Source organism: Strix aluco, chromosome 2 (assembly GCF_031877795.1).
Source record: "Strix aluco isolate bStrAlu1 chromosome 2, bStrAlu1.hap1, whole genome shotgun sequence".
NCBI classification, from domain to species: domain Eukaryota; kingdom Metazoa; phylum Chordata; class Aves; order Strigiformes; family Strigidae; genus Strix; species Strix aluco.
Genome location: NC_133932.1, coordinates 119553449 through 119625537, shown reverse-complemented (window position 1 = coordinate 119625537; position 72089 = coordinate 119553449).

Below are 72089 nucleotides of genomic sequence, written 5' to 3'. Positions count from 1 at the left end.
CTTTGGGTGGTGTAGATATTGTCTTTCATTTCTTTCCTAATATCTGCACCTTCTGAGCTTCACTCAAGCTTTACATGAGACTAGAACCTGAAAACAAAATGCATTGACAGAAGCTGTGGTATGAATACTCCTGAAATGAAAATCTCTCAAGCATACCGAGATCACCAGATGAACCTTGACCAGGTTCATAAAAGAAACTGGGTTAAAAAAACTTCCCAGGCTGCTTGATGCTCCATTTTGAACAGATTTTAGGGACAGTTTGTACCTGCTATTCTAATGGTAGTGCTGAGAAGACTGTGAAGATTTAGATGAATACAGGTGGGAATACATGACATAGGTATTTAGCTGGGTGAAACCTGTGTTCTGCAAATCACAGAATCATAGAATCTTTTAGGTTGGAAAAGATGCTTAAGATCATTGAGTACAACTGTAAATGATTCTACTGAATTGAGCAATTAACCTGAGACTGCAAGCTGCCCTCCTCTTTTATCTTCTGGCCACTGAACACTGAATCTGAAGACATTGCTGCAAAACTTTTTTCAGTGCATTGGAAAGTCTGTTCTGAGGTGAGTTTTTTTTCAAAATGTTCACTTACAGATGCTGTGTCAGGTTACTGTGTAACACTCATCCTAACATTAATTTTCTGTTCTTACAGTGCTCTCCTTCGCAGAACCTCAGAGAGGCCTGTACACACCAGTTAATTAAGCTTCACAATACCCATGTGGGTGCATTGTTTTATTGTCTTAATTGTACAAAAGGGAGAAGAGAATCACAGAGAGGTTAAGCAACGTAGCCAAGGTCACTTTGTTAATTAACACTGAAAGTTTATTTTAAAAAAGAAGATAAGCACATCACAAAGGTAAGTGAAATAAAATGAAGGTAAGCTTACCATTGCTTAGGTTTATTGGCTATCATAGAACTACTTGAAAACTCTTAAAATCAGGGATTTGGTTTAAGTAAGCTCCTGAAGGGGGAGCAGAATCAGAGGGTGCTGACTTTCCTTGCTGCAAATTTTACTCAGCTCTCCTGATACTAGAAAGATCTTGACTCTTCCTGTGCTCTGTGTGAGCTGGCTGTAGGCAGCAGCGTGTATGAAGACCAGATAAACCTATAGCTATGCACTATGTTAGAGTGTCATTGGGCACAATGGTGGGGGAGGGTGTCCCAGTAACCCACTGAGATACATGAACATCTCCCTCACCCCCTTGGGCTGTCACAGGGGACCCTCAGCCCCAGGGGCTGAGGGACACCCAAGGGGAGAGGTTTTCCAGAGCACTTTTCAGACTGAGAGGCTCACTGCCTACGGGGTGGGTATGAGACAGTGGGATGCTGGGGAAGAACATTTTAGGATGATACAAGACTTCTCATGGGATATTCAGGGGAGGAACCCAAGGTGGGGAATGTGAAGGATCAGGGCGGTCTGGGGAGGAATGAATCTGCAAAAATAAAGGGAAAGGGGATAAAAGAGTCTGCTTGTGTGTGGACAGTGGCTGGCCAGTGCTCTTGTCTGGCCATGCCCAGCACCTGGTCAGCACAGCCTGACCTGACTTCTCATTAAACTCCATTTCTAACTATTTTCTTGGTTAAGGAACTGTGTATTCTGTGTGCATGTGTGTATATGGGGTTCTCATCGCCAGCCATCAGTTGGACCATGGGTCAGAGTGTCTGTGTGTCTGTGATGTCATCAACGGGAGTGAGTGAGGGAATGTGTGTCTGTGTAGGATTGCTAGCGAATATCAAGCTGGACTAGCTGATGAGGAGGTGACATGATCTGGTAGCCAGAGGTGTGTGTGTCTGGAAGTGAGACAGCATGAGGAGTTGGCCACTGGAGGGACCAGGGAGTCCAGACCAACCACCCAAGAGGCCATGGGGTCTGACCAGATTGAGATACCCCTTTACACATGTGTGTGTCTCTGTGCAGAAGGCAATGAGGCTCAGAGCAAGGATCTGGAGCCAGCTATGGGATAGTCTGTGTCTAAGCCCAGTTACAGGAAGGATCCACACTGTATGTGTGTGTGTCTGTGTGTGTGTGTGTGCAAGGAAGTTGGTACCAGCAGCTGGAGTGGGGCTGCAGCCTGAGGGGCTCATATGTCCAGGTGCCAGGAACTGGGGAGACAGGGATCCAGGGGCAGCTGCTGGGCAGACTGAGTGCCTGAGTCCAGCTGCTGGAGGGAACCGCATCATACACATTTATACATTTTTCCTACTAACAGACCTCCACCCTGGGCAGCCAGACAGGGAAATAACGTAAGACTGTTTCTGCTGAGTGTGTCTTTGTTGTTCAATGTGGCTGACAGGATATATGTACATATGTATTGTATATATGTGTGTGTGTGCCTGTGGGAATACACACTCAGCCTCACTACTGGCTGGACTTGGGGGCTTGGAGCTGCAGCAGCCTAACCTCCATTGAGCTACTGAGTCAGCAACCCCTGACAGTCAATATGCATATGTGTATACATATCTATATATGTATATGTGTGCATATGTGCATGTGTATGTGTGAGCCACAGTTTTGCTTGTGATTATTCCTGTCACTCAGTTGCATTTTTCAGATGGGAAGAGGGGAGAAAACTGCAAATTAGGGGCATATGGGAAAGCCAATCAGCCACCTCTGTTGACACCAAGGACCTCCATACACAGCTCAGATATCTTTTATCCAAAAAGGTGGCATCAAAGGACATAGATAGCAATTTGTTTCAGGAAGGTCAAACACCGGCATGTGTGGTCCTTCAGAAAGCTAAAAAAGCCTCATTCTGCAACACTAGGAGCCAATCTTTTATATGGCTTATAAAGCTTTCCAAGTACCATTTTCTAGCATCGCAAATGACACTCATCTAAAATGCTTGGAGAGGAAAAACTTTTGTCAGCAAGCTTTTTCTAACATCAAACCTTTAAAAGCAAGCAAACAGAACATTTTTACATTTTCAGGCCTGCTCTTCATGCGCAGCACACGGAATATGTTGGAAACAAAATGAAGAGCACTTTTTTTTCTCAGAAGGAGAATGGAAATCCAAATTGTGCACATTCTTGCATCTTTCAAATTGGTTGCTGAGAGGTCGAAACACAATAATCATTGCCTTGAAGCTGGGAATCCCATGTGTATCAGTACAAGCTTTTTTTTTTTTTTACGTATTCTTTGCACAAAACCATTGTTGACAATCTATGTGATAGAAAAATTGCATTCCACTCATTTTGATTACAGCTTTCCATTTCTCTTTTGGAATGACTGCCCCAGTACTTTCACATGAGTGAACTAAAGGGCTGGAAAAGACAAACAGCTAAGGGGAAAATAACAGAGCAACAGAAATGGTGACTATAAATTAACGCAGTGAGTGAAGAAGGGTCATTCCCCATCACTGTGTTGGTCTCTGTGGACACTGACTTGAAACAGTTCCAGAAGAGACGGAGCAGGCCATTTCATACTGGTTCTGTGCTATGGGCAGTTTTTGTTTACTAAGTAAAGCCCTAAATTTACATCCCCCTTTAGAACTTCCATGTGTCGCCACAGTTGATATAGTACATACAGTAACGCCTTTATAACACAAGATCTTTCTTAAAATGAGAATGAGACTTGTTATGAAACTGATTCAGATGAACTGGCTTCTATTAGAAAAAAAAAACCCAACCTGGAGAAGAGTGTTCCAGGGTCACACACCAAATCCTAGGACTGAGCTGTACAACATAGGTCTGTGGGGCCACCCAATGATGTCCCTGAGCACCTCATGCTGAGTATGCTGCAAAAGCTGCAAGGTGGCTGATCAGCCGTGCCATGACAGGACACTGTCTGATTTTGAGCTGTGGCTAGGCTGGGTTGCCCTTCTGTCCTGGCTCAGGTCCTTGGGAGTATGCCCATGGCACAGCACAGGCATTGGTAGGAATATCCAGTGTAGCTGTAACCAGCCATGCCAAATTCTCTCCTGGTCATCAGCTGGTGGGACTGTAATAAGCCAGGGGGACCTGGAAAATTGGTGCTTGCATTAACATTATGGCAACGGGATATCTTTGAAATTTAGGCTTATTATTAAAATTTTGATGGTTCCCTCCTGCTCCATCAACACTTGAATGAATTACTGATTATTTTTACAAGTCTTGTATTAGCTGCAGTATTAATATTACCCATCACTAACTCCTGGCAGATCCTTGTAGAACTCTGTTGAAATTTCTCTGGTATTAAATGGGTAACAAAGTGATGAATTGAGGCCTAACAAAGTTCCTGCACTACCTTTCTTAATTCTAGCTAGAATTTATGGCCACCTGACATGGAAAAGTAGCCTCTGCCCAAATGCAGCAGAGTTTGAGACTATGCATGACGAATTTAAAAACATCTGATAAAAGTCTTTTTGGTCTATTTGTTTTTTGAAACAGGAAAGATGTGATTTTCCAACTTAGGCTTTTTGAAATACCAGTGAAAAATTTGGGTCTACTCAAGGCAAAGTTGTTGTGATGCCATGTTTGCATGGGATCATTTTCTTAGACAGTCATTTACCTACATTTACCTACAAGCATTATACCACAGCTTGGGAGACAAGGGGCAGGTGTATGTTGGGACAACCCACTCTTCCACCTGCCAAGCTTGCAGTCAGTTGGAGTGTCACCATCAGTGTGACAAAGCAGATGACTCTTTAATTTCTTAAAGAAGCAATGGATGGAAAATGATCCCAGCAGACTACGGGAAATTTATCAGATCTTGGCCAAAAAAAGTTGATGATTTTTGTTTAATACACTAAACTGTTAGCAATAAAAGTAATCATGTTGATTTGCTGAGGAGACCATCTTGGGAAATGGTCAAGGGCATTTCTGCTCAGCATAGGCTGGAAGTCACACTCTCAGCCTAAAGATCATTTTGGTTTCCTTGAACTTGTCCTCCAGTTTCCCTGCCAGAGAATGACCCATACTGGTGCAGGTTTGCTCCCCAAAGCCCATGCCCATTTCTAGTATTTCAGTCATACACAGCAAAAACTAGATTTACGGACAGTAGACACATAGGTGACACCTGGATTTAGGACAGCATCCTGTGTTCATGGCAGTATCTGAGAAGACTGCAAATGGGAGTGTGACGTGATTTTGGTAACAACGTAAGGGGTAAAAACATCTTATTCTCATTTGACATTTCTCAGTGCATCCTGTCTACTATCTGTCATTGAAGTTACATACTTTCTGTCACAGAGGTTGTCTTTATTCTGGTTATAATACTGAGTCAAACACATTGCTGATGTTATAATTTCAACTATATATATTTAAATATTCTGTGAGTGCCACTTCTGTGGGGGAATGTCAAGTCTCGTTGATTTGATATATGCAATCGATTTAATTGTTGTTTGAAAAAATGAGCATGTCAGCAATGAGCTATTCCTTGTCACAACTCTGTCCTGTAGACCTTATGTTCATTTATGAAATAGAAGGCCTGTGGTCAAGCCAGTCTATTAATGTGGGAATCAATATGGCTAAGACCAACAAGAAAATGGCCAGAATAGGGCCATAAACTGTGTGAAAATGCAACTCTTCGGTAGAATTGGTAGTTTTGGATTGTGTGTAGTGTTACCCTCTTAACAGAAAATAGTATGGCCATGGAGATTCACAAAAATGAGAAGTTTATTTCATGAACCTTTCCCCAGGGGCCTTGCCCTCAGGTTATATAAATTAGAACAGCTACAGTGAGGGCTGAGCACTCAATGAGGGCAAATTACACTCAACCTGTAGCTACCAATGGTTTACTGTCAAGATGGAAGCAATATCTTTAGAGACTCCGAGGGTGCTGGTCCTGGGTTCTAGATCTGTGTAAAACGGTAACAAGATGATGGAGAATGTGCTTATTGCATTCTCAGATGACAAAAATATGTGAGAATGTGAAAGTGCACAGAGATTGTGAGTGGAATTAGGGATTGCATGGATAAATTGGAGGAGAGTTCTTAATATAGATGGAGGTTCTGTATTCAGAAAGGACTAATCTGCTGCATAAAAATTGAAACACAGGGGGAAACACAGGTTAAGTACCATTTCCACAGAAAGGGACTTAATGTTTGCCATGGTTTATAAGATAACCATAAATCAACAGTTTTAAACTGTAACAAAAAAACCCCAGTCATCAGATTGGGACATAAAAAGGGATGTCTGGAAATAATCCTTCTATTTAGAATGGATATAGTGCTTAGTTTGGGGCTCTGTATTTTGAGAAAGAAGTGGAGAAATTGCAAAAGACTTCTGAATGATGTGGCCTAAAGCGAGACAGATGAAGGAATTGTGACTCTTTATTCCAGAGAAGAGAAGACAAGAAGATGATACAACAGCAGTCTTCAAGTATAGAAAATACAGTTGTAGAGGAGAAGACAAAGAGTTGTCTTTTATGTTCTCTCTATAGACAGGATAAGGAACAGTGGGCTTTAATTTCAGTGAGGGGAATTCAAATTAAAGAAAGACTCTCTAAGGCCTTTTCTGTAGTGTGAATTAATCCCACTTTCAGCAGCGGGTGACCTGTTGATAATATTGTCTGTTACAGTCCCAGAGCAGAGACATGGAAAAGCCTGATTTCTGCCAGTGACACTTACTCCTATTAGTAACTGTTGATGTCAGAGCTACATCCTAATGCAGAAAATTCATTTTGGTGACCTTGGACTTTTTTCTTTTCAATTTTAAGCCATTTCGCTTTAGGAAAATGACCTACGAAACACTTGGCTAGGCTGACAATGACCACGGTAGCCTGATGTGATTCTAAATTACCCTGAACACTAAAGCAGGGTTTTCTCAGAGGACAGCCAACTCAACCTTAATTGTAGTGAAGGTAATGGTGTTGTTTTCATGCCAGCCAAACATATCCTACATTCTCCACTGAAGTGATGGATCCAAGGCAGTGAATAGCTGGTCATGCCTTGTAGTTATGGCAGCCTCAGGCTACACTTGCTGTGCAGGGATTATGCAATCCAAAATGCTATGCTGTATGTGCAGCTGATGCTACACTAAACTGTAACAAATAAGCCATTTTAAATGCCAATTCTCCATGGAAAGTAGATTTTTTTTTTATGTGAAATCATGTTGATCTCATTTTTATCTGCTAAATTAGGGCAAATCCTAACTTCATTGGCTATCCATAGCTGATCTGTTCCTTTTTTAGTGTACAAGTTAACTCTTCAAAGATAAATAACAGTTGCTAATCTCAGCAGAGGAGTCTGTCACAACACAGGTAACTGTGGCTAACTAGGGAGCTGGTAGTCAGCAGCTCTAGAATGGCTGGATATCAGCTGTCTGGGCAAGTCAACCCCTCCTCTCAGTCTGGTCTTTTGCTTTCCCTGCTAGCAACTGTCATGTGATACTGCTCGGAAAAGATGTCAGGGTAATTCACCCTTAAGGCAACTGCATTTTGGGGACAGCTTGAACAGGGAGAAACGGCAAAAAGATCCCAAGCCTTTTACTATATTTTTTTATGTGACCAGGAGAATAATATTGATATATTTATTTTCTTCTCTTTACCTCACTTCTCCATTAATTTTAGGTCTGTTTCAAACTCTAAACTTAGTTTTAAGTTCAGCTCTAACTGATCTAATCGATAAAGATGAATAATGTGTATGACTACTGCTGAGCATTTTCTCAGGTACTACTCTGAATGTTGGCCTGAAATACCAAGGTTTTAACCCATCAAAAGTTTTAGCTTGTGCATTGCTGTTAGAGGGCCTGTTAAATGCAGGACCACTATGATCAGTGTATCACAGCTACTCGTATATAATGACTTCCAGAGACTTCACTGGGATTAGCCAGATACTTGAATCAGAGCTGAAGTATGTCACTGGATTCACAGCATTGTGGACGTTTTTTTCCTCTCTTACCTAAAATCGACCTTGGTATCCTTATCTCTCAAAAGCATTTCACCAGGGTATCCATGCTGAGACATGGTAGGGATTGACACAGAACCTTCCCAAAGAGGCGAGGAGACAGGGATGGAGGAAGCCCCCCAGACTGTGCTTCTCACCACTCAACTTGACTAGACAATTTTTTGCAAAGGTGCATTTTGTTTGCCTCAAAATACTGTCTGCAAAATGAGCTCAAGAAATTACAGTAATTCAACAGAAATTAAAATCTCTTTGCTATCACTGGGGTCACTTTACACATCTGGCATTATAGCAAAGCTTGTGGAGTGGTGAAGTTAATTCAGTAAGAGTCAGGCCCATGTATCAAAAAAGTAATTGCTCTGTGTGTTCATTCTCCCTTTGCTCTCAAAGTCTATCTTTTATCTTATTAATATAAATGATCATGCAGTATGTTTACACTGCCATTCAGAAGTGCGGCTGCAGCTCATGGTTGCATATCAGAGATACCTTTTATTAAGATGGAATCACATAGTTACGATAGAATTATCCTCAGCCTCTAAATACATATCGAGGGTCCCGGCTGCCCCTGCACTCTTTTTTCATGTACATGACAAACACTGCTGGCATGAAAAGATGAGGTAATTGATAGTAAAATTGGAAATAGTAGGGAATAAATATGGCGATACTATAGCTGTCATTAAATTGTTCCTGGCATGAGAAGTCCCATAAAATACCACTGACCCTACAAAGCTATGATTTTCTATTTTAAAACAACAGCTGTTCTCTGTTATTCCTTCATTACTACATGAGACTATGAAATGCTCAGTATTGTCTTGGGATCTGTTCACTTCTGAAAAGGGTGCCTGGGAGTAGCAATTAGCATAGGCATCCAGTGGACGCTGTATCTTCCTGAAGAAGCTTTCTGGCACTGAGTGTCTCCATCTTGAATCGCACTGTGTCTCTTAAGGAAAATATATAGAGTAGGAGCAGAATAAACGTGATAGAAATCATAACCAAGTCTCATGAAAGGAAGATGCACAGGACCTCTTGGGTCAGAAAGCCTTGTCCCTCCCCAAAGAGCATTTAAGGACCTTTTCAAAAGCTGGGCTCCCCACCAGACTGACCTAGCAGCACCAGTGACTTCATGGGTGACTACATACAAATTACTCAACTGATATTCAGACATTCAAGTTCCTTATTTAACCTCTTTAGGAATTAAAAGACATTCTGGCCTTAACGTCTTAAGATGAACAGCTGCTGTCTTCAGAATATCTTCTTAAAGAGAATAAATGTCTCAATTGCTTCATTTTTATTTCTGTGTCTAGAGTTCACTGTTTAATTCTAGAATATAATTGCATATTTTTTGGAGGTTTTATCAGTTCCTTGCACTTCCCTGAGCTCTGGATAACCACAGCTAGTTGAATTTAAATAGCGCAGTTCATTTTGCAAAGTAGCTGAGTGCAAGTGAAGGTCGTCCCTGGAGCATTGTTCTTAGCCTGCAATAAGCCCAGGTATGATAGGAAAGTGGTGCAGCGGCTTGAAGAAAATCCTTTCCCCTTTCTGGACAGTGCTGTTCATTGGCTTTTGATTTCAGTTGGCAAAGTTCCTGGGATGCATAGTAGTGGTGCCTGGCCTTGAAGGAGCTCAGCTTATTTCAGTTTCTGGCTGTTGTGGCATTTTGTGTACAGAAAATGCTTACATTACATATAGCGCATTACGTCGAAGATATGGTTACCTATGCATTTTTTTCTAGTTTCCAGAAGACTTCAGTGGAGGCAGGAAACAAACAAAATATGAACTCCCCAGAATGGAAACCTAAATGGTGGGTGTTGCATGCGCTTTTACACAAATGCCTACAACATGATTCTATTATTTCCCTTTAGTGGACATTCCTTCTATGTCCTTACAGCTAGCTGTTGAGGATGAAACAGTTGATGGCTTAGCTGCAGGCAATATGGCATCACCAGCAGTTGCTTTGCGAACCACGTCCAGCTGCTAATCAGGGACAGCAACACACGTCTGTGAGGGGGTAACTCATGTGGTGTGTCTCTAAATTTCTTGTAGCTGGCCAAAGCATAAATCAGGCCATGGAGTTGGATGCTTGATTCATGACAGGGCACTACAGAAACTTGGCTTTGAGTGGAGTGTTCTCCTTTATTAGCTACTATTTCTCCTCTTTTTTGAGTCAAATTCTTGAAAATCTACGTCTCATGTAATCCACAGTTAGCGTTTATTTGATTGGGAGTGGAGGATGACCTGTGTTACCTCCTGAAGTCACTTACAACCCAGTCTTCTGCGATCTATGCCATGAGACTGCCCAGACTACCTGCTTAAAACAGCAGGGGTTTTGCCTGTAACTAATACAAAACCCAATTCTGCTCCTATCCTGTAATCAGCTGAAAATAAGCAGTTGCTTTGCCACAAACAGTTTGTGCTTTGTTTAATAAGCACTGTGAACATATCTTTGTAAAGTTCATTAATCTACATCTGAAATTTTTATTTTTACTGATGTTTCAAAACCTGAAACTACATTGGAATAAATCTGTTGTCTTGCACTTCAATGATTTTTACTACATGTACTTTTTATAGTGAAATAACTTTTTGTTTTCTTAAGTTTTTTACAAAGATAAGCAAATGTTTATTTTAATAAACAAGGTTCACATCACAGAGCTATTCTGCATGCACTGTTTATTTTGTGTGTGTAGACATTACTGTGTATTCATTTTTTTTGGGACGTGTTAAGTCAGTCAAATGAGTTGAAAAAACGTTTGAGTTTTCTTAATTGCAATACACATATAAAAAGCTTATGTTAAAATGGAATCAGTATTCCTACAGTCTATAAATCAACATTTAAGAAAATTTATTCTGTAAATATTCCTCCTTCTGCTCACAGTTTGGAAATAACAAGTACTTTTGCCTTCCAGGTTGTTGTAGAAATTTTAACTAAAAGCTAAATAGTACTGTGGATTGTGTAGTTTATTTATATAACACTGCAGGCACAACTCTGATCCCACTGGTATTCAGGGAATAGGAACCACTGACTTAGGTAGTAAATAATTTTAATCTTATGCAAGTACAAGTAAAAAGGGATGATCTCATCCTGCTGACTACCTTAAAAACCTATTGAAAAAAAGTCCCCCAGAAATTTATTTGAATTAATACTTCATTGAGTTTGGCTCTGATTTAGTATCTAGAGATAGCTTTCTTAAAATTGCTGGTATTTGTCACAATTGTTTTTAAATTTGAAACTATGGTAATACTCAGTGTTTTAGGCAACCATGTAAACACCATCTGTGCAAAATATTTGTAATTATTTACAAACAAAAAAATATGAGGGAAGTTTTTTCACAGCACCAAGCTGGCACAACAATCTAGCAGAATGCATCCCCCAGACCTGTCCATATGTTGGTTGCTCTTAGGTTAGTGACATCCGCTGCATTTCCTGGCTGTTTCGTTTGTGCACATAATTATTTTGGTTTCATGAACAAATAAAGAAGGCTGAAGGACTGTCCCAACCTGTATGAAGGGAAATGCCTGGTCATCCCTAAATTCCCTGGTCCACAGAGAGGTTTTTACCATCTAGGCAGCACACAGTTGAAGGATATGTTTACCCTTGAAGGATATGTTTGCCCTTGGAGTGGCAAAGGGTATCCCTCCATCTGAAGAGCTATCTGATTGCCTTTGGGTGAGGGGGTGCAGAACTAAGCCAAATGCTGTGCTTGCAAAGTCCCTAGAAGGCCATGGGGCCATGTGTCACCAGAAAATAAGTATTTATGTGCACCACCTATGCTGCCTAGAGTTTGTTCTCAAAAGTCAGTGGCAGGTCAACATCCCGCCCACAAGCAGCTTTAAATACATGTCACTGGATGGCCATGACATCATACTCATAAAAACCTATCTGTGATATTCTGGGCATCCCATTCAAAAGGCTCACTAGCAATTTGCAGTATTTTATAGGTGCTTAAAGAAAGCAAACTTCTCCTAGAATTTCACTGTCAATAGTGACAGTGAAAAGCATCCACAAGCCAAGACACAAATCTCAACCTGTGGTACAGGTAAATCATGAAGCTGCATCTGTTCAGGAATTAATTGTGTTGAGTATTTCCAGATGCAGAAGGGTCAGTGACCCAGCTGCTGACCTGGCTGCTTCTGCCAGTCTGGCCCTGGATCCAGAGGGATGTACCAAGTACCAGCAGGACCACTGGCACCAGGAAGGCTGAGGGAAGGCTGCAGCAGTCTGTGTTGCTGATCCAGTGTGTAGCCCTTCACACTGTGACTTTTTTTCCTCCACTCTTGGTGCTGCCAGAGGTAAGGAGATGTTTGTAGTCCTACCAGCCTGTGCTGGTCTCCTTGTTCCAAGCTGCCACTCAAGGAAGGGCAGCTGGAGCCTTTGGCTGCAAAATCATTACTGAATTATACAACTGCCTGCAGTAATTTCCCAGTGTTATGGGCCCAATCCAAAGCTAGTGGCAGTTGGTGATTGGAGCCCCAGAGTGAATCATGCACCATCTGTGCTTGTGGGCTGTTTGTGTATGTAAAGTGTTGGGTAAATATCTAGCCACAGCACAGAAAGGCAAATCCCCCTCACTTGTGTGTAGAGGAGCAAGTGTTTGTACCCTTTTCAGGGGTCTAAACAGGTAGGGCAGGTTATGATGGGGTGTGTGTTGCTACCCTGAGAGTTCATAGGTGCTGCTGGTCATGCTGTGTGTGAAGGGATGTATTTGCAGTGCTGGCAGTGAGTTTTGGAGTTTCTCACTGAAAGCTCATCAAAAACAGGAGGGGGATTAGACAGAGCCAAAGATACTTCTGTGTCTACTCTCAGAGGAGGCTGGATGAAGCAGCCAGGTAAGGAGGAAACTGTTGTTTCCTTCAGTGCAGAATATGGAGCAGGCAGCATGTCTGGTCTCTGTCTCCCACCTCTGATCTGCTTAGACCATTTTCTGAGCATGGGGATGGCTATAAGATGTTTTCTTGGTGTTGGACCTTTGTTTTGACACAGGAGGCAGTATGATGAGACAGAGTCCGGGGAAAAAATGAGGGGGAAGGGGCCTGCAGCCATCTTTATGGCGAGTAGGCTGTGGCAGTCATGGCATGAGCCAGAGAAGTGCCAAGAGGTGGTGTGTACTGCCTGGGCCTGTACTGGATAGATGCGAAGGTACAGGGGATGGTTTGCATGGCCCCACTGTGTTTTTGCTGGCGCACAGCAGATATACCACAGAAATTACTTCTGTGCTCCAAAGAGGAACCCAAAGCCTCTCCAGTGTGGAGGTGGACAGGTACACCTGCAAATCTGGATGACTCTGATAAAGAACATTGACAAAGCTTCGCTAAGCACTTCACTACTTTTAGTACTATGTAATGGGCTCACCTCCACTGTACAGTAACAAAGGTTTTACTTTTATTCCCACTAAATCACAGGTAGGTCACCACAGGTAAATGCAAATATCTGAGTAATTTTGTGTGCTACTTCACAATAAACAAGCATATGAGCAGCCAAACAGTGATACCAAAGTAAGTGAGCTTTCTGAACACCTAAAGAAGTTAAATGTACTCTTTTTATATCCATCTGGAGCCTTCTCTTATTTGTTTTACACAACATCATAAGGCCATGGATAGCTTTCAGGATGAATGATAGGATAAGGAGTCTTCCATACCTACATCATGGGGCTATGACCCTTAATACCCAGGCAAATAGGGATTACAAATGACTAAAATATATCAGTGACTTTATGGTCTGTTTAAAGTGAACTGATGGGATGGGTTCAGTCCATTTCCTAAAAATTGTAAATATCACTGCTGCAAAAACTAAGTATGACTTGCATACAGACAGTCAGAGATGACATCTAGAAGTGACACATTTGAGATATCTATCGTAGGTTGTTCAAACTGACTGGGTATAAAAGGAGATGTACTGGTTTTCTTTGAACTCCTTGGCATTGGGTGTGGGGTGAAAATATGGATATGGGTTTACATGTGATCAGAAAGGGCTTAGGCAAATTCTAGGTAGAAAAGCCTACTGAAGCTTATTAAATATATAAAGTCCTCTCTGGCTAAGGAAATAACCCTCTGTGAAGACCACTGGACACACTGGGAAATATCTGGGAAAACATCCTGGGAAAATACCTTTATATACGCTTGTCAGTAATTACATCTAAGACAAGCTACTAGGCTAAATGTGTTGGTCTCAGTCATTGCAACTACACTTATCTTCTTATGCTGGTTAGACCTCCTGGAAATAGCAGTTGTAGGTTACAGTTAAGGCCGAGTAATGGTAGGTGTCTAAGAGAGCAAGTCCTGGTGTTGGCTCTGGTGCCCAGTGCGGTTCCTCAGGCACCTGCAGGTTTTGATGCAGGAGGCATGGGTAAAGGGAGCTACTGACTGCAGATGAGAGGGAGCAAAAGGGAAGGAGCTGGTTTGCTTGTTTTTTTAAGGTGAGGAAAAATCCTGCAAATGGTGCTCCCCCGCAAGCAGCTTGCCTCTCTGAGGCAGGAATGGAGTGAGTTACCTTCCCCTTCAAGTACTGCCATGGGGTGCTGGGCACTTGGACAAAATGTAATGTGAGCTGTGTAGCTCCTTTTTCTCTGCTGTCCCCTGGCTGGATGCAGGGGTAGATCAAGTCCCTGTGCTACCAGAGGCAGTGTAGTCACTAAGGCAGCCATACCCTCTGCTACAGGAGACCTCCGTGCAGCGCCCCCCAGACCCTGTAGGCCCCTACCTTTGCAAACCCTCACACAGGTAGTCCAGGACCGTTTCTCCACTCTGTCTCATCTCTCCCTAGGCCGGAGCCCGAACCTCCCCACACACCCCTGGCAGAGTTCCCTCCCATTGCCCCCCACCCAGACACCCCCCAGAAATCCGGGCAGCAGGGGTCTCCCAGGTGTGGGCCCCCACTGGGGACTTGTCAAGAGGGTCTGGCAGCCCCCTCCTGGGCACTGTGGCTACCCGCGTGCCTGTGGATATGCCCTGCCACAGACTCTGGGTGCTGAGAGCAGCACTGCTCCTCTCTCCGCTCACCCCAGGGGCAGAGAAGCAGGAGATGCTGTGGCCGGGGGTGGTGTATATATCTCCAGTGATTTAGGGTAAAGGATATTCTGACCACAAAGGCTGCAGGATTTCCATGAGCAAGAAGTCATCTCAGATCCTTCCCTACTTCAAGCCTGAATATTTTCACAGTGGGATCCCCGATTGTGCTCCTGGTGGGATCCCAGGTGCACACTAATCCAAATGTGGTTGGAGGTTAGGGATTAGGAGGACAGGGACTGGAGCTATGGTCTTCTGTGTTCCACACGAACAGAAGGACACGCTGCCTGTTTAAACAGAGGTGAAGTGTGTTCCTGTTGTCCTCTTGGGAATTTCTCAGCTTCTAATTGAGTGCACAATTCTTAACTTGTGAAAGATGGAGAACTCCAGCTGCTGGGCTTCTGTCACTAAATTATTACAAATAAGTATACTGTAGAGGAAACAAAACATTAAGGAAAGAGCTAATTACTTATTCTTGCACCTGGATTCTTTCTCTTTTGCTAGGCTGATTTCTGTCTGGCCATAGGCAGTAATTGTGGAGTATAGGATAATGGAAACAGTAATACAGAATAATAGAAATACAGTGTAAAAGACCAATTATGTCCTCATATAAAACTGCTTGTACTTCATTCAAGTTCACTTCCAAATCATTGGAACAAGAGACATTACACATGTTCCTCTGGGAAATTATTCTTCAGTCGGGAAAATTTCATCATTAGGAACCTTTTCCCTATTTTCTTTCTAAAGTCTTGTTTGCTTAATATCCTCCCATTTCTTCAGATGCCTTCTCTAATCAATTTCTCATGCTTCTCTGTTCAAATCCTTTAGATGCTTGCAAACACTGATAATGGTGGAGGCAGATTTGACAACTCGCAGCCCTTAGGCACTGCTCATCTGCTTCATTTACATTTCGTTTTGTTTGTGTATTTTTTTCCTCATTTATCTTAAAACTGACAAACTGCCAAGTTCAATAATAATAGATACCCATCCCTACTTTGTCTTTAAACAACGAATCACATGTTTAAAATGGAAATCTCTGTGTCAAATGTCATGGGAGAAACCAGTAGCTATGCTTTGGAATATATGCATTGCTCAGCCATTCATAACAGCAGGTTTTGCATTAGAAACTTTAATCACTAGATTTAATCATGCCATAAACTCCCAGAGCTGCTCATAAACACAGTACTATTTTCAGAACTGTATCATCTATATCTTTTCATAATTTCATGAGTCAGAGTATACCTGCTACTGATAACAGATGTTTAAAGGTTACTCCTTTCTCATAGATTCAGTTATCACCTGTCTTCTTTTCCTGGGCTAAGTGAAAACAATTACAGGAATTAGGGCTGTAGAAATTCTGTTTAATGTGGAGACTGTAAAAAGAACAAAAAAAAGTTAGACAGTGATTCCCAGTACCATTACAAGGACTGGGTTTGTAAATCAGCATTTGCACTTTTGATAATGTTTTACTTTGTTCTTAATTTTAATCCATAAATTGAAGCTTACATTCCTGGTATTTTTCCATCACTGCAACTTTCTACAACCTCTCAACTCCCCAGTCTAAGTGAAAAGGTTAATATTAGATGGGAGGAAACCATTGGCAACAGAAAGAGAACTCTATCCTTCACTCCTTGAGTAACTTTCATCTCAGTGGACCTTCCTAGGAGTCTTAACACATAATGTAAGACCTAGCAAGCAGACACTAATATTGCTCAGGCAACAAACAAAGAAAAGACCAACTTAACAAAAATGGAGTATTTTTTACACGGTACCTAATTCAGCTGAGGAACTCATGGCTGAAACGAGTTCCAAAAGGGATGAAGAAAACTCAGGGGAAAAGTCCATTAGGGCTATAAAACACAGCCCAACAGTAGTGCTCCTCTGTTGAAAGCAGAGTACTAAGAGACTTGGAGAGAAAGAGAAATGTCTATTTTTCACTAATATTATTTGTTTCTGAATTCAGCTGCTTGGATTGTTCAAGCTGATTGAATCAAAAAGAAGTGTGGGCTAAATTGGGTGCAGACTGAAGCAGTGGGCAGTGACACACCACCTCCAAAGTAAACAGCTTTAAGGTAGCAGGGTTACTGAGGCTGGGCCAGGTAGATTTATACAGCTGATTCACTTAAGATTGGAGGTCTAAGGTCAAAGATGCAAAACCAAAGATACAAAGTCAAAGATCTTGTCCCTTCTCATTTCTTCATTCCCACTTCCTCTCTCCATGTTTCCTTATCATAACTAATTCTTTGAATTAGATCCTTGCAAAGAACAATGCTGTTTGTGCTTCTCTCAAATCACACCAACATGGGCTGCAACTATGCACAATCAGCTGAGAACACTGCATAATTTATCATTTGAAAGCGGATTTTCTTGTAGTGTCTATGGTACTGAGACTGTCTTGCATTAGAGGCAGGAATCTGTCCTGGTCTTTTTTTTTCCACTTTTTTTTTTTCACCATATAAACCATATCTCAAGTTTACTGGAATTAAGTCCCAAGGTGCTGAATATCAACCTTTGATCACAGAAGCTGGCATAAATTAAGTTTCCTGTCAAACTGTTGTTTTCTTTCTTGGCTAGAGCAACTGCTTGGGAAATTGTTAATAAAACCTCCTTCTTCTGCATTGCTATTTCCCTATTCACCTGCTCACTCCAGTTAAAGGGAAACAACAGCATGCTCTGTACCATCCCTTCAGCTTCTGCTCCTCAGAGTTACAAGCTCTGGGATGTTAGAGAGCTGTGTGGAGAACAGCACGAGACAGCAGCTCCTCCTCACTGCCTCTTCTTCTCCAGCTGCACTTGTCATTTACACACTTTGGGAGCAGGCATGTTGCTAATGCCAGGAACAGGCACAGGAGATCAGCCAGGGTAGATGCTGTTCAGTGAATTCTACAACAACCAAGAGGCACCTACTTGCAATGGCAAAAGGGTGACAGAGAGCTGCCCATCAGAATACAAATTCTGGCAGACCCACATTGTTGATGAGTTAGTCCTCTAGAGTAGCTTGAATGTCTTCGATCTCTGCCTTCTTTTCTCTATAAGCAGACCATGGTAAAGATCTTGCTGCAGGACAGAGAAGCCAGGTCACTCACAAGCAGCAGTAGCATAATTTATTATTTATTGAGTGCAGGCATCACACCAACATGCAGCAGTGGAAATGAGACTAGAAAAATTCAGACATTATCAAACCTCTTACTCTGTCTATGATTGACCAAAGCTGAAACCTGGCTTTGACCCTTTTTTTTTTTTCTCCAAAATATTTCTTTAGTCTAAGATATTTCAAGACATCAGAAAAGATTTTATTTTTTTCCAGAGAAATGTGAAATTATTTTTGAGTGGTTTTTCACCTTCAGTAATTCTTATTGCAGAAATTCTGTGATCTGTGAAGCTCAGTACAGAAAAGCCAGAAGAAGAATTCATCCCTGTGGTGTTAATTGTCTCTGATCCCATCCAACCATAGCTCCTATTGCTGGGACTGCAAGATGTTACAGTAGTTTAATTCACAGCGTCTCCTTTTTCAGCAGTAATCACTGAAAAAACTCTCAGACAATACGAAGATTCTTTAGAAAAATCTGTGCTGGGATAGATTCTCAGACTGCTTTCTCACTGAAGCAAGAAGTGTGTTTCTGAAAGAGCTAAAAGTGGGAAGTACAGCCTCAGGATCAGCTTCCTGGGGGCTGGAGACACAGTTGAAAATGAGGTGATTTGAGCCAGAATTAGGGATTCTGTTTTAAAGATGCTCCTTTCCCAGTACGTTGCTGTCAGTGACTCTCAGATAGCCAGTGTTTCCTAGAGTAGTGGAGCCTTTTCTCCCCTTTCATAGAATCACAGAATGGTTTGGGTTGGAAGGGACCTTAAACATCATTTAGTTCCAACCCCCCTGCCATGGGCAGGGACACCTTCCACTACACCAGGTTGCTCAAAGCCCCGTCCAACCTGGCCTTGAACACTTCCAGGGAGGGGGCAGCCACAACTTCTCTGGGCAACCTGTTCCAGTGTCTCACCACCCTCACAGCTTAATAACAAAACAGAGATTTCCTCAATTCCTAAAGATGTTTCTATTCCCATCCTTAACTGCAAAGTCAGCAAAGCCCAAAGTAATGGATGGCAAAAGGCTAAGCTCATTTTTTAACCTATAGAGACTTATGGTTTGGTTTGATGTTAGATTTTGGAACTTGTTCATGTGAGGTGTGTAGCTCGGAATGGAAACAGTTTCATTTCCTGATATAGCTTAGAATTATCACTGAAGTCAGCCTCATGTGCCCTTCATCCACTTGTAGAGAGCCAGCGCAGGAAAATATAGCTACAGGAAAATATGATTGGATAAAAGCATTATGGAAATCTCACTGATGACACAAAAATAAGTCTTCTGAATATAATGCAACCTATAAATATAGGTTATCCTTTGCACTTCTGAGATCATCATACACTACTTTCAGTCTCCAAGAAGAGTTTTGCCACCAAGTGAGAAGCAAGATTCCTGGCCACATGCCATACCACTCGTGCAGGAACTTAGCATGTCTATGACTCCAGAAATGTCAAGCAACAAGAACATTCCTTCCTTTTTCTTTGTATTGCAAAGGAAAACAAAATCAGATTTGCAGTGGCTATTGAAGCTGCAAACTTAAGCATAGAGGTGTTATTATTTCTCCATAGTAAATATGAAATATAAATCTCTGAGCTATTGGATGTCGTTAAATTCTCTCATTCTATCTAGCAAGTTATATGATGACATTCATTGATATAGTAATTTAAAGACTTCTTTATTACTTTTTCTACTGCAAATGACTAATTCATCCCTCTGGCAATTAGAAACAGGATGTTTTGTTTTTTTTTTTTTAAGTGCAAGGAAACTGAAAGCAGCAATTGTATTTGAATATTCTGCTCTGCATTTGGAAGGAAGAATCAGTCATCAAGAAGTTTGCAAATGTTTTGTTTAAAAGGTTTCTACAGTTTCAGTAATTGTTGCCTGGGATTTTTAAATTTTTATTGAACAGTATAGCCTGGGTATTGTAATAAATTGGAACCCTGTTTGCCTCCAAGTATTAATTCTGTCTAATACTTGTTTCTTTGCTTGACTTTGGAGGGAGAAGATAACGAAGAGTTTAAAGAAAAAACAGCACACCAAGAAAAAATGTCTTAAGCACTGATGGATGATTTACCAAGATTTTTTATAGCTCATAGACTCAAAGCCAAGGCTTGTCTCTGTTTTATAATCTCAGTACATTGCAAATTTAGCATATAACAGTTAGCAGTGAGAGCTATGAAAATCATTACATCTTAGTGAAGAAATCATAGTATTCAGTCACAGGAATGTGGCAAGTTAGTAAAAGTTGGGCTGTAGCATGCTCTACGAACAGAGAAAATAACTCTCCTTTTCCTCCATTCCTCTCTCTTTTTTTTGTTTTTCTGAAGGTCCGTACACTGTTCATACCTTAGAGAAATATTCTGAATCATAATATGTGAATGCAATAATTCAGTTCAGCAATTTCAAGTTTTCTCTGAAACACGCCAAATTGTGTTGCACCATTAGTTTATTGAGCAGTTTTAAAACCTTGGCTAATTTTCATTTTTGATAAAGAATTGAAGGGTTGCTCTTATAAATCATTGCCTTTAATACTAAGACCTATTTGAACTGTCTATGAAAGTACAGGAGATAAATTATCTGCCAGCAAGAGTGAGGGGAAATATGATGGATGAACTAGCAGGAAGAAAGAAAGAGGGGAACCAAGGGAGGGAGAACTGAGGGGGGGGGAAAGAACAACTTACTGCACTGATACTCTAAGACTTGATTAGGTCCTAGGTCCGCGGTACATTAGGGCTGAGAACAGACCTCTGCTCTCTGGCATGGCAGAGGCTGAGTGGAAACACTGCTGACAGGACCTCAGGCTGCGGTTATGGTCTCCCAAGGGAGCAGGTCTAAAGAAACAGTGACCCTGGCTTCTTCAGAGTCTGGCTGTCTGGTGAATGGGAGGAAACTCCTGTCCATAAGCCTGGGCATTGATTTTACCTGTGTGACAGTGGCAATTCCTTTGTGCTCCAGTATCTGTTACTGTTTCTCTATCATCAAGGAGTGTAGGAGAGCTTTACATCATTTTTCTTTCTTCTTAATGTTCCCTATCACATGGCTATAGAGTAAGCCAGTAATTTCAACCTTTCTGATATGTGGACACTTTAACAATTTCCTGAGAAATGCGAGGACTCTGTTCAAGGACTCTGTGTGAGCCAAAGGCAAACTACCTTTTCTTAGCTCCTTTCCTGGACTCCCTAGAAATAGTCCCTGCACTTCCAAAGGGGCTGCAAAACAAAGATGTAGGTTTCTGAGGTGAAGATTTTTTTGGGTTTTATAACTAAAAACTTAGCATAAAGGAGCCCGAATGTCTGATTGCAAGTGAATGGTCATTGTTGCACAGTCTGTAAATAACCACTGCTAAAGCAAGTAGAAGAAAGGCACTGAAAAGAGAGAAGAAGCAGAGAGAAACAGTTCTAACAAAAAGCAAAAGGCAAAATGCTTCTTTTTACATAGGGATTCTCTGAGTTTATTATGCTCCTGGTCCAATTAACAGTGATAGTTTCCAGCTCAATGGACAACAGAGGAAATAAACTCTGCTGAGTAATATGGTAAAAGAGGAATCCCTCTTTCTCTTCCTGGTGTTTTAATTGCTGTGGGAGAAGATGCACAGGGTTAGGCACAGGGTTAGGTTCAAGGAACCTCTCTCAGAAAGGTGATGCTGGTTCCCAGTGCTCTTCCAAGGTTTGCTGTTAGACTGCTTTTCTGCCATTTGACCCTAAGGTTCTCCCACAGAAGTTTCCAGTAGGCTGTCTGACTAATGACCCAGGTTGTGTGCTCCTCTGAGACATCCATGGGGAACTATCCAGGGACCTGATTATTTTCTTGTGCTGATCTGAATTCTGATCACATCCCAAAACCAGATGAAAAATGCATCTCTAATTTGAATTCAAGACCAGCTGTGTGAGCAGCTAAATCTCTGAGTGCTGTAAGGAATCAGCTGTTGAAAAGTCCCACGTCCAAAGCTGGTAGTTAATAATGACACAGAACAATAATGAAAAGGGGGAAAAAAATCAATGTTTACAGAGCTTAATTAGATGACAACAAAAAAGTATAGCTAACCTATTTTCCCTTTCCCCCTCATGTATTTTACCAAGTGTAAAAAAATCAGTCATCCACAAATGTACAGGTTGAAGATCTGAATTCAATTTTTATTCTGAATAATAGAAGTAAAACTTTCTTTGAAATAACTGAAATTCCATTCTGTGCTATTAGCAAGTCATGGCTCAGGAAGGTCAGACCAAAGTCATGTCAGTCTGTACCAGCCTTACTTCTTATATCCTTTCTTTGCCATTGGTCACTGTCACAGACAGGATACTGGGCTGTGTGGACCTTCAAGTCTGACACAGGAGGGGTCCTGTGTTATTTTCTTGAGAACCATTTGCTCCTCATCTGGTGTCATGCAAAATATTTCTGTTTCCTTCAAATGACCTAGCTATTGATTCCAGGAAAGAGAAAGGCAGTATGTTCTGGACTCTGGAATCACCAGCACCCTTCACATAGGGGAGCAGCCCCTGCTGAAGTTAAACCCACATGTATTTCATAATTGGACCAGCTATACAAAGCACAAGCAGTTGCTCAGAAAGGCAAAACAGTGCCTGTCAGATTGCACCATGTGCTCACTCATGATAACCTGACCAACAGGATACTAAGCAGGATTAAATGTTTTCCTCTCCAGCAGAATAGTTCCAAACTGAATAGGCAGCACTTAGTAATTACAGGCTAGAGTGTAGTAGCCCCTGTGGTGAGGACTGCCGTCAGGCAGTACTTCACAGTGGATTATTTGCTAAGAAACTCAACTACTTGCTGACAGCACCGTACTACAACACTTTACACCAGCCTGAATCTGTCCCTTAACCTCTTAACTCAGTGCAAGAACTTTGTCCTTAAATGGAATAAATTTATTAAATGTACTGATTCTGTCTGACTGTTCACTGAGAATCTATCAGGGTCTGTAGCAGTTCTGCAGAGATCATCATGAATGTTTGCACACTGGGCTCCAGTTTCAGTTCATCTGATTGGAAAAGCTGGCCTCCTGAGTTTTGAACACTTCTCCTTTTCATAGCAGTGTTCAATCACTGAAATCAAAACAGTAACACTGATGTGAAACTGCTATAAATGAGAGGAGAATCTCATGAGTCGGAATATCCTTTCTTTCTTCTGCCTGGTTTGACTGGTTGGCCTATTCACCAAATGTCTTTTTTTTTCCTAAGTGGAAATAGACTCCTTTCTAAATATAAATTAAAAAACACAAAGCCTTGAACAAATAAAACCTGTAAATATATACACTTAACCCCAAACTGAGTCACCTTGTGCAAGAAAATAAATAAAACTAAACACCAAGTTGGCATCTTTTATTTAAAGCCATCATGGTTGCTGGTAAACGGTGTGGAGACAATAATAGCTGGCTATGTAATTATATGGACATCACTCTGGCATGAACAGTCCCATTTCTATTCTATCAAATGAAGCCACCAAAGGGATGAAGAAAACAACCCACTTCAGTGCTCATCCATCTGCAGGCTTGTTAAAGCACAGTCCACAGGATAAGCTCCAGTGCTCAAGTCTGAGCCAGTCCCTTGCAAATATGTGAAACAAAGGTTATGTGAACAGCATTTATCCATGGACCCATTTGCTACTGAAGTGGGCAATAAATAACTGGTCAAGTTGGGTCATGGGGAGCTGGCTTGACCCTGACCTCCAATAATACCACAGAGGGTCTGACACTGCCCTCCTTTCCCTAAGCACCAGCTGCAGTATCACTGGAAAGATGCAGCCCCAGTGAAGCCCAAGTGGAAGTTCCTTGGTGAGAGTTCTGCTACCTGTAGCTTTACTTTCTGATTTGCCCCATCTGCCTAGTGTTGGAGGTGGTTTCAGAGGCACATGGGAAAAAAATCAAACTTTTTTTTTTTATTTTCTGTAGCCTTCATCCTCTAGTTACAGAACATGAATATATGGCACAGCTGTACTTTGAAAAAATATTTTCTGTGTTCAGTAATGAAATCAGCAAAAGGACACTGTGCCATGAGCTTAACAGAGTTTCACTGTGGTCAAAATGGGGAGAGGTGGCATGTTTAGTATTGAGAACTACTCCAGTTTGCAAGTGATGCTTGAAATAGGTTTCACATATATCATTACTTGCATGTCCTAACTGGGCCAGATCACTTCAGCTCCTTCATGTCTTTAGTATGTCATCAGCATTATCTGCCCCAGCCCAAGAGCTCTCAAATAAATAACAACATTCCTGTTACATGTAATTTGTCTGTCCAACTAGGACTAAGTTTTCATGGACTTGGCTTTATCTCCCTGTACTTCAGGGTGCTGTAGAAACAACCATGCAGTGTTTGTAGATTAAACATAGAGAGGAAATAAACCTCCTTCTGTCCTTTGGATTGATGATGTCCCGAGATTGGCCAGTTGCTGCAAATCACCACTCTCTGACGAAGCAGGGGTTGTAAGTAACCATACTACGGTTACTTACATACTTACATACTTACGGCTATGGTGGGGGGAACTGCTTTTGGTTCTAGTGTGCAGGGATGGGGGCACACTGCTAGAACAGGTAATGTGTTCAGTGTTTTTATGTCCAATACTTTGTCTTTCTAATGATCTAAATACAGTGGTTCCTTGTGGAAAATAATGTCATAAGCAGTGAATTTGGATCTTTACCTTAAAGAAGACCAATAGTGAATTTCAGTGCAATTTCTTACTATTTTTAATGCTTTATGCATTTGAACCAGCTGTTTTTAAGGGATATACTCACATACCAGGCAATGATATATTTTTCTCTGGCTATTTGTTGTTCCTTTCAGTGACACATAATTTTCAATGTGCCAAGCAACAACATACTGAAAGTTGAGTCAGATTTATTTGAAGGCCAGATGAAATTGTCCAGTCTGAAACTTTACTGTTTTTTACAATCAATAATATTAATAACCATATTGGAAGTATTATAATACAAAATAGGTTGTGTTGGGAGAAATGAGACCAGATGGGACTCCAGCTGTCACCTTAAAAAAGAAAACTTTAGAATCCAATTAAAATGTACTTTGGGTTATGTTTCACTAAAAGTTTCATAATTAATTTCAGACCTATACAACTACTATCACTTATAATTTATAGCTTCACTCCAAAAGTTATCTTAGTGCTTGGCTTTAAGTAGCAGAAGTAAGAACATTTTACTGTATCTGGACTGCTCCTAATTGCATTCAACCACAACAGCAGGGTGAAAGTCCAAGTTAGTGTGTCACTGGATCATGACTATAGTTTAGAGTGTGTCCACACAGAAACAAGTTATTTTCCACATAATTACCTGATTTCCAAATAGCTCAAAAATATTGTGATTATATTCTATTTTATGCACATACTAGGGTCAAAATTGAAATGATCCATTTTAAGTTTTATCAAAATAAATTGCTTTGCTTGATCCAAAGCTACATTTTTAGAAAATATTTAGCTTGACCTTTTAGATCTTTATACACCCTTCCAACTGAAACCTAAGATTGGCTTAGGCAGTCTTGGAAAATTTTGACTACCCTCATGGCAATCCCAAGACAAACTGGTCGTCTGAAGACACATCTCATATTTGTCCCATGCCAAATCTCTGTTAGGGTTTTCAGATGCCCTTGTTCCAGTAACAGTGAAGCATAGATTCACTGTTCAGTTTAATTTTCTGAGGATTTATGCACTGGAGTTAAAATGTTCAAGCCTGGCTGTTGATAGAAAGAGACATGCATATCCACACTTAGCACTTAAGTAGGTAGCCTCATTTTCTGAACTACCAACTATTTATCTAGAGGCCATGTTTATTTAATGTTAAGCACTCAAGTGAAGTGTTCCAGTCTTATCTCTTTGAATTTCATGATATCAGAAGAAACAACCTACCCTATTTTTTATGCTAAATGTACATGGAAATCACCCTGAGAGCTATACTGTATACAAAAGAGAGAGAAGAAGGGCAGACAAAAACCAATCACTTAGTTTTTAATGTGTTCATGCTGTTTGGGCTGTCCCCTTGTTCCTGACAGTGAAGCAGAATGTGAAGCTCTGTCCATGACTGGTTGTTGCTTCTGATCACTGCAAGGAATGCGGAAGTTACTACCAGCATCATACAGGCAATATGAAAACTGAATAGAAAGTAAAGACAGAATGGCTGATGGAGGGTTATACATATTCTTATCAATCACAAGGTTGTGCAAAATACTGTAAACCTGAGGATTTTGGCAGAAGAATCAAGACAGTCCTCTTCAGCCAAGGTTGATGTCTTGAAATTACATATCCTGTGGGCAAATCCCATTTTTAGCTAAGTCAGTTTTGATTTAGTGTGTTTCTGATATTGATGCCAGCGCATTATTTTTTACCATAAAAATTACTATTATATCACCTTTATAATACTCCAGCAGTGCAAGTAGTACATAAAAACATTTTTTAAAAAAATCCTTCTTTGTAACTATGTTGTAAGGCTTAATTTCTTAATGCCTCTGACACTTGACTGAAAGATGCCACACAGCTGAATATTATGAGCAGTTCTTACACATGACAGTCACAATCTGCTTTCTTTGCCTGTGGTTCTAATGAAATGGGTTGCATTTTCTTCCCATAAAAAAATAGAAGAGCTTTCTTCAGTTTCATCATTGCTTAGTAGTTAATATACAGCTAAAAATAGCAATGCTTACAGCAGTAAAAAATACTGCTGTAGTGTGAAGCCATAGAAAACTTATACTGTGCAATGCACATTTAGGTGACTGTCTTTTTCAGCTGCCATCAACAGTTTTCTTGCAAGGGAATAAGATAGAGAAAAGGCAAAAGGTGTTGGTGAAAGGGGAGTATATCAGCAGGGGAAGACATGGGGCCTAATTTCAGAGCTGTCAAATTCTCTTTGCCACCTACCACAACTATTGTGGGTGAGCACGCTAAACCATGCCACTCAGATCGTTAGAAGCAACCACCTATTACCATACCATCATGTCTCGTCTCATTACTGCTTTATCTTTCAGCCATAGTGTTACTCCCTGGGAGGGTTTTCCTTCAGGCTTCTGACTATACACTGGAACCAGGAGCTTTTTGTTCTGGAGTTGGATCTCAGGGGCTGCTTTGTGCTGGAGCATCACTTCTGAAAGCCATGGAGTGCTCCATGCATTTCTTGCCTTCCTCCTAAGAAAGGAAGCTGCTAAGTTCAGTCCAATATTAAACTACTGACCTAGAAAGGTTTTGTTGTTTTGTTCTCGATTCAGGGGGATGGGATGGCTAATCTGTCACTGCTTCGAACATGCCGTAGGTGTACAAAGTGGTAATACCACAGCTTTAGTATTCAGGGCTGTTAGACAGATGAACCCTTGCAAAGTCCTTAATTAATCTGCCAAAGGACTGATCATACACGTATTCATCTATACCTAATTCAGGCTACCAGGGTGATAGAGACGGGGAACATTCTGCTGCAGCTGTTGACAGGAGCTAAGAATAGCTTTGTTCCCTGAGATTCAGACACATGGATAGTCACCATACGCAGGTTCATCAAGGTTTGTTTCTGAGATGATGTTGATGCTCCCTGCCACAGCACTCTCCTACTGCCCAACCTGGAAAGGCTTGTTAATGTCCCTGGTAAATGCATTTGCTTTTTTGCTTTTGCAGAGGAACTAAACTGGCAATATCAAATCACAGACACTTCTCAGGAAAACAGAGTAGCAGCTTGCTGAGGCAAGGCAGATGTGACTGAGACCCTACTTCAGACTTAATGACAAATGGTTTTTTAAACAGAGAAAAATGTTTTTCTGATAATATAGTACAGTGTGAGGAAGAAATACAAACATTTTCTCTTACAGTCATCTGTCAGGCAGGAGATCCTGTTCCTATGTTGGCTGATCACAGGTGCCTTTAGGATCCAGTACTTCCAAGACCTTGTGTGGGATGCAGGGCTTGCATCCCTTGGCAAAACAGTGACTCAGACTTCGAGGTTGCTTAATCCTCCTTCCTCCTTTCTCCTGCATGAGTGGAAGAAGTGGAAGGTGTGGAGGATGTACAGAGACCCAAGACCTCTGTAGCTGCCAGGACAGATATGGGATCCTACTGGGGAAGAGTGGCCCACTTAAACAATGTCTGCAGTTTACAGATCATCTCCAAGGTGCTCATGTTTATGTGGTGTCAGAGATAAGCTTATCTCTCCTAGAGAATGGAGAAGGAGAAAAAAAAAAAAAAGGACCAAAGGAACTGGGAAAAGGAAGATTCAGAAAAAAAGAAATGATGTGGGAAGGGAGGAGAGAGTGAGAAGGTTAGTCAATGCCAGGAATGTGTTACCTCTAGTAATTTGGTGTGTTGCCTTCAGAACTGCTTTCCTAATTGTTCATTATACATACATATCATTTAAATCCCAGGAAAATACATGGTTCTCCTGCAGGAAAGCCTCAGCATGAAAGTCTGTTTCACTGTATGTTGTGTCATCTTTAAGTAGGACAGCTGGGGAGGGTGCCAAGGGCTTCCCCGCCTTTTCTGCTCAGGGTGAAACTCCCGGAAGCCCTGCACCTTTGTAATCTCCCAGTTGTATTCATGACATCCATAGCCTTGAATCCATGAAACTCTAGGTCCTGCAATTATAAAGAAGGTTTCTCATGATCTGCACAATTGTGTTGATTTTCCTTTGCCTACTTTGTGGGGAGGGGGAAAGAGTAAGCAAAAATAAAAGTTTTATAAGCATTGAGGAATTCAGGGAGGGGCTGGAAGCAGACCACAACACTTGCAGGGAGGTAAGATAAGGCTTTGCTGCAAGGAGGGATATCCCAGCAGTACCCTGCTGTTGGCTATTAGTGAATTGACAGCCAGTGCCATTTTACTGTCTGGAGATACATAGTGTCACAGGAGTCTGACACTGGTTGAAATTTATACTTCTGCTGGCATCTTCATGTCAGAAAGCTCCCAAGGTGCAGAAGACACTGGCTTTGTGAATTCTGCCAGTGTAACTAGTCATGCCATCCAAGAGCATCCCATGCTGACCTGAGTTATGGGTGAATGGAAAGACTTTCAGTTGATGTAAATCAGCATTATCCTGGAAGAGGAGGAGGAACAATAAAAATGAATATGGATACATTTCCTGGGAAGTCCAAGATGGAAAAACAACCTTATGTATGGTCTTTTGTGCAAAGATTGATGGTCTGCAGGATGGCATTGTGGATCTCCCCAACCAGCTCATTTGCTCAATCTGCCTAGCCCCAAAGTCTTTGCTAGCTGTCTGGTGAGTGTCTACAAAGTGATGATGACTTCTCCTCCACTGTCTTGGGTTCCTGGAAGGGAATCTGCTGGTGCTGTAGAATGGGAGCTAGCTCCCTATAGAATGTTCCAAGTCTTGCCCTGCAGGTGTGAAAATTGTACATTTATTGCTACTCATTTCAAGCATGTTATACACTGTGGTGCTACCAAAGAGTACTAAACTTTTGGGACTAAGCTTCTTCCTTTTGACAAGGGGGACAGCAGCTTGGCCATGGCTGTGATCAGGCCTGAGGTTCAGGAAAATGTCCCAAGAAAGCATTTTCTATGTGTTCTTTAGATTCTGTAGCAGTATTACCTCCATGATGTCTACATTTGTTTCTGTTTAAGTGGGTTCCCTGACCCCTTTTCACAAAAAGGGCCTTGCTTGTAAAGCATCATAGTCACAGCATCTGAGGAGCACAAACAGCAAAATCAGGCCTCAGAATCTGCAGTAAGCAGTGCTTGACAGTGTGTTTTCAATATGGTTGTTTCTTGTAGAACATAGCAAAACATGTTTTGGTTTGTGTAATGTAGATAAAGACTGAGTGTAGAGCATCCTATGTTGTATGTGTACAAAGGTTTGTGGGGTGGTTATTAATCTTGGTAATATACAGGCTAGAGATGACCAGTCTGCTCCAGAAACTCCTAGACTTGACCAATTTGGGCACAAAAACTCTTTTTTTGATATGGATTACAAAACAGGATAAATATATGCAGTAGAACCTGAACAACAAATGACCCTGTTAAAGAATATTGATTTTGGCAACTCAGGTACTTCTAGAGCTGAAAATTTCAGGAGTTCATTCAGAAAGGTATAAGAATATCACATAGATGCCTTGGTATTTGCCCTGGCTATTCCTGCTGATGTTGCTTGCTTGCATCTCACACTGGAGAGAGAAAAAAAGATGAAAAAAAAAGCAAAAAGAGACTTTTGAAGTCAATGTCACAGACAAGGAAAATATAATACATGAAAAGGCCAAATTTGCTAGGAGGTGCCAAGAACAAGGGCAAACAGCTGAAGCTTTTATTACTGCAGATCACAGTTTTGCTGAACATTGCATATACAGAATGTTAAAAGAAGAATTAATAAGAGGCAGAATAATTTTTGGCAAAGGAGACAACCAGTTCATCAGCACAACTTATGCTTAGGCCCAGATCACTCGCTAGCAGCAGCTTGAGCAAAAGGGATGCTGACCTACATACTGGCAGCACAGAAGAGATTGCAGCAGACCAGTGAAGAATAGGAACACAATCATGAAAAGAGCAGCTGCAAGCACTTTTAATATCAGAAGTAATGCTCAGTGAGCAAGGAAAAAGTCCAAGAAAATTTAACAAGAGAGAAGATGGAAAAGTTATGGGAGACATGTCAAAGAACCATGCCACACAGGCCATAAAGACCCTCTGAATACTCAAGAGTGTGAGAGATGCCACAAGGGACTTGTCAGAGCAGCTAGGGTAGCAGGGAAATGATCACTAAACCCAATTATTCCCCAACCTGAAAGGACAACACTTTTTCAGAAATGCATATTAAACAATCAAAATCTTGCATTTAAAATGGGAATATTTGACAGCAGTCCTTACAGTTCCACTAAAAGGTTAAAGCAATAGGGTTTGAAATGGATATATGGGAAGACCAAACAGGATATCAAGTATGGCTTAGAACACCACAGAATATGTTTCCAGCCACTTCTCTGGGAGCCTCAGAAAAGGATGCAAATATCAAAATAATCAACAGATTATTCTGTGGTACCAAGTCTCGCATTGTGCCTACCAGAACATTCTCATCTGGCATCCATCTGGCATATTTTTAGCCCCTGGGCGTCTAGAAATGAAGTTATGCTAAACTGTGGCAACAAATCATCATTCAAAGACCCTTGACCTTCCCTTCTACCCTGCAAGTGCATAACTGAGTTCAGCAAAAGCCTTAATCCTTTCCCTGGGTTTGCATATTTTTAAGGAGTGATAACATATGGCTAGAAATGTGAGAGCCATCTGACCCTCTCAAAACATGTCCTGTTGCCCTCCACTAACCAGACTGGCTTTCAAGGAGGTGGGTAGGTTTTGAATCCGTATGTGCAGATTGTTGGGAAGGAATTCCTTTGTCTGGATTCAGTAGACTGATTCTTTTTGCAATATATTTCACCACATTTTAGCAATCAAATTTGTCTCAGGGCTGAAGACCCTCTTTATGAGCTGAAATGGAAACAAACTGGGCTGGTCAGAATATGAGCAAAGATCAGAAATAGGCCTAACAGCAGTGTAAACACATAATTGAAAAATTCAATAGGAAAAATATTGCTGTGGATTTCTAGTCTGTATATATATCTATATTCCATTTATCACCCACTTGTCTGGTCCATGGCTTTGGTTAGTTTTGGGTTTAAGATTATGGTTTTGGAAAAGAAGCAATTAATGGCAGACTATATTTTTTCTTGCCTGTACTGGGAATGTATTGGTATCCAGTCTGTCCCTCAAACTTCAGCAAAGGATGAGCAGGCAGGTCAAAGCACTTTCCATGTCAGTCCAGCAGGAGATCACCACTAGGTAAGCTTCCATACACCCCTTGTTAATCCAGGAGGGTTTCATGGCCCAAGGTAGTGGTGTGAAGGCAGTTAAGACCCCTCTGACTGCTTGGATGTTGTGTTCTTGTTGTGGGGAGAATGATGCAAGCCGTCTCCTGTCAGTAGATCCCCAAGCTGTGGGAAATGCAATCTACCCAGTCATGATAACTATGTACTCTCCACTGTGGTTTCAAGGGCTTGCATGTTGACAGAGTAGAAGCCATTCCTACTGAGGTAGTACAGGAGCATTTAATTTGTCTTGCATATAATTTATTATATGATACTGAAGGGAATAAATTCTGACTGTGATCGTTAAACAAACCTTCTGGAAATGTATTTTAGAAACCATTTCAGGCACCAAGCCTGTGTATGCTCACACTGTCATAGCACATAACAACTATTGGGAGCTCATTTTTTTGTTTTCTACAAAAATTTGGAACTTAAAACTGATGAAAACAATTAGCTTTTTAAATGGAAAAAACTCAATCTCATTTCCAAATATTTGAATGTTGATGAAAATACTGCTTTTTGGTTTGGTTTCCTAAAGCAATGGGTTTATTTGGCCACACTCTGTGCATCATGTGTGCATTGAGGGTGTGTGTGGAAAGTGTCTTTCTAAAAATTTTGAGTTTGTTGGCTAAATTCAATTAGACTGAGAAAGGATTAGAAATCTCAAAGGTGTTCAGCACTGGTGATTTAATACAAAACATATTTGAAGATCATAGCTAGCTATTAAGTATGTTTTTATAAGTTTTTTGTGTCAGTGTTTGCAAATATTTTAATGTTGTCATTGGAGCACGGTGCTCCACAAATCATTAGCCCAATACACTCATAGGCCTAGCACAAAACTAGAGCTAAGATATACAGCAAGGTGGTGAAACAGAATATCATAAACAAGCAATTGATGGCAAGAATGACACTGAAAGAAAACAGCTTCATGAATATAGTTTGAAATAAAAAATCATGTTAAGAAAAGTAGAATGCATCCTAGAAGTGAAGGGATTCTATATTTATCGTTGTGGTTGGCAATGTTTTTTCAGAGTGTGCTCCTATAACTTTAGAAAATTCTCAAAGAATTAACTCTAAACATGATGTCAGAAGGACACAAAATGTACTATTTCCAAGCTTAGATAATGATAACATAAAAAAACCCGAGATGGGAATTTGAAGGGATTATGTTTGTAAGTGAGTGAACCTCCTAGGTTGGCACACTATTTATTCATAATGTTTTCTAACTGGATGGCATTAGTTTTAGAACGAGCTTTCTGTTTTTCCCTCCAAAGAGGTTAATTATTTAATAAACCTCTTTTATTCTGTTGGGACCCTTGCTACCCAACATAACAAGACTTTGATGGTTTGCATAGGGTAAACCTAAGTGCTAAGCTGCAATGCACGTTTTTGATGCTGTGGAAGTTCTTCAGGCAACAGACAATTTGTCAAAGTTAAAGAGCACTGTAATGTGAATCTCACTTATGTGATTGTTCTATTTTAAACAGAGTTGGGGCTCAATAGGTCCTTTCCACAAGATTTTCCATTTCTAATTCTGCTAGTTGGAACATGTTATATAATAACTCTCTTAAAATTGAAATAAATAGAGTGTTGAAGAATGCTTCAGTGCAACTAACAAATTTTCAAGATGGTAGTAGTGTTTATTATTTGTACTACAGCATTGCTGACAGATCCTGGCACAGTTTGGAGCAGCATTGCACAAAGACTTCTTCATGGCCAAACTCAAAAATTTGTTCTCTCAAAAACATTCTGATCTAAAAGATGGACAAAAATTTGAGAGAAAATAAATGCTTTCTCTTTTTTACTTATGGGAATATGAAGCAAGCAAAGAAGCAAAATAAATATATTTAAAAATATGGGGCATGCAGTCATCTGTGTGTATTTATTTCATGTGTTTAAGGTCAAATATAAGGAGTAGTTGCAAGTTAAACAGGGTGGAAGACATGACCTTTCTTAGCCTACTCTGTGCTGCCTCTGATTGCCTTCCCCAGCCTCCCAAACAAAGGGTTACTGTTCCTTCAGATCTGGTGGCTTCTTCTTGTTTCACTGCTCCTGAAGTGGTTTCTGTCAGAAGAACCTGATTTACCTTGAACACTGCTGTGCAGGTTTATAAAACACATCCCTGTGACAGGATGAGCAGAGGAAGTAATTGTACATGCAGTTATGCTGCTGTAAGGTAATTGTAACCTCCATGTAGAGAGCTGATGAGCAGTTCAAGACTGGCTGAGAGCAGTACACTTTCCAGATACCTGGAGTCAAAACAGCATGACTTGCCTGTGCCTAACATCCGTGAACATGAGCTGCCCCCCTGAAGCAGGCAGGAGCTAGAAGAAGTATTCAGAACATGGGCAGCCAGGTTGATATGCCAGGAGTCCAAGTATACAAGACTCCTGAATAGACTTAAAGAGCATTAATATATTGTCAAGTAAGGTAGTGAGATGAAAAGCAAATAATAATGAAGACAAACACTGCAAAAATACAGAAAAGAGTTTGAGAAGGGTTGTTAGCAACAAAACGTCAGCTGGAAGCACCAGAGTCTGAGTGGAATACGCATGAGCTGCAGATCTGGTATGCAGAGCATGTCCTGGAGTTCAAGTCCCAATTTGAAATTCCTTCCACCTCCTCAGATACAGGATGATTAGGATGCTTTTTCCATTCAAGATGGATGTAAGCATTGCTCTGGAAGCCAAGTTCTGTCTCCAAAGCAAAGAACTATCTGTATTTAGTTCTTCCAGGTCTAACTGTACTTGTCAGTAACTTCAAAGTTTGCATCTCTTTTTAGCCTACTGAGTCCAGTTTTGTAATCCACTTTGTGCTTTCCTACCTCTCTGTGTGTCACTGCTCACCTGTTTAAAGAGAAACACATAATGCCTTTGGTTTTCATTTTGTGAAATATTTTAAATGAGAAATATCTTGTCCCTGTTCCCCACTCCCTCCTTGAGTTTACCCACTGATGCTCTGTATTTCTTTCTCCAGATGTTTCAAACTGCAGATCAGGAGTTCTTGAAAGTAGGCTTCCTGAGTGAACGGCTATTGCAGTGTGAAAACGTCTGCTGAGGTATTTGACACCCAGATACCATCTCAAGAGTGGCCAGCCAGTCCATTGAGGTGCTTTTAAAATGCATGATAGTGAATCAGATTTTCAGAGCCAGAGTCCTCTGCAAATCTTGCTGCTCTAAGTCTCTCAAGATGAATGTTCCAAAGTCAGAGATATATGCAGTCAGGAGTCATTTCTGTAAAGCTTCTCAGCATCACAGTGTCCTCCACTGGGTTCCTAGATCAAATATTCTTATTTAGCTAGTCAGAAGGAAGGAAAATTAGTCAGGAATAATGCAAAGGAAAAAGCAAGAAAGAGGAATAACAAGCATAAACAGTTCTCCCAATTGTCTTCTTCCCAAAACGCATGCACACAAGATGAATAGCAAAGATAGCCAGAGAAGAACCACAAACTCCTTCCTTTTACAGCTTTTCAAGGGGAGAAATAAGGAAGCTCTTTGTCTTCCCTGTCACCCAGCTCTTTTACATTCTGGTCCTGCCAGCACTTACAAATTTATTCATAGCCTAGAATATCTTGTCCAGAATTCAAACTCATAGTGAATGATTTTCTCAAAAACCTCTATTTAACAAATTTTTCAAAACCAAAACATTTCTTAAGACTTTAATTAAATAGAACTGAGATTAAATAAAAAAAAAGAATCTCATTTTCCTTGCTTGAAATGTGGTGGCAGTTGGAAAGTGTAACCCAGCATTGCTTCTTGTGAACATTGCTCAGTGTACATGCAGAGCATTGGTGTGAGGATATTAAATACAATCAGGAGGCCTAACAATATTTTATGGATACAGAATTAAATTTAAACATAAAAGTAGTAATTAAACTTGGATTTCAGCTGAGTATTATGTATTATAGCAATCTGATAATTGCAAAAGTATTTAAGGAAATGAATACACTTTCAGCTTAAGAAAAATCTCTTTCTGTTACATTGCAAAGTGCTGTGCTATTCTCCCTTTTTATTCTACAGTCTTTGCAATACTTTTTTAGAAATGGAAAAATCCCACTAATAGGGTTTCTGAAATCAAATCCAAACAATGGTCTTGTGGGACACTGAGCCATATATTATGGGCACCTAGTAAGGGTGAGTAATTTAATCATTAAAATTAGTTTGTCCCATGATCTGTATCAAGATTTGATACTCCTGGGTATGACTGGGTTAAAAGGTTGATTGACCTGTGAAAGTAGGGTGCATATCTGGTCTCTAGCCTAGACCCAGTTCATGGTCTGAACACCCCTTTCTAGCCAGACTGATACTGCAGAGCTGGTCCTCCCTAATGTATTTTCCCATACAGTGTGTTATTCAAACTTGTATCTATTTATCAGTGTTTTGGGTCAAATCCAATGATGGTTTTTTTTCGTTCTCTCTCTGCTGAAATTAAAAACTAAAGCAGGCAAATAATAACTTTAGTTTAACCAAATTACTTGTCTTCCCCTCAGTGAAACGTTTAATTTTGTTTTAGATTTCCTTTGTTCCTTTTTTTTACTATTCTGCCTGGGGAATTTTCAGACTTAATCATAAGACTATTACATTTGGAATACCTGAGGAAAAAGCACTTTGAAAATTCATTTGTTTTGATTTTCTTAGTCACAGCCATTCACTAATAGATTTAGTTGTGCTCAGATTGCATTTGTCCAGATCTAGTCTCAAGCACATTGTCTACTCTAGCTTTTAATGACTCAAGAGTCAGGATTTCCAGTGGGGTCATTGGTATCTGTCATATCAAAAAACAAAGGCACATGAAATGAGAGTGTTTGGAGAAATAAGCTGAAGAGGAACCCTCTAGCTGAGCCTTGCAGATTTCATCCAGGTTGTTCAACACACACGTTGTGGTCCACACAACGTCTTTCAAGAGCTGCACACCGTGATCTTCTGGCAGTCACATGGCTGGATTTATGTGTACCAGGCACAGGGTGTGCACAGACACTATGGGACATCCCCTTCTTGGGAGATGAGTTGTGCTGCTGATGCATAGTCCCATGCATGGTCCCTGGATGAGAATACACCTTGTTAACTGCTGAGAAAGTGAAGGGGTTCCTGATCACCATTAATAAAATCTGCTCCTACTGGTTTCTTTTCCAAAGGACAGCATGACACTTGCAGGGAAATGGCTACATATCAAATAATGAAATATTCTAGGGTGCCACATACCTGCTTCTGACTCTCATTTTTCCCAACAGCCTCTCTGTCCTTTTTCTCATCACATGCTCAAATGTGCTCTGAGCCAAGGGAATTGTCTGCCAGCTCTTTGCCCAGATCTGCAGGTGACAGACTACCTATGGTCTATGGGAGGAAGAGGGGGACTGTGGCTGAGCATCCCAAGCCCATGTCTAGGTGACTGAGCAAAAGTGTTGCTTCAGATCAGTAGGGAATAACTACATGTATTGTATAACTGGGGAGAAAGGCTGGTCCTACAAAAGATGATGGGGACTGTAGCCAGGGCCCAGGTGCTGTCCCTCCCTGCAGGAACACGGCTCTTTTCAGAGACCTCTGATACGCCATTTACAGCCTCTTTACTTGGGTTCTTTCCAATGTAAAATGCAGACACAACCATATTTAACTTCATAAATCTTATATGTTCTGGATATAAAGCCAGTTTCAAAAGTTTCAATTTATTAATATCGCTAAAACCTCGTAAAATCTTTAGGCATAAGTTATCCTCTTAGTGCTGTGAAGAATTATTAGTTTTGATGCCTACAAATCTGCAAGATATTTAATCCAAGCCTTAAAGAGTGGGAAAAGAAAGCAAAGGAATATTTCACTGAACTCCCATGAGCCTATTTGCCTATTTGTGAAGGTCAGGTTAAAAATACTCAGCCTTTTCAGGCAATAAGTACCCAGAGGAAAGCCCGTCATTCAGTACCTTTCAGAGACAAGTCCTTATATTTAACCCGTTTCTTCTCTGAGGTTGTCCCTAGCCCCTTAATTTTCTAGATTTCCACAGTCACCCCTTAAGGGCAACTCTACAGGAGTTTTATTTTCCAGTAGCTGGCCCCTGACATTCATATAGGGAAAGAGAATTCACTAAGTACAAACAGTGTTATGCAGAAGTCATGCTTAGGGGTAAATTTCAGCTCCTGGATATGAGAGGATAAACTGACTCAGCCAAAACCCAAGTGAGAATGTGACAACAGTGATAGTGCCAAGAAGGATGTGCAGGCCACACAGGTGGCAAAGAGTGGGTGTGTGAGAAACACCCAAACTTTGCAGGTCATTGGAGGAATATTGGGGGCCTCTGAGGAGTAGAGCTGGGTGAGACCAGCACCAGTGTCAATAGGCGACCATGTCAGCTATGCCATGTGAGGTCAAGATTACCCAGGTAAATGAGTCAAAGATACCATGTTTGGGTATGGATGTGGTAGAACTGGCACCAAGGGGGGAAAGGACTTCAGGAACAGGTTGTGTAACTGAGGGGAGGCTGGAGTCTGGGAAGGGAAGTACCAAGTGGAAAAAGGAGGGTCAAGAACCGGAAAGGGTCAGTTTGGACAGGACTCTGAGCAGCCTGATCTAGTTGAAGATGTCCCTGCTCATTGCAGGGGGGTTGGACTAGATGACCTTTAAAGGTCCCTTCCAACCCAAATGATTCTATGATTCTATGAAAGGGATGACAAGATGTACAAATCCCATGATACGCAGTGTCTGGGAGATGTGCCAGGCATGTGAGATGGCCATGTCATGGCCAGATGTGCCATGTTTACTGATGGCAGCTGGAGCAGTACAGTCACCCAAACCTGCTCTTCTGACCGTGCCATGAGGGTCGGGTTGCAGCTGAGGTGGGAGCAGGTGGATGCTTTCCCTGGCTAGTGAGGGAACAGGCAGACATGGACAGAAGGAGGCAGACATGGACAGACAGATCGAGCATCCTGGTATCACCTTGTCGGTGCTTATTTCAGGCCTGATGGCATCGGCAACTGCTTGCCATTTTATAGCACCTTCCCTTCATAATTTCTCCTCGCAGCCATGAAACTGGCTCTTCTTTCACAGCCGAATGTATCTCACTTAAACTTCCTGGATGCTTTTTTACCTTTATCAAAAGTCTGAAGATTCCTTCTCCCTTTTGTTTGCCCCTCTTGCCTGGTAGCAAATGTTTCTGAATGTATAAGATGCTACCTGCAGGGATCAGGTTAGCTTTGTATTTAATGGAATAAAGAGGCAAAGGTACAAACACAGCCCTGTCGTTATACTTCATTAAACAGTGAAACAAAGCTTGGGGGTTGAGTACAGGAAGCTCAGTCCTCGAACACCACTGAAGTACTGTAAATCTTTTATTACAAATACAGAAAAGAATAGAGAGACATTAATTCCATTGATGCTTTATGTAGTTCTTTTATTCAGTGTTCCTTTTTTTTACCTTCAGCTCAAGGAAGTTTTTGTAAGAAAAAATGTCCTTATTTGAGTCTTCTTGACAGCACTAAGGCTAGAAATTACTAGACTTTGTGGAGAAAAGTCCAAAGGCTAACTGAAATGGGCTGATTTTGCTTGAATATCCTGCTTCCTTCAAGAAGGAGGCAAACATACACAAAAGGGCAGAGAAGAAGATAGTCATGACATAAGGCAGCTTTCTTCTCTCATGCTGTTTCTTTATAATTTTGCTGTTGGAGAAATACAGGTTTTGCACCCTGTTTTACTTATACCTCATGCTAATATCAGGTGTTGAGCTGCTTAGCCACTGCTTTTAGCTTCCTCTCTGGTCCAAGGCTCACAACACTTTTGCAAAAGGTGCAATGTTAGCTGGCTAAGGCATAATTCTTCCTTTTTTTTCCAACAGAAAGCAGCTGGAGAGAGAAGGAAGCAGAAAGAAGAAATAAAGTGAGGAAAAAAAAGGGTCACAGCAATATACAGGTAGGAGAGACTTTAGACAGTCAGCTAATCCACCCAACTGTCCAGAGGTCACTCAAATACTCTTAGGCCATCTGTTTTCTTTTATTAGATACTGAGTCCAGTAACTGCTATGCTTTTATTTAGCCGTGTTTAGCTTGTATTTTTCCAGACTGAATCTCACCTTAATCCCTACTTGTATTCCTAACCTCCTGAAATCCTGCTAGAAAATTACATTGCTCTTTTATATTTATGATTATGGCTGTATAACCTCCCAGTTCAGACTTCTTTACACATGTGATTAAGGTATTTCCTACCTACACTGCCAAGTAGTCAAAGATGTTAAATTAAAGTAAACAGAACACCCACTGTTGCTGGAGCACTCTGGGCACCTGGGCTGCATCCCTTAGGGTTTACTGTTGTATTTTGCTTTGGACTTTTTGTTGGTTTTCACTTACTATGATAAAGAGAAACCTCCTCCTCAGTGTCCAGACTTAAGCAATCCAGCAATCCAGGCTGGAGCTTGTAAGCACCTTCTTAGACATAAAACAGATGGTTGCTTTAACCTGACATATCTCTGAGGTCCATTGTGAAGGGTAGATTCTCTGTTCCCCCATTCCAGCTCTCACATTTGGTATGGGCATGTCCCAGCACAAAGTGTAACCTTGGTCAGACTTCTCTGAGAAGGGTAGTAAACAGTTGTCAGTATCCTTTTGGGAGCCAGTAACAAGTGCAGTATCTGGGTTACTGTTACCAAAGCCCATATCATTCAATAACTTCATCAGAGATCTGGATGATAATATAACATCATCTAGTAATATAAGATGGATGACAAAAAAATTGCACCCTTAGCAATTTTGCAGATGATACTAAATTAGTTATGTGGTTGATGTGCTCAATGGCAGAGGTTCAGTCCAGAAAAACTTTGGTGATTAGGCCAAGAAAAACTTTACAAAAAACAGGAGAAGTGCGAAGTTCTGCTGGTGGGCAAAATAGCCCCATGTATCAGTACAGGCTGAGTACTGGCTGAGTTGCTCTCCTACTGAAATGGACTGGGGGTTACAGTGGATGCCAAACTGAGTATGAGACAACAGTGTTAATCGGGCAAACTAAGCTACATTAAGAGGATCATGGTCCATGGCAGTTTATCATTCCTTTCTGTTTCTTTAGCACTGCTGAGGTTACACCTGTGTCCAGTTCTGGGCTCCCCACTTCAAGATGGTTGAGGAGAAATTTGAGCTGGTCCATAAAGGGACTACCACGATAGTAAGAAACCTCGAGTGTACACCAAGGAGAGGCTGTGGTATTTAGTCTGTACTACTGAACATGCTGCAGTATGGTCAGATGCCCAGTTAGATGCTCAGGCCTCTTATACCCCATGTAGCCACGGTCATCATAGAATCACAGAGTAATTCAGATTGGAAGGGAGCTCAGGAGGTTTCTGGTCCAATTGCTTGCTCAGAGCAGGGTCAGTTTGAGGTCAGACTAGGCTGCCCAGGGCTTCATCCTGTTGCATCTTGAAAACCCCCAAGGACAGAGAGCTCTGGAACATTGTCAGGGCTTAGGCCTGTCTGCGTGAGCCATCTCCAAACCTTTGCTGCCTATGGGTTTAGAGGTGTAGTGATTTTGAAAACTCTGGTGATATGCAAAAGACACTTTCAGCACATAAAAAGTTCTCTGAAGATGTGGGCTATGGACTCCTGCCAGTGTTCTGTTCAAAACAGTGTTCCTTCAGCTCTTGTCTTCCATATGTACATCCCAGACAATGCTTGGATCATCACCAAGATTTTTGGGGGTTCCTTCAGTCGTGTAAAGTTAGACTGGGATATCCAGATCCTTAATGCTGTGTTACAGATCAGATGAGATCCATCTATACCCACCTTGAGAAGCATGGCCCTAGCTAAATACACCTTTTGTGTATTTGTTACTATGTGCTTTGGAAACTGCAGGGAACTTTTATTGTGCTCTCTTACATTCAGTAACTAGAGCACATGGTCATGATTGGTATCTTCTTGAAACAAAAATGACTTAAAGGAATGTGCATCAACTCTAATAAGAGTGATTCAAACCTTCACTTTTTATGTACTGCAATAACAAATTTTATTTACTTGCTTTGATAACATTATATGTCTATATTTTTATGTTTATAGACACATTTTTCCTCCTCCTTCCTCCTTGTACCACTGTCAGTTGTCTCTGTGCGCTGGAAGTGGTACTCCTTTCAAACCTGATCATTACCAGAACGACCTGCTTCCATTTGGAGGAAACAGAACCTTTTTGAGTATTTCCCACTGACACTTAATTTAACAGGCAGGATGCAGATGTAGGTGGGAAAAGGAATGGAAGGAATCTCACTCCTTCCATTTGAAATGTAGTCCTGCCATGTGATGCGCCAGAAAGGAGGATCCATCACCATCCCTGATAATTCATGTACAGAGTGATAGGATGGAAGCCCTTTACCTATTGACCTCTTGAATTATTTTCAGATTTTTTAATTATAGTGTTTCAGACATCCCAGCTCCAGCCCTAAAATGTTTACTGACATAAAGAACAGTTTGGGGTTTGTAATATTTCAAGACAGGGGCTAGTTTGACAATATACCTTTTTCATGCTGAGTTCCCTGAAGCCAGAAAGGAGTATTAGTTCCCATTTCTACGTTTTTGCCTATAATAAAGCTTTCCAAAGGGCATAGGCAGTTGAGTTATTACTGCCAAAACTTCACCTTGACACAGCTTTAACTCAGAGCAAAAACCAAGCAAATCAACCAGGCTAACTCTCTTGATGTAAAACCTGCCTCATGAGTGCTTTTCCCAGGTACAAACAGGTTTATACAGCCCCATAGTGCCAGAACTGAGCAGAGCTCTGCTCCACTCCTGCAAACTCACAGGCAGACTGGGTGGCTGGTAAAAGGCAGTGCCCGTCTCTGCTGGACTTTTATGATGATGGTCTAAGTCTATTAAATAAAGATCATTCACTTGCAGCATTCCCTTTGCTTGGAATGACTGAATGGAATTGAAATGATTTATGTACTCATCAGCATTCTTCATGTCTTCACTTGTTGCAAACACTGTCAGTGGCATTTAAACATATTTACTTACTTGTGCATTTAGGAGTCCTCAGGCAGTAGAATAAGGTAAATCATTTTCTCCTGCTATTTAAGGTACTCCTCTAATTTTGCCTAATTGACTTAATTAAAATTATTACCATAAAATGATTATCACAGTATTTTGGAAAGCAAAAGCAGAGCACAGCAAGTTTATCTAGAGAAGTGTATGTCAGGGCCCTGCATGTGCCAGTAGTTCTCAGTGACCCTGATCCCGTCCCCAGGGCTCCCCCAACCCTGCCCAGGGCCCAGGACCCCATGTCAGCTCCCCAGGGCCATCAGTCCCTGCCACAGTGATGCCGCAGCAGGGCTGGTCTCCAGCTCCCACAGTCCTGCCCTTCCCAGCCATGGGCTCCAGAGTCTTGCTCATCCGCATGCCCATGTCCTGGTCTGGCGTAAGCCCATCCCTGTCCTCAAGCAGGTGCCTGACAATCCCTGGACCTGATGGTGACCTGCAGATTGACTTTCCATCTTGATCTTGGACCTCCCTCATCATCACAAACTGGCCACCTGATTAAGAGTAGTTTTTTGGCTTAAGGTCAGACTGGAATAGTAAGCAGAACACTCCTAGATTACAGTGTCTGCTCTGCTACTGATAATGATAATGCTGCTCTGATAATGATAAATGACAGGCATGAAACTTTTGAGCCTACATATCCTTGTATGGTCTGTAAAGAAAGGCGTAAGTAACTAAAATGGATGACATTTTGCATGCAGTTTGGAAGTGGAGTTTCAACAAGAGAAGCAGACTGAGTACCAGAGCAGCAGATGTGCAACTGAGCAGAGTGACCAGCTCTTATTTGTGCTCAGACCGCAGAGAGCATCTGGAGTTTGATGCCAAGGGAAAACCCTGGAGAAATCACTAAGCCTGTGAAATCAAAAGAGCAGAGGAACCTTTCAAGCATTTGGGGAAGTGCAACAATAAGAATTACACTATGTTCTGACTGAACCTTGGGGCATTAAAATCTGGGTCTATTTTGCAGTTGTATAATGCTTCCAATTTTCAAAGAGATGCACACACATTTGTACCAGAGCAAAGGCAGGTTGATATCATCTGCTGGTACCATCTAGAGAATTAATTATCTTGAAACCAAGGGTAATACACTCCAAGAAATGACCAATAACGTTGCAAATAGCAGATCAGACTGGAAGCCTGCTGCTTGTGCAAAGCTGTTGCCAGTGATGTCAGAGTAAAACCTGTCCTGGAGAGCTAACATCTCCTGTGTCGGGATCCTTCTACTGGCACTAGCCTTTGAGTCCAGCCCATGGTTCACATGTGGTGTCTCCTTTAGATGGGACAGCTAGAACATGCTATTCTGCATGCTGACACACTTTATATTTATCTAGACTCATTGGCTTGCCCAATTTTTCTCCTCATGCTAACACCTTTTTGGCTGGTTTGTTTTGTTGAGTTTTTTTAACTTCATTTTAGGGTAAGCAAATTTTCTTAAAGAATTTTCTGCAATGATGCCTAAGACCTAGACACTTTTAGATCATGTATGTGTGTGGAATAATTTGAACTCGTATGTTTAATATATATGTGTGTATGTATACCTATACGTATATATCTGTGTATATATATGTGTTTGTGTGTGTATATATATATATATAAAAGGGACAAGAAGGTGATTGGAAGTAGTCAGCATGGATTTACAAAGGGGAAATCAGGCTTGACTGGTCTGATGATACCCTTCCACAGGGACATGACTTGCTTGGTGGGTGAGGAGAGAGCAGTGGATGTTGTTTATTCTTACTTTAGCAAGCCTTTTGACACTGTCTCCCATAACATCCTCATTGACAAACTGATGAAGCATGTGCTAGATAAATGAATAGTGAAGGGCACTGAAAACTGGCTAACCTTCTGGGCTCAGAGAGTTGCAGTCAGCAGCATGAAGTCTAGCTGGAGACCAGTAACAAGCTCTGTACCCCAGGGACTGATACTGGAGTCAACATTGTTTAACATCTTCAGTAACAACCTGTACAACGAGACAGAGCACAACCTCAGCAAATTTGCAGATGACACAAAACTGGGAGGACTGGTTGATAGACCAGATGGTTGGACTGCACTAGGAAGAGCATCATCACCAAGTCAAGAAAGGTAGTCCTTCCTCTCTACTCAGCTCTGGTGAAGCACATCTGGAGTGCTTGGCTCCTCACTACAGGAGAGTCCTGGACATATTGGAGTGAGTTCAGCAAAGCACCACAAAAATGAGTAAGAGATTGGTGCAAGTAGGGTCTGAGAGAGCAGGGTCTGTTCAACCTGGAGAAGAGAAAGCTCAGGGGGTCTTATCAATATGCATAAATACCTGATGGCAGGCAGTAAAGAAGATGGGGCCAAAACTCTCAGGGGTGCCCCATGACAGGTCAAGAAGCAATGGGCACAAACTGAAATACAAGAAATTCCATTTAAATATAATTTTTTTCTTGTGAGGGTGATTGAACACATGAACAGGTTGCCCAGAGAGACGGTGGAGTCTCATTCTTGAAGGTATTCAAAACCTGAATGGGCAATCTCCTAAGAAACCTGCTCTAGGTGACCATACTGTGAGCAAGGGGGCTGGACTAGAAAAACTCCAAAGGTCCCTTCTAACCTCAACAATTCTGTGATTTTATATATGTGTCCATATATGTAGGTGTATGTGTGTGTGTATGTACATGCTCACAGCATTTTATTACACCTATTTTATTTTACAGCAATTCAAATTATTCCTTTCAATGGACATTATTGTGATTGTGCAAACACTGTGCTTTTGCTCCCATTTGTTTCTTTTGGTTCCATCCTGTCCTAGGCAGAACCTGGCAGGGAGGAGTCTCCTGGAGAAAAAAAAGTGTTCCTCATAAAGGGATGGAGAAATAGCTGTACAGTTCTTGTGAACACTGTAGCATATATCTGCCACTGAGGCTTGTGGGAATAGTAGCTCCTTTACCCTGGCCTAGGATAATACTGCATGGAGAAGGGAAATGCTCAGCAAAAATCAATTAACATCTGCTGACCTTCAGACAGACCAGTGACTGATAGGCTCAAAACTTCCTTGTGAGGTAACATTTCCAGCATGCTGAGTTATAATGTCACACTAAGATTAGTAAGGAGTAAATTAATTGCAAGGTCTGATGTTGTGGTTAGGTGTGAGTCATCCCTGATCATGGACTTCACTGAAACTTGATGGGTGGACAGCTTTAGAATAGCCATAGTGCTCCCATCAGCACATCTGGCACACTTGCTTCTCCTCCTTGCAGAGGAAAAAGGCCTCCCTCCGCCTATGGTCTTCAACAGCTACAGCTTGATGTGGAGACAAGTTGTACAGTAAAAGAAGAGTGCCTGCAGGTCTTTCTGTTCTTGCACTGGAGCAGTCAGAATGAGGACTCTGCTGCCTGAGCCCTGAGGCTAGGCACTAGCCTAACCCTCACAGTCCTGAAGACTCTGCCCCTGTTGCAGAGGCACTTGTGCCGGGCAGGAGCTAGCATCAGTCCTAGTGCAGACAGTGGGCTCTCCAGAGCTTCACAGCCCCAGCAGGAATATTACGAAGGTATGGAAAAAGCAGAAGGTTGCAAAGCATGGAAATTCCCAAATTTAAAGTGTGCAGCTTTATTTCACTCCTGTTCTGTACAGGTATCATGATACTTCATCTGATCACATACTTTTTTGCTCCAGGGACATAGCCTCATTCAGTAGATACAAATTATGTATGTAATTTATTATGTTGTGTCTTCTGAAACTCCTCGAAAATTAAAATCACATTGTACCACACTGTCTTGAACTCAAAAAGGTACCTTCATCCTTGTCACTCCAAGAAGTCTAGTGAGACCAAATGCACTCACGTTTTTCAAAGGTTTTAAAGCCTGTTTTCATGGGGCTGGCAGAAGATGCAATTCTGGCAGTGTCTCAGGTGGCATCCCAGTCTTCATGGCTTAGAGGTGAAGTACCAGACACAATCTTATATCAGGCATTCCTTTGAGAGCCAGGCATGCTTCTTCACTGAAGCACACAGATAAATCTGGTGGGACCGGACACAGACAATCATTGTGACACTTACCAGCTGTTCAATGTAACCATCCTTCTCCTCCTCTTCAGGTCCTTCCCTGGTCTGTGTTGCGGCTCATCCCACAAAACATTAAAATTGGTTCAGTTGGCACTGACTGCCAAACCATGTTCATACTCTATAAACTGGGCCAGACTGCTTTCCACTCAAGTGTCACTGAAGTTTACAGTGCTAGTAAGGTATCTGATATTCTGTGTTAAATAACATAACTTTAGAAACAGAGAAGAAAGAGAGCGAGGAGAAGCGATAATGGCTAGGGTGTGATGAAAACTTGGGCTGAGGATGCTTGAAACTTATTCTGTTGGCAGATCCTAGTGCCCTCCTTATGCCATGATGTAAACTGTTATTTGCTAAAATAAATACTAAGTATTGCTCTTTCATATGCAAGATCCAAGCTTTGACTCAGCCACACACTACTGCGTTTGTTTCTTTGTCTTTGGCTTTATTGCTGTGAATGCAGTTTGCAAAACTGGGGATGTAAACCTCTGCCTGCAACCCTGCCTGTCACCTCCTCACCCCACCCCAGCACCAACAACCTGTGCCCAAGACCCCAAATCCCAGCTCTGATACAGCCTTCACGGCTGTGTAGCTGCTCAGGCTGCTGCAGGAATTGCACAGTCATCAGGAGGACCTATGGGACATCTGCAGAGCAGAGCCAGGAAAGGACACAAGGTGACACCATAGACAGAGGTAGGCTGGTGGAGATGGGATCCCTACCAGCTCAAGGGTTCATGAGAAAAACCCCATCATGGGAAGGTATAAAACCCTCAGGAAGAAAAAAGGAAGGTGAAATAGGGAGACTCAGCACCATCGAGGATGTGGCCTGGGGCTGCAGAGACCAACTTTTCTCCCCTGAGGTGGTGCCTGTGCAGCCAGCAAAGGCACTGAGGGGGCTTATGGGGGTGGTGAGCTCCCTGTGCTCAGATGGATAGCTCGTTAAGCCCCAGCTATCCTGTGTGTGGATGTTTTTTGATCTTTTAGCTGTTTATATCCTTCTTGCAGAATCTCTTTCACACAGCTAAAGATGCTCAACAGAGGGAGATGGAAAGAGGAGGGGAGGTGTTTTTCTTGCTATTAGTCCCTTTTCTTTCAAATCAAGGTGCTTGAAAAGTTTTTAAAATCATGATTTATCATTTATCTTAATGTCTAACCTCCTGTGAGCAGGACCAAATGTTTAACACAACTTCAACTCAACTGACAAATGTGTATGACAGTGCACATCCACTCCAGTCTTTCCAGGAGTTCAAGAGCAGGACAGTGAAGTCCAGGTTGTCACTCAGTTAATGTGCTGATGTGCTCTCATTGATGTGACTGCCCTGCCATGAGGTCAGTCATTCTGGAGAGAGTATTTCCAATGGGAGGTCACAGGACTGTGGCAGGGACATTGCTGGCAGTAGCTCTATCTCTTAGGGGAGGCACTTGAACACAGAGGAAAGAGAGAAGGATATGTCTGGTCAGTTTTTAGTATTTTATGTTTGGCTTGATGCCTTGAAGTGCACAGAAAAAAAGAACTCAGAACATTTTAATTTATGGGCCAAACAAAAGGTTCCTTTAATTAAAATTTAGGAGCCAATTTCAACAAGCGGTGTTTGGAAGGCAGCCCAGAAGAAAGAAGACATTACGCTATGACAAAATAAACTTCAGAAAGTCAAAATCCATTGGTAAAATGAATCCAAAATAAAGTGAGGAGCAAACCAGGGAGCAATGGAGGAGACAGCAAGAAGTTATGCTGAATACAAAAAAATTTAATCCCAAGAGAAGTGTATGAAATTGCATAAAGTTAGAGCAACGAGTCAGATCTTCAGTTGCCCTGGATCAGCTTTGTGAGACAGAGGTAAGCTCTGTCTTTGGAGACATTCTCATCCACGGCAAAGCCCAGCCCTTAGCACATTGTTGCTCACAAATATACTGTTTTCTGTGATTCATGTCTCTGGGAAGGGAAAGGATCCTTCACAGCTGGAGAGTGACCCAGAACAAGGTTGTTTCAGGCAGAATTGCTCCCTCTTGTAAAACTTATGGGGTAGAGTAACGGATCAGGGTTCAAGACTGTGCCTGTGATACAAGGCTGCTCAAGATATTTTTGTGTGTGCCTGTTTTGTTCTCCCAACATAACTATAAATACAAGAAACAGAAGTGACAGGATTTAGGAACAGATCAATGGAAAATAATCAATATTTGGATGCAACAACATTTTGTTAGTTGTGTGAAGGTTCCTGGGTAACTGAAACTCCTTTGGGCAATTTCTATCTTCTTTTTCCATCATGTTCTCTGCTAAGTACTGTCTTATCCTGCTGGCAACCAAGCACCATGGAGTTAAAAAAATAATTTTCCTATCACTGACCATGGCATTCTCTTTTTTAAATCCTTGGTAGACCCCTTTCCAGAGCCACAGCAAACCCAGCCTACTCACCTTCTTTTCTGACTTCTTTAATGGACCACTCTCACCCTTGTGTTGAAAGGTCAGTTCTGCATCCCATCTCAGTTACCACCAGACCTTCCCCTGCTGCAAGCATCCTTTCCTCACTTGGATACCTTTCAAGTATGTGTTTTCATACATTTACCCCTGCTGTCCTTTGCATTTGGGGGCAGTCATCATGTAATAAAGTAGTATACCTCCAGGATCCTTCTCTTATTCCTTCATAATATCTTCTTTCCCATTCGGCCCACAGTAGCTTCACACTGGCTACTGATGTGCTCCAACCACTTGGCCACAACCATGATCAATTCTTCTTCCTATTTGCCAATACTTTCTTGCATTCTCCATTGACTCTTGTTGCCCTTTCTGAGTGCCTTGGAGATGTCTTTATGTCCTGTGTTTGTACAGCACCTGGCACTGTGAGCTCCTGTAGGCTCTTAGAGACTGTAACAAAATTAACAGGAATAATCATGAGGAGGAGAATTGAGTCATATGGAAAACAGTTTGTCATATCAGTGTCATTTCACAGACTGACTTATGAATACAATGCATTTCACACCACTAATAACTTTTTTAGGAAAGATAAAACTTGAATACTTAGGGAAATGTATGAACAGCTTCTCAGTGAAGGACTATTCTTTCAGCTGAGGTGATAATGTGAGATGATATGAGGTGACATTTCGTTCAGTAGCTGAGCAAAGTGTTGCCTCTGGGCAGATGGTATTGGATTCCAGTGCTCCCGGTTTCTCACCTGTAATGAAACAGAAACTAAGAAAGAGGGAAATAGTTTTTGCATCTACTGCAGTATATTTACTAGCAGATCTGGGACCAAAAAAAAAAAAAAAAAAAAAAAGAAAAAACAAACCAGTTTCTGTTCTAGAGGCAATTTATGGCTTTTCTGCTAGTTTAATCAAGACACGGTGTCTTGTCCCACCTAAACCTTTTAGTCTTGTACTATGACGAATTTTGCCATATCTCTGATCCATGCACAGAGCTGAAGGTCAGAGAGTAACTTCTGCTCACAGCCATCTGTATATTTTAACCTGATTCTTACCCATGAGCTGCTCATAGAATTCAGAAACTGTTAAGATCAGATGGAGCCATTATGATTATCTACTCCGACCTCCTGCATGACACACTGAATGCCACCTAATAATTGCTGTATCAAGCCCTTCATGTCTTGTTGAGCTAGGCACATTTTTAAGAAGAAAGGTCACTTCAGCCTGTACATAAAGGTGTCAGAAATGGTAGCAGATCACTGCATCTCTTAGGAATCTGTTCAAATAGTTAATGACATTGCTGCTAAACACAGGTACCAGTCCTAACTGTGAGGACAGCAGCTTCCTGCTGTGCTTACTCAGAGGTGGTCAGACAGTTACCAACGATTTGGTCCATCCTTATTGAAGCGATTAAACATTGTTCCTGGTTTACTCAAGCCTGGGAAGAATTATGTGTGCACAAAGGCAGCATGAAGCCAGAGGAGGCAGAATGGATAAACGAAGCCTAAGCAGTGGACGATGCCCCACTTTTGTGACAGTATTTAAACTCAAGACCTCAAAATATCAAGAGAAAGTTAAAACACCATTCTCACAGATTAGTTATCATCCTGTACAGCACTTAGTTCAGTTCACCCTAGACATCTAAGCGTGGGATTTATTTACTTAAACAGTAGTTTAAGTAAATGCCACTTGTGATGCCTTAGGGTATCCTAGATATCTGCACAGGGATGGCAGATAAGATACAGGACAGCAGGGAGGCCTCCCCTTCAGGAGTGGCAGCTGGAAGTCAGATGGGTACTCCCTAGTGCTTAAGAAGACGCTCAATCCGATGTGTAGGCAACCATTATACCTCTTCTTTCTAGGGGATGGCTGAGTCATTCTCTGGGCTCTGCTATTGACTGTGTTGTCTGTTGTCTATACTGATGCATGTGTAGTTACCTAAATTTGAGTGTCTCTCCATTGAACCGTGTGCCTAACACAAATTCAGTCCAGGATTAGGAGTACTCAATGTCTAGCACTAACAGAACTGATGAATTTCTAGGTATGGCAGTATCGGCCTTTCAGGGATTTAGAGAAATTCAGTGATAATAAATAAGGCATTTGCAGATCTTACAGGAAGGATCTATCTCACCAGACACTCACCGAGGCGATCAGCTCTGGTGCAGGCACGTTCCACAGCGGAGCAGGGTATCGTGGGGTATGGGGCGTGGCAGGGAGTGGGGATCCTGAGCCGGTGAAACCCCAGGGGAGTGCGGAGACCCGCTAGGAGCCGGCAGTTCTCACCGGGGAGAGCGGCTGACGAGGTGTGGGAAGGGCCAGGAGTGAGGGTGGTCACCCCCGACCCGCGCAAGGGACAGCCCCGGGGAGCGCCCGGCGCCGGGAGCGCTGCCAGCGGGGCGGGAACGCGGGGCAGTTAGTGCTGGAGGGTGCGCAGGGGCGAGGGAGCGCAGGGCGGGCGCCGCTTCGAAGGAGGGACATTGCACTGGCCGAGTGGAGAGGTTTGAAGCCCACATAACCCAGCAGCTGGGCACCGTTCTGTGACCATCCGCACAGGCCAAGGGCACCGACCCTACCTGACCCCCGAGGCAGGATGGTGGGCACTCGTCTGAGAGCAAAGGCTGCAGCTCCGGCTGGGGGTCCGCACCATCCACCCCAGAGGTGGCCGATGCCTCCACCCAGACGGAGCTGCTGAAGGGAGGGGCTGCAGTGCAGACCTCAGAGTGCAGGATGTGCCCAGACCTTTCTCCTGGGGCAGGGACAGGCGGCAGACCTGCCTGCAAAAGGTGTGCCCGGGTGGAGGAGCTCCTGCAGCAGGTGACTGAGCTGCAGGAGGTGGTGAGAAGGCTGCGTCGCCTCAGGGAGGCTGAGAAGGAGTTAGATAGCTGGTTCCAAGTGCAGTCTGCAGTGGACCCACAGCACACGGCCAAAGAGCCAAAAACACACAAGGAAGGGAAGAGGAACAATTATACAGAAGAACAGAAGCTTGCAGTAGAATGACCTGCAGGAGGAGGAGACTTCCCCTGAAGCCTGATGTGTCCTTGCAGAACTGCTTCACTGCTCTGCAGACTGAAGAAGAAAGATCTGTGACATCAGGAGAGTCACTGTAGCTGAGTAAGGCAGCCCGGTCTGCTCACCGTGTAACAACCAGCGCGACTAAGGAAAGGTGATGGGTGACAGTAGCAGGTGACTCTCTTCTGAGAGGTACGGAGGCAGCCATCTGCTGACCTGACACACTCTGGAGAGGTGTGCTGCTTACCCCAGAGGCTTGTGTCAGGGATGTCACTGAGAGAATACCAAGTCTCGTACAGTCCACTGACTATTATCTGCTGCTCTTGTTTCATGTGGGCACCAGGGATACAGCCAGAAGCAGTCTGAGGAATATCAAGAATTACAGAGCTCTGGGAGCTATGTCAGTGACCAGCTGGAGTGCATGGAGCTCTGCCTAGGGATGGATGAGAAGGTGACTGAGAGCTTATGGGTCAGGATTAAAGGGAAGGCAGGGACAGGTGACATTATAGTGGGGGTCTGCTACAGACCACCTGACCAGGAGGACCAAGTGGATGAGGCCTCCTATAGACAGATAGTGGAAGCCTCATGTCTACAAGCCCTGGTCCTTGTGGGGAACTTCAACCACCCCAATATCTGTTGGAGGGACAACACAGCAGGGCATAAGCAATACAGGAGGTTCCTGGAATGTATTGATCATAACTTCACAGAATCATAGAATCATTCAGGTTGGAAAAGACCCTTGGGATCATCGAGTCCAACCATCAGCCCTACTCTACAAAGTTCTCCCCTACACCATATCCCCCAGCATCTCATCTAAACGACCCTTAAGCACATCCACGGATGGACTCCACCACCTCCCTGGGCAGCCTATTCCACTGTCTAACCACTCTTTCTGTGAAAAATTTTTTCCTAATGTCCAGTCTAAACCTCCCCTGTTGGAGTTTAAAGCTGTTCCCCCTTGTTCTGTCACTAATCACCTGTGAGAAGAGACCAGCACCAACCTCTCTACAATGTCCTTTCAGGTAGTTGCAGAGAGTGATGAGGTCTCCCCTCAGCCTTCTCTTCCTCAAACTGAACAGTCCCAGCTCCTTCAATCACTTCTCAAAGGATTTGTTCTCCAGGCCCTTCACCAGCTTCGTTGCCCTCCTCTGAACTCGCTCCAGCACCTCGATTTCTCTCTTGTATTGAGATGCCCAAAACTGGACACAATACTCAAGGTGTGGCCTCACCAGTGCAGAGTACAGGGGGACTGTCACCTCCCTACTTCTGCTGGTCACACTATTTCTAATACAAGCCAGGATGTCATTGGCTTTCTTGGCCACCTGGGCACACTGCCAGCTCATGTTCAGCTGCTTGTCAATTAGAACCCCCAGATCCTTCTCTTCCACACAGCTCTCCAGCCACACCTCCCCAAGCCTGTAGTGATGCATGGGGTTGTTGTGGCCCAAGTGCAGGACCTGGCACTTGACCTTGTTGAAGCTCATCCTGTTAACGTTGGCCCACAGATCCAAACTATCCAAGTCCCTCTGTAGAGCCTCCCTATCTTCATGCAGATCGACACTCCTGCTTAACTTGGTGTCATCTGCAAATTTACTGATAATACACTCTATGTCCTTATCAAGATCATCAATAAAGATGTTGAACAGAAATGGTCCCAACACCGAGGCCTGAGGAACACCACTTGTGACCGGCCACCAGCTGGATTTAGCTCCATTGACCACCACTCTCTGGGACAGTCTCTCCAGCCAGTGCTTGACCCAGCAGACCGTTCGCTCATCCAGGCCATGGGCAGCCAGTTTTTCTATGAGAATTCTATGGGGAACTGTGACGAATGCTTTTCGAAAATCCAGGTAGATAATATCGACAGCTTTTCCCTTGTCCAATAGTCAGGTCATCTTGTCATAAAAGGAGATCAGGTTTGTCAGGCAGGACCTGCCTTTCATAAACCCGTGCTGACTAGGCCTGATCTCCTGGTTGTCCATTATATGACTTCTAATGGCACTCCAGATGACCTGCTCCATGACCTTCCCTGGCACCGAGGTCAGACTGACAGGTCTATAGTTTCCTGGATCATCCTTTCTGCCTTTCTTGTAGATGGGTGTCACATTTGCCACCCTCCAGTCCAATGGGATCTCCCCATTTAGCCATGATTTCAGGTAAATCATGGAAAGCGGCTATCTATCTATCTAGCGGCTAACTTCCTTCTCCAAGTGATAGAGGAGCCAAAACGGAGAGGTCCTATGCTGGACCTTGTTGTCACCAACAAGGAGAGGCTGGTGGGGAATGTGGAGGTCAAGGGAAGCCTTGGCTGCAGTGACCATGAAATGGTGGAGTTCAAGATCCTTTGGGCTGTGAAGAGAGTGCACAGCAAGATCACTACCCTGGATTTCAGGAGAGCAGAATTTGGTCTCTTCAGGGATCTGCTTGATAGATAGAATGGGATAAAGCCCTGAGGGAAGAGAGGACTGAGAAATCTGGTTAATATTCAAGGATCACCTCCTCCAAGCTCAGGAGCAATACATGCCAACAAAGAGGAAGTCAGGCAAAAGTGCCAGGAGGCCTTTATGAGTGAACAAGGAGTTCCTGGACAAACTCAAACACAAAAAGGAAGCCTACAGAGGGTGGAAGCAAGGACATGGGAAGAATGCAGAGAAATTGTCCAAGCAGAAAGGGATCAGGTTAGGAAGGCCAAAGCCCTGATAGAATTAAATCTGGCCAGGGACATCAAGGGCAAAAAGAAAAGCTTCTATAGGTACATTAGTGCTAGAAGGAAGCCGAGGGAAAATGTGGGCCCTCTCCTGAAGTAAACAGGAGACCTGGTTATCTGGGACATGGAGGACGGTGAGGTACCCAATGAAGTTTTGCCTCAGTCTTCACCGACAAGGGCTCCACAGACACAGCCCAAGTCGCAGAAGGCAAAGGCAGGGACTGGGAGAGTGAAGAACCACCCGCTGTAGGTGAAGATCAGGTTTGTGACCCTCTAAGGAAGCTGAAGGTGCACAAGTCCATGGGACCTGATGAGATGCATCTGTGGGTCCTGAGGGAGCTGGTGTATGAAGTGGCTAATCCACTATCCATCATGTCTGAGAAGTCGTGGCAGTCCAGTGAAGTTCCTGCTGACTGGAAAAGGGGAAACATAACCCCCATTTTTCAAAAGGGAAAAAAGAAAGGCCTGGGAAACTACAGGCTGGCTAGTCTCACCTCTGTGCCTGGCAAGATCATGGAGAAAATCCTCCTGGAAACTATGCTAAGGCACATGGAAAATAAGGAGGTGACTGGTGACAGCCAACATGGCTTCACTGAGGGCTAATCATGCCTGACAATTTTGGTGGTCTTCTACAATGGGGTTCCGGCGTTGCTGGATAACAGAAGACCAACTGACATCATCTACCTGGACTTGTGCAAAGCATTTGATACTGTCCCACATGACATCCTTGTCTCTAAATTGGAGACACGTGGATTTGATGGATGAACCACTCAGTGGATAAGGAATTGGCTGGATGGTCGCACTCAGAGTGTTGTGGTCAATGGCTTGGTGTCCAAGTGGAGACCAGTGACAAGTGGTGTTCCTCAGGGGTTGGTATTGGGACTGGTGCTATTTAAAATCTTTGTCAGTGACATGGATGGTGGGATTGAGTGCACCCTTGGCAAGTATGCCAACGAGACCAAGCTGTGTGATTTCTCTGACACGCTGGAGAGGAGGGATGTGCCATCCAGAGGGACCTTGACAGGCCTGAGAGGTGGGCCCATGCAAACCTCATGAAGTTCAGCAAGGCCAAGTGCAAGGTCCTGCACATGGGTTGGGGCAATCCTAAGCTCAAACACAGGCTGGGCAGAGAATGGATGGAGAGCAGCCCTGCGGAGAAGGACTTGGGGGTATCAACGGATGGAAAACTGAATAAGCCATGTGTGCTCACAGCCCAGAAAGCCAACTGTATCCTGGGCTGCATCAAGAGAAGCGTGACCAGCAGGTTGAGGGAGGTGATTGTACCTCTCTACTCCGCTCTCGTGAGACCCCACCTGAGTACCATGTTTAGCTCTGGGACCCCCAATGTAAGAAGGATAGGGACCTGCTTGAGCGAGTGCAGAGGAGAGCCATGAAGATGTTCAGGGGGCTGGATCACCTCTCTTATGAGGACAGGCTGAGAGAGTTGGGGTTGTTCAGCTTAGAGAAGAGAACGCTCTAGGGAGACCTTGTAGTGGCCTTCCAGTATCTAATGGGGGCCTACAGGAAAGATGGAGAGGGACTTTTTACAAGGGCATGTAGTGATAGGACTAGGGTTATTGGCTTTAAACTGAAAGAGGTTAGATTTAGATTAGATGTAAGGAGGAAGTTCTTCACTGTGAGGGTGATGAGGCACTGGAATGGGTTGCTCAGAGAAGTTGTGTCTGCCTCCTCCCTAGAAGTGTTCAAGGGCAGGTTGGATGGGGCTCTGAGCAATTCAGTTTAGTGGAACCCATGGCAGGGGCGTTGGAACTAGAGAATCTTTAAGTTCCCTTCCAACCAATTCTCTGATTCTCTGATTCTCTGACTTCAAGTATCTTGATCTGAACTACCTACCTGATGTCCGCTTTAGTCAATGGAGAGATATGGGACTCTCTGGAGCAACTCCTGCTTAGATTTCTCCATGAAGTATTGCACCTTCAAAGACTACAGAAAGAGGTCTGTGTGACTACTTGAGGTAAAGATTTCTACACTATAGGTATCTATGCATGGCTATATTAATTCCATCCTTTGTGCCCCAAAAATTATATACCTGCTAAGTGGACTTCAATTTTTTTTTAATTTTACATAAAGAAATGCATTTAGGCTCTCACTAGGTGTTCATATTCTCCTACAGACTTAAACCAGTGTTGCTTAATTTTGGTTAGTGTAGCTTGGAACACCTATCACTGAATCACATAATCATCTATGTTGGAAAAGACCTTGAAGATCATCTAGTCTAACCCTAAAATCACCTGATTTTCAGAAACTCACAAGCATCTACTAACATGTCTCCTTTGGTCTTCTTAGAAATATCTTTTTTAAAAATCACAATTTTCATTTTATATCAGAGCTGCAATCATTAGGCTTCAGATTCTAACATTTTCTGAATTCATTTGGAAATTCAGAGCGATCATCTTGATGAGCTAGGGTCAATACCACCACTGGTTTGCAGTTCTTCTTATCAGAAAGGATTTTGTTCACATTTGTTCAATTCCCTATTCTGGTTCATTCAAACTACCTGCCATTTCTTCAGTTTTTGTGTTCCCTGTAAATATTTGGTTTGGGAGTACAAATTCAGCAGATGTCCTTGATACAGGGCAGATATGTTCATTGCTGACCCCATACTGTCCATATGTACTGCAGGGTACCACAGCATGTTGCAGTGCATATTTTTCAACCATAAAACCATGACCAGAGTTATACAAAATGCAACTTTTCATCATTTCATTTGATTCAGTGCAAAACTTTATGTATTAATCATCCAGGAGTCCAGGAATTAATGGCATTTTCTCATTTCTTGTAATTCATAAAGCCTCTAATAGATTTCTCCCTTGCATGATGGCAAACAGTAAAATTGCATATCTGTCATACTTAATCAAGGAGAAATATTACAACTAATTTGTGTTAAAGAAGAACTGCTTGTGTAGATTTTACTCAACTTTACTGATATATAGTACTAAATGACTGCTGAAATCAATTCCTAGGAATAAAACCTAAGATAGTATAAAAAAAATCAATATGAATCCTCAGTCCCAGAACTTTCATGAATTTAGGAGATATGAGGTGGTCATTGCATACAAATTGATTTTTCAGGCTGCCAGGCTGCTAAATATAAGTATCTAGCTGGTGAAGATACGTGCTCATACATTCTCTCACATACACACACTTGCGTATGGTGTTTTACATAAGTAAAGGTATAATTGCTTTATGGATTAATTCATGCTATGTATTAGTATCTGCCTCATGGAAGATAAAATTCACAAACTCTGTAGTCAGTTATGTTTTTTGGAACTGGGAAAATCTAAAAGCAGAATTCAGAACTGGTGCAGATGAACACAACGTTGCTGATTTCCATTTTGTCTGTGTGACTTGTCTCTGTTTATAGCAGGGCTGAGTTCTGCCTTTGTAACCAGAAGTGTCTGAAAATTCTGGATGTACTGATGTCAATTAAAAATCCCACCTTTAACCTTCAGTGATTTCACTGGAGTCAGGATTTGTTCCCGCATTGCTCCCTAACTGCATGATGAAAGCGAGTCATTCACAGTGGCTCTGCAGAATCATGCTGAGGTTGGGAAGCAGCACAGCCGGAGAACATGGTCTTCTTCTCCAGAGAATAGACCTCTGCTCTCATCAGGGCTAGTTTGCTTCAACACTAGAGAAGCAAGACTGCTTCTGGTACCATCTAAAAACCTGCACCCAGTATTTTATCATGCCATGTAATCCTGGATATTTACCTGGATACCAGGTTGGGAGTCCTGCCTCTTAGAAGGTGTTTTCTCAGTCATACTGGGATCTCTGTCTCATTCATGCTACTGTGCTGTCATAACACAGCAACAAAACAAAACCAGAAAATATTTCTAATAATGAAGTTTCATGGCTCTGGTCTTCTACATAAACAGAAATGGCAGATGGCATCGCAATCTTGAGCATGGTAAATGGCACTTTTGCTTGTAAACATGGTGTTCCAAAATTGTGACTCTGCTGATTGCAATTTGGCCCATAAGAATTAAAATAGACAGGGACTTTGGATGACAAATTAACTGCCCTGAGACTCAGTATATCTTTTCACCAGAGAGAGAGAATGACAGCTTTAGAAAGATTTACTCCACTCTATATTTTAGTTGAAACAAGCTGCAAATGTCATTTTGGAAACTTGTTTCTGTTTCCACTTGTAGTTGGAGTCTCAAGATATTTGGGTTATGAATTCACCCCTCAAACTATGTCAGTCTGCTGTGGTTTGTGCACCGTATTCAAGAATCCTTATTTTTTTGTCACTCTATGAGACATCATAGCCTTTCATATGTCCACAAAGTATATAAAACCATAAGAATTCACTCATTTTTCTCAAAAGCATGTCTCAAGTATGGGTATGGGCACTGTGGAGTTGTGGAAGGGAAGGCTGCTCGCCTTCTACTCCAGCGTGTGGAGCATTTACTGGCATGCAGTTATAGACCCTAGAGATTCCCAGTGAATCCATTCCTGAGCATCCTACTTTTAGTTTAGTTTAGTTCAAGTGAATTAGTAAAATTGTGGAAAATAGAGTCAAGGAGAGAAAGAACTGTAAACCAGTGGTATTAGCTTTTGTGCTTAGTCTTTCCAGTCTCATGTGATTTCACTCCACTCACTGTTCTCTACCCCTTATAGCCTTTGCTATAGGGTTTGTTTTAGCTTGATCGTTCTCTTTCACAAAGACATTTTAAAACATGAGCACAAAGTTCATGAGCTCCTGCACTTCCAAAATTACCATGACCTCAGAGACGGAATAACTTTAAATGATGAGCACTAAAGCTATCCTCATGAGTGGAAATGAAATATTTAGCATCTGAGGAAACTTCCATTTTAGCTATTAATCTTTTCAGTGTGACATTTCTATCCAGCTTCCATACACACACCTAATTTCAATTACTGCCTTAAAAGAAGTCAGACTTTGCATAGCTACTCATAATAGTGAAGAGAAAGACTTCAGAGTTTTATATTTATCTAAGCATTTGTAACAAAACTTACAAGATCAGTCCTTGCAAATATATCCCCAGTGTCTGAAGACATTTTATTTCTGGATCTTGATCAGTTGAAAAAGGAATATGGTTTTCACATTTCTCTGGTGTCAGCTCTAATGCATTTTCACTAGCGGGAATCTCAACATAAAATTTCTTAGTATGCTTTTATGTGTGCATGCATGCGTATAACACAAGGGTGGTTTAAGAAAACAATATAATACAAAACAAGAATGGTGCAGCTTATTCATTATCAAGTCAATACTAACAAGATCAAAATATTTCATTATTATACTTCAGAAAGCAGAAGAATTTCCATTACCTTGTAAATGACCTTTTAAGCTTTCTTCTACACATTGCTTATCATGCTCAGTCCAAGCTGACACATGCCCATCTCTGCAAGCTTGGGGACAGCTGACAAAATCCCTACAGAGGTCTACCATACAACTGTGTGAATAGATAAGAAATACTTCCCACCTCTCAGTGTTAGTTAAAAAAAACTGTGGTAGTTCTTACATGTTTTAACAAGTTTCCATATGCAGCTCCAGCTGAACACAAAAAGGGTTCCCATTGCATTATGCTACCACTGCATACCACAGTTAAAATAGAAGGATAAAGAAAGATGCCAGTGAGGTTTATAAAGTTCTGTTGGAGATGGGCCGAACTGTCCCTAAGGTAAGAGCCACCCCTGCATTCCTGGTCATTGCAAGGGATAAAACTGAATATCAATTTCTTGTCGGAATTTCTATTTGGTTTCTTCACATCAGTCTCAAATCATTGGTGGGTTGAAAGAAGAATATTCCTCTGGTGCAAGGGGATTTGAAAATGCAAATGATCAAGTGTGAATTGTCAAGAGTGAATAAAGACCCAGGGACAGAATTAGTAAAGCATTTGAGAAAAGTTGCAAGCACCACCAAATTCAGACTGTTTCTCAGACTGACGTAGGGTAAGATTTTGTTCCCTTAGTCTTCTAAGAAGGATATTTACCATAGAAATGTTGGTGGCAAGACCTCGAGATCTCTAAGCCAACCTTCCACCAAAGTGGGACTAACTCATCAACAGGCTAGGTTGGCCAGGGCTCTGTCTAACCAAGTCTTGAACACCTCCAAGAATGGAGATTTTTATCATCCCTCTGGACACCTTGTTCCTCTGCTAAAGAATACTTCCACTAAAAAGTGTTTTGCTAAAGTCCAGTCTGAACCTCCCACACTGCAGTTTGTGGCTCTTGTCCCTTGTTCCCTCATCAGCCACTAGAGAGAAGAGTTTAGTGCTGTCATCTTTATAACTGCATTTTGAGTAGTTGTCAGGTGCCATGGTATGTCTCCTTAGCCTTCTTTTGCCAAGGCTAAATAAGGTCATCTCCCACAATCTCCCCTTGGGATTCATCCTCTCTAAGTCCTTGAACAGTTTGGTAGCACCTTTCTGGATGCTCTCCACTTTGTCCCCATCCCTCTTGAACTGGACTCTGTATTCCATTGCCAAGTAGAGGGGAATAATAACATTAATTTCCCTGGATCTGCTGATTGTGCTTCTCCCAGTGTATCTTTAATCTAGACGTCTACATCTGAGCTGCTTCTCTTGATTTTGTTGATAGAGTACTTGAGAGAAAGAAGCACCTCTAAGCATGATTCACCTCATATTTAAGTAGCTATCTAATACAGGTCAAATAAATCATATCCTGCTAGTGCTTTTTACTTTCCATCAGAGTGGGGACTAACCATGCTGATGAAACCTACAGTGGAAACATCTAACACCAAGTAAAATGAATCCCACTTGTCCAGTTCCTAGGGGTAGTGCTTCATTAACTAGTAAATAAGGATTATGAAGGACAGGTAATTATCAAAAGCTCCCGAAGAGAAAGTACCTATTTTCTCATTCCAGTGTACTGAAGTCTTGATGATGTTTTCTATGTGTAGGGCCAGATTTTCAAAGATATTCAAGCATCTAAATATGCAGATAGTCACCTACTGGAGATCAACTAAATGGACAATTTGGCATGGTATTGAAAAGCAACAGTGAACTGGGTTCCTAACTTGTCTCCAGGCTTTGTAAACCTCACTAGCTATCTCAGTTCCTTTGCAAATCGTTTTTGAATGCCCTTTTGATCATGGACTTTTAAGTTGCTTAGTTACTTTTAGAAATCAGACCCAGCAAGCCTACATTTCCTGAGCCAGAAAAGTGTATGATTACATCTGGTACATCAATTTCCAAATTCTGCCTGGGCAATATCAGTTCACTGTGCATCCCCATAAAAACCACAGCACTGTGTTCTCTACTCACCTATAAAATATGCAATCAGGATATGTATCTACATGCAAATAGGTCTTGATTCTAATGCATTTGCACTGCAATTCCTTTCACAGTTTGAATGTCTTTAATTCCCTTTATCAGATGCAATTCCTGCAAAGAATTGGCAAAACAGTTGCAATTAAAAAGACACTCTCTAAGCTATTAGGATGAAAAATCAATCTTCCCAAACTGTCATCTGTAATTCCCAGCTTGCAGGTGGGCAGCCATGTAATTATATATCCATACTACACACATGCACACATTCACACTTCTTCTATATCAGGATTGATTACTTATGATGATGAAAATATCATTTTCAGAATGATATGAAACTCAACATTTGTTTCACAGTAAACTAATGAACATGCCCTGTGATGCCTTAAAATACCTATTTGCCAGAGGAGGACTGTGTGTCTTTGAAAATAATTGAAAGAATGAACTCCAGATGGTCCTGCTGTCAAGGTACAGTAGGTCTTTGTTTGGCTTAACTAGCATGAACTGTGGCAGAGAGAAATCAGATAATCACAAAGCTGAACAAAGCACATATTCAGTGACATGTCACTTTTCTGGGCTATTTCAGTAGCATACTTTGAACGAGAGAGAGAAAATAAACCTGTGTGAACAGGAAAACAAGCAGCAGAACACATAAATGCTGTGTTGGGTGTCATATCTTCCAATTATGTATCTATGCAGTACGGTGTTGTAGCATTGAACATTTATATATATGATTCATGAGCATATTCATGAGTATATCCATTTATATAAATATTCATGGAATACAAAGCAACCTGGAAAAAAAAAGATAAAAAAACAACATACAGGATGAGATTAAGAGCCAGGACAGTCTTTGAAAATCCAAAGAGAGCTGTCTGCTGCTGCCGAAACTGTAACTGTCTCCCTGTTACAGCTGCCTCTGCTGAGTCTTCACAAAGCTTAAACGAAGGAGCTCCACAGCTAGATGTACCCAGCCCCAATGTGGTTCCTCTGTGAACAGCATATGCTTCTCCTGCCCACTTCCCTGCCTCTTCCCTACAGTCAGCTGCCTCACTGCCTGCGGAACAGATTACACATGCAAGTCTGGGCCTGAACTAAACCGCTGGTTAATATTCAAGGATCACTTTCTCCAAGCTCAGGAGTGATGCATGCCAACAAAGAGGAAGTCAGGCAAAAATGCCAGGAAGCCTGCATACATGAACAATGAGCTTCTGGACAAAGTCAAACAAAAAAAGGAAGCCTACAGAGGTTGGAAGTAAGGAGAGGTAGCCTGGGAGGAATGCAGAGAAATTGTCCAAGCAGAAAGGGATCAGGTTAGGAAGGCCAAAGCCCTGATAGAATTAAATCTAGCCAGGGATGTCAAGGGCAAAAAGAAAAGCTTCTATAGGTACATTAGTGCTAGAAGGAAGCCGAGGGAAAATGTGGGCCCTCTCCTGAAGTAAACAGGAGACCTGGTTATCTGGGACATGGAGGACGGTGAGGTACCCAATGAAGTTTTGCCTCAGTCTTCACCGACAAGGGCTCCAGACACACTGCCCAAGTCGCAGAAGGCAAAGGCAGGGACTGGGAGAATGAAGAACCACCCGCTGTAGGTGAAGATCAGGTTCGTGACCCTCTAAGGAAGCTGAAGGTGCACAAGTCCATGGGACCTGATGAGATGCATCTGTGGGTCCTGAGGGAGCTGGTGTATGAAGTGGCTAATCCACTATCCATCATGTCTGAGAAGTCGTGGCAGTCCAGTGAAGTTCCTGCTGACTGGAAAAGGGAAACATAACCCCCATTTTTCAAAAGGGAAAAAAGAAAGGCCTGAGAAACTACAGGCTGGCTAGTCTCACCTCTGTGCCTGGCAAGATCATGGAGAAAATCCTCCTGGAAACTATGCTAAGGCACATGGAAAATAAGGAGGTGACTGGTGACAGCCAACATGGCTTCACTGAGGGCTAATCATGCCTGACAATTTTGGTGGTCTTCTACAATGGGGTTCCGGCGTTGCTGGATAACGGAAGACCAACTGACATCATCTACCTGGACTTGTGCAAAGCATTTGATACTGTCCCACATGACATCCTTGTCTTTAAATTGGAGACACGTGGATTTGATGGATGAACCACTCAGTGGATAAGGAATTGGCTGGATGGTTGCACTCAGAGTGTTGTGGTCAATGGCTTGGTGTCCAAGTGGAGACCAGTGACAAGTGGTGTTCCTCAGGGGTTGGTATTGGGACTGGTGCTATTTAAAATCTTTGTCAGTGACATGGATGGTGGGATTGAGTGCACCCTTGGCAAGTATGCCAACGAGACCAAGCTGTGTGATTTCTCTGACACGCTGGAGGGGAGGGATGTGCCATCCAGAGGGACCTTGACAGGCCTGAGAGGTGGGCCCATGCAAACCTCATGAAGTTCAGCAAGGCCAAGTGCAAGGTCCTGCACATGGGTTGGGGCAATCCTAAGCTCAAACACAGGCTGGGCAGAGAATGGATGGAGAGCAGCCCTGCGGAGAAGGACTTGGGGGTATCAACGGATGGAAAACTGAATAAGCCATGTGTGCTCACAGCCCAGAAAGCCAACTGTATCCTGGGCTGCATCAAGAGAAGCATGACCAGCAGGTTGAGGGAGGTGATTGTACCTCTCTACTCCGCTCTCGTGAGACCCCACCTGAGTACCATGTTTAGCTCTGGGACCCCCAATGTAAGAAGGATAGGGACCTGCTTGAGCGAGTGCAGAGGAGAGCCATGAAGATGTTCAGGGGGCTGGATCACCTCTCTTATGAGGACAGGCTGAGAGAGTTGGGGTTGTTCAGCTTAGAGAAGAGAACGCTCTAGGGAGACCTTGTAGTGGCCTTCCAGTATCTAATGGGAGCCTACAGGAAAGGTGAAGAGGGACTTTTTACAAGGACATGTGGAGATAGGACTAGGGTTATTGGCTTTAAACTGGAAGAGGTTAGATTTAGATTAGATGTAAGGAGGAAGTTCTTCACTGTGAGGGTGATGAGGCACTGGAATGGGTTGCTCAGAGAAGTTGTGTCTGCCCCCTTCCAGGAAGTGTTCAAGGGCAGGCTGGATGAACCTGGTCTAGTGGAAGATGTCCATGCCTATGGCAGGGGTGTTGGAACTAGAGAATCTTTAAGTTCCCTTCCAACCAAAACCATTCTCTGATTCTCTGATTATATGAGGTCTGCATAGGCCCACTCCTTGAGCCTGTCAATATCTCTCTGGATTGCATCACTTCCCTCTAGCATATCAGCTGCAGTACTCAACTTGGTGTCATCTGCAGATTTCCTGAGGGTGCACTCAATCCTGCTCTCTATGTCATTGTTGAAGATATTACACAGTACCGGTGCTGGTACGGTCCCTTGAGGGACACCATCCGTTAGTAGTTTCCACTTGGACATTGAGCCATAGAGCATAACAACTCTTTGGACATGGCCATTCAGCCAATTCCTTATCCATCTAACAGTCCATCCATCAAACCCATATCTCGCTAATTTGAGGTAAGTATGTTGTGGCAGCCTGTATCAAAGGCTTTAGAGGTGTCCAGGTAGATGACATCCATAGTTCTTTCCTTGTTCACTGATGCATTCACTTTATCATGGAAGGCCACTAGATTAATCAAGATGCTAACTCCTGAGGCAGGTGCAACGTTAATGACACCTGAGAACAAGTGCAAACTAAACATTTTCCATGGTACCAACAAATCTTGGAAACTTAGAAAGGTGAGAACCTCTGAGTTCTGAGCCTGAAAATAAGTAATCTGAACAATTTATAAGGACATTATTAAAGTTCTTATATAGGAGGTGAAGAAGAGGCCAAAAAGAAAAAAAAATGTATAATGGGATCATTCATGTTATAGATAGAATAGGTTGGAAAAAAGGGACTTTCAATAAAATTAAAAGCCGGAAGCCTCAAGATCACTTAAAGGAAATACTTCACAGAACCAGTAAATCAGGTATGGAACTTCTTGTCAAAGGAAGTTGTTGAGACCAGTATCTAACCAGGATGGGTTTGTGGATGTCAGAATTACCAGAATTAATTGCATGCATTCTGGAGGGAACATTGAACCACATGCTTCAGAGCTGAGTATCAACTCTTGTACACCTCAGATGAGAAGAGGAAGGGGAGGAGAAACAGATTATCTGATATCTGACTTCTGCAATATCTTAATGGCTTACTCTAAAACTTCTTGTCTGTTGGAGACAGAGTAATACCCACAGACCTCAGGTTCAACCTTACAAGGAAGCCTCTGTTTTGCACAGCAGCTGTCTGATTACAACCTTCTGAGAAACTGATTATTCAAGTGTCATTTGCATTGAATGTTGAGGACATGAGAGGTTTAGGAAGGTCTAGCAGCACTGGAGCATGAGTCACCAGAAGAGTGTCCTCTCCTGGATGTATACAAAGAGCTTATTTTGTTTCTCATCATCTGTGACTGGGTCATCTAAAGATGTCCTAAAACAGCCCAACCTAATATTTTAAGCCTTTCACAACCTGCATATTTCCGTGCTCTTCAATGTCCCTTTTTCTGATGTTAGTAATATAGATATCCTGTCATTCCAAGTATGATGCCTGCCTTTTCACTTCTCTCCATTTTGAAGTTGTATGGCATGATGCCCCACTTGTTGCCAGAACAACCCAATTTATGAACATTATTGGGCATAAGCTTGGAAAGGCTACTGGTGCCCTTCAGTCCATTGTGGGTGCTTTTGAAATCAATGTGCAATGGAAGTAGGATAGATTTCTAGTTTTGTAAGGCTTTGCTTGTAGCAAAGTTAACTTTCTAGGACATGATAATAATTAAAGAAACATTGGAGGTTTTCTTCATTTTCATCTCCTGATTGTTCATATAATTACACACCCTTTCCTGGATTCAGATTAATTTATAAATTGCAACTGGGACAGACAACAGTTAAAGCATAACTGGATAGTTTACATAAATTAGATCCCTTAGGTATACCCAGGACAAAGTCAAGATATTCAAGCAGAAGAAAAGAGATGTAAAAAATACAGAAAAAGTTGGAATTAATTAAAATACAACCCACTTAATCACATTCAGAGCATGTAGTTTACTAAAACATACAACAGACCTAAAGGGCAGTAGTCTATTTTTGGTTCTTGATATGTCTGCAATCAAATGACTATGGAATGTGTCTTCTGTATGTTATCTCTATTATCTTTTTTAATAATAAGGTGGTGAATGATTGTAGGTGGGTTGTCATATTATAGAAGAAAAAATCCTCCTGAATCCCACCTCCACCATACAATTTTCTTCTCAGGCTGGTTCTGCACTGAGCTATTTGAGTTTCACATGAAGTCTTCTTTAGTTTATTTATTATGTGTTTTCCATACCCCTTTTTGCATGCTGATTTCTAACAAGTTTTTTGAGATATGCATTGCCCTCCCACAGAATAAGCATGAGCAAAGGTTATGTCAGGTTATAAAGCTAGATGTTGCCAAAGACTAGACAGGATATACTTTCCTTGACAAAGTTGATGATACAGGTTTGAGACATAACACCTGGGAGTAGGAGACATATAAAATGTTATTTGAGGTGGCTGCAAATAAAGAACACATTTGGACACGATAACTATGTGTTCACTTATTTTACTGACTCCAGCCAGGGAAAATAACAAATAAGAAATAAGAGATATCAAATCTTTTAGCAAGAAGAGGGAGGTGCTCTGCTGCTATTTAGTATTTCTATTTAGCAAAGCAATTTTTCTTTTTTTAATTATAAGACATAATTTTATTAGCAATGTTTGTCTTGCACATCTAGGGAACTAGTAGTTAACAAAGCCTGGATAGTGTGATTTTCTTCTCCATAGAAATGGAACCAAAAAAAAAGTTTGCTTTTAGTTCCTTAGAGACAGAAGGAGGCGGATGAAAAAGAAGAGCTCCCTCTCCAGTCAGCAAGTATGAGGCTGTGATGGAGAATAGATTTTCAGAGGGTCGTCTGCTTAAGTGACTGTGTAAGTGCTGAGATACCACAATGATGGATGTTTTATAAATGCCTAGGTAGGTAGATAGATATGACAACCAGAATAGTTCTAGTTTTAAACTGAAATGAGGCACTCCATCACCATGTCATCTCCAGAAAGTCACTTGACCTTCTTGTTCCCGAATCAGACCAGCTGTAAGAGCTGATAAAAAGCTGATTTTCTCTGAAACCAAGAGCTTAATCCAAATTTATGGATTTCCAGTGAAGCCTTTTAGTTGATTTGAGTGGACCTGGGCTCAGGTCTTAAATACTTCACATCAACTGAATAAGTCTTCTTTGCTGTGCCTCATCTTGCCCTTCTCCCCTCCTTCTCCTCACTCCCTGCCAGGCACGCACTGACCATTAGCTCCTAAAGACAGCTGAAAGGCTTGAGAGCTTTCTAGTCTGGGCTCTTCCCTCTCGTCTCCTACTCCTCACTTTCTTCTTGTTGTACACATGACTTTGTTTATCAGGAGTTTAATATTTCAGTGTTTTATAAGTATATTGTGGGACAATGCAATTTATCCTACAAGGATGAAGCTGACAGCATGGTAATTAAGAATAGAATAAATGCTAAGGATGAGAGCAGATTGCAGTGAATGACTGATTATTTTTGATAAGGAAATCGCTCTGCTGGTAACCAAATCCACAGTATTTAGGAGCCAAATCGAGATGTCAGAACCAAATAGAAACAAATAATGTCTTCATCAGTGTAAATATGCTACCTGTGATTTTCATCTGCAACATATAGTGTAGATCTGCCAGTAACTTCCAACAAGTGGGTGACCATCAAGAGAAGCATATTATCTGCACATAGATAAATTGGTTGATAAATTCAGAACCTGCATATTTATTATGTGACTGGAAAGTGAATTTCATTGTCATTGGCACTGCAGCAAGACAAAGTATGGACTCCCCCAGAATTAGAGATTTGACTCAAAACCATTTGTGTGAATAATGATGCCTGACATTACTGTTTGGTAAGGATCCTGGAAAGCTTTAGAGGCTTGAATGCATGAATGCCCCAGAAGTCCTTGTCAAGTAAGTAATTGTTACTCCCATTTTACAAATGAGTGAACCACAGTAGAAATACAAGGAGATGGCATCTTTGTGACAGGTCTGAGAACAGCCATCCAGAGCAGCAAGTTCTCACATAGGGAAGGATGAGGACAAGGCAGGTGACAGAATCAGCATCTGGAACTGCTGTTCCAGCTAGCTGGTATTGAATTTATCCCATCTGAGATCAGACTACACAAATTCATCCTTACATCTCTGTTAGCCATGCAGACCTGTGAGAAAAGGCTCAATGATACTCAGTTCAAACAGTAGTTTGTGCAACACAGTTGCCAGCCTGTGTTCTTGAGCTGCATTTGGGCATCATGCCATTCAAGTGCACTTGTATGCCAGGGCTGCATTGCATGACTGATGGCAGAGGTGTGTTTATCTATAAGATGCTGCCATGCATCTTTAACAACAACAGGTTGCCCAGAGAGGCTGTAGATGCCCCATCCCTGGAAATAATCAAGGTCAGGCTGGACGGGGCTCTCAGTAACCTGATCTAGTTGAAGATGTCCCTGGTCATTGCAGGGGTTTGGACTAGACAACCTTTAAAGGTCCCTTCCAACCCAAACCATTTTATGATTCTATGATTCTATGCAGATCCCTGGCTTTTGGAGTATGCTGGGAGGTGTGAGCTACTGGGGAGTCCTGAGTCTAATGTCACTGAGTCCCCCTGTGCCCAGGCTTTGGCTAGTATAGGGTTAATTTTAACAAGAATCTAGGAGGGGACACAGCTAGCACAGCTGACCTGAACTAGTCATGCTCAGTATATAACTGGAGGAGCTGGCTGGGTGAGATGGGGGCAGATCTCAGCTCGGAAAGGGGCTGAATGTAAGGTACTGGGTGGTGAGCAATTGCATTGTGCATCACTCTCTTTATATATTCTTTTATTAGTATTGTTGTTACAGTTTTTTTCTCTCCTTGTGTTGTTCTATTAAACTGTCTTTATCTCAACCCATGAGGTTTTACCTTTTTCTTCCAATTCTCCTCCCCATCCCACCATGTCAGGGAGGAGTGAGTGAGCAGCCATGTGGTACTTTTATTGCCAGCTGGACCTAAACCATGACACCCTGCAACCCAGCAGCATGCATCCATCAACACCCAAAAAGCTTTTCTCCTTCTAAGGGAGACATTGTCAGCTCCCACCTGCAAACTGTTCCTTCTGCCCCAGCTCTTCAAAGTGTGTGACATGTCTTGTGGCTCTTGGCCAGGGAAGCTTTTAGGATGCAGCTTGTAGGATCAGGGAAGGTGGCCACTCTGCTTCTGGCAGAGCCATTAACGCCTGTTATCATGACTGAAGATTTTGTCTTTCATTTGAATAACAGGAGCACTCTGAAGTAGATTCCCACACTCACGAATAATTCTGGCTATATTATGCTATCTTTGTCAATCTCCCCTAAAATCTCTCTGTTCTATTTCTTTCTCCCTCTTAAGGGATGAGAAGAAAGAAAAAAATGATCTGCTGAAAATACAGAGGGAGAACAGAAGCCCTTTTCTCCAACAAATCACACATTCCTAGTAGCAGCGTTGTGTGGCTTTTAATTTCACTGAAGGAGAGTCAGTAATTATTTATAGTTTATCACAACTGGGGAAAGGTTTCCTGAGGTACAAACTAATTATGTTTTTAAATAAACTGATTGTCCATGTAATAAATGATCACATTTTCTAATCATTGGGAGATTTATGTTACTTTATTCAATCATCTGTGTGTAGAATTGAAACCTTAGTAAATCAACTGGAAAGAAAATGTCTGGATTAAACTGAGAGCTCTGCAGCTACGGAGTATTATGAAATGAACCCAATAGGAGGGTATAGGCTGGGTGCACAAAGCCCCCCAATACATATGGTTTCATACATTAAAAGAATGGGTGTAATTGGCAACCAAACCAGAATTTATATTCATTTAAGGTCAAGTCTTAGTCTGTGCTGCACAGATTTGGCATGTGTTAAAGGATAAAGGCAAAGACAGTTCTGTTGTCTGCAGGGTATCTCAGTCACAGTCATTTGTTTAAGGACAGTAATTAGAATGAATTCAAGAATGTAGAATAGGCGACTGCATACGACATTTCATTTATGGCAGGCAATAATGACATGATCTTATCATGAAATTAGTCATCATCATAGACTTCTTTTGTTGATCTATAAAATGAAATGCCATGGAGAGTAGCGTATTTTTCATTGTTATGCCAACATGGCTTTTTCATAATGTACATCATTAAAATAAGCCTGGGAACTGGAACATGCAATCATAGTAATAGCATTAATAATGTTTAATTTATGTGTTATGTGCACAAAAACCTTTTGGTGCTTGAAACAAAAATGACCTGAAAACATAATTTATCCTTAGCAAGGCAGTATGCAGTGCTGAAAAGCATCTGTAGAGTTCAAAAAAAATCAAGGTATGGACCTCAGAACAGCACTGGAGCGAAGCAGCACAGAGGTATGTTGTTAATGGCAGAACCATGGGCAGAGACCTACTGCAACAGGGGCAGATCCTCAGCTGGCTGACAAACCCTTTGCAGTCCTTATCTAAGCAGTCCAAAGTAGAGGGGGTCTGGTAACATTTCCAGGAGGGCATGCCAGGTTTTATTTTTCTCTTTCACATTCAAAATGAACCATACTGGAAGAAAGTCAGTGTGAACCTGGGAGATTTTGTCAAAATCACCTTGCATAGGTGATTAACTGTAGACAATGCCAGTCTAGCTTTTCCTTAACCTGAATTATTTTGGGAAATTAATGCAAGCATGGAGTGACACACATGCAGGGGTTCTGAGAGACCTCAGAACAGCAGGAAGCCCCAACAGGGACTTGGTGGTAAACTGAGTCAGTACATAGGACTGCAGTGCATGTGTAGTTATCCAGTATCTCTGCAATCTGACCACAGGACCCTCCCTAGTGTGTTGTGACAGAAAGGAAGAGGCTGAATTCACCACTAAACTTCCAGGTCC